Here is a 72,089-nt window from a genome sequence, read left to right as displayed (position 1 = left end):
CCTGAAGAATAAGTAACTCCTGAAGAATGGGAGGCCCAAGTCTGTGTGAATCTTTATTAGGAAACATCTGCTCTGAAGAAGAGGGTGCTGTGAATATTGATAAAGAGATTAGCCTTGGCATTAAAGACCATCTCTGCCATACAATGACCTGTATGACCTTGGGAAAATAGTTGCTTCTCTGTCTTTTTGAAAAGGCCATTCTAAAATGAGGGAGGATAGCTAGCTGACCTCTGATGTCTCTTCCAGCTAAGAAGCTTCTTGTCTCTGAGTCTCAGTTTCTTTCTCTATAAAATGAAGGGGTTAGATTAGATGACTTCAACAATCCTTTTGGCTCTGCATCTTAGAACCTAGGACCTTTTTCTTGCCCTCCATCACTTCTCTGGACCCCAGTTTCTCCTCATCTGTACAATGAGAGGGTAGACTACTTGGTCTCTAATGTTCATTCCAACTTTAAGCTGAGTCTTTGAGTCTATGAATAGTGGAGCATATCCTTCTGATAGAGACCCCAGATAATGTCCCCATTTACCATCTCCTTGATATGCTGTTTTTGTAGATGACAAATGACTCTTTAGAAAGGACCCCATAATATCTACTCTTGAAGCAGATTGTGGTTGAAACTGTGTTACCAGCTAGAAGGGGTCTTAGGTGATCTACCAGTCCAATCTCCTCATTTTACAAATGATTAAACTGAGGCTTAGAAGGTGGTAGGTGACAGAGCTGATAGTCACATCCAAGAAGACCATCCTCAGCTTCATGTGGAGAGGACGATGACATGGTAGAGTGTTCAAATCCACTCTCCCCTAATTCCTATCTGGGTCATTTGATCTATAAAATGGAAAAGAGGAACAGAATTGAATTAGATGAACTCTCTGCCTCTTTCTGTCTTTAAATCTAGACAAATAAAACTAAAGATCCATTTTTTACAGTCACACAATTGAGTTAAAAGGTAAAAGATCTTGCTATGGTTCCAGTTGATAGATTTTAAAAAGTATCAGCGTCAGTTGAAGGGACCTCATTTTCTTCCCACAAATAATCTTGAATAAATCCATAAAAATCATTTTTAAGACACCATGATAAATTGATCATAGAGAGAATTAATTGTTTAAGTCTAATGAATATGGAAAGATCATTTAAGACACCATGATAAATTGATCATAGAGAGAATTAATTGTTTAAGTCTAATTAATTGTTCAACGATTATCAACATCAAGTGTGTCAGATAATTGAGAGACTGTGTGTTCTCTATCCAGGTCCAAACAACACTTCAGAGGCCCTATAGAGTCTCCATAGTTCTTTCTAGTTGCTAGAGGAATGGGGAACATAATAAGGCTCATTTGCTAACTGCCCACCAGGCTTGGAGAGATAGATGGCCCTGGCATCCCACCTGAGCCAGTGGACCTCTGGCCTTGTCCTTGCCAGGAGGAGATAGAGATAGAGAACTGTCTCCCATACTTTAATGAGTCTTAACAGAGATAAGTGAAAAAACCTCATAAAGGTCAGAAACATCATTCAATGATTGCATATTTTGGCTTGCTCATTTATTACAAACATCTCCATCCTAGAGGTTATGGGAAAATTCTCCATTGGCTGTGTTTTCTTAGCTCCTCACATGGGACTGTGGCTTTGCCCTTTTCTCACTCACTCAGGCAGGCCACTCCAGGCAGTACTTAGCCCAGAAAACCAGGGGTGGGGGAAGGGATTGGGCTCCCTTCTCCCCCCCAGCACCCCTCCAGCAGGGAAAAGCAGCCTGTGTGACTTTGCCTTCCTTCCCTTGTGAGAAGTAGGTCAGCAGCAGCCTTTGTAGAAGGGCTGGTGGGAGAGGGGCAGCCAGACTGAGGATGGAACCCAGAGTCCTCAGAACCAGTTCCAGAGCTTGCCTGTTGGAGCTCTGATGATTTTGGGCATTCCATCCTATTTACGCACCATTTCCTTTAAATCTTTTGAACACATAAATCCTACCCACATGTAGACTTGGGTTCAAATCATGAATTCAATTTCACCTCCATTTATTTTTTTCCCCTCCTTTATAGTTTGAAAAATTTTTTTTTGACATTTACTGAAGTTTGGGTATTTTGCTGCTCACCCTGGAACAGACTCAGCACTGTAGCTTTGCAACAAGCATTTATTAAGCACCTACTAGATGCCAGACACTGGGCTAGGCGCTGGGGATACAAAGAAAGGGAAGAAGTAATCATTGCCTTCAAGAACCTTATGTCCTATCAGGATAGAAATTATCAGCAAGTCAGTTAAAATATTAGCACATAAATATTACAAAATATTCCTGAAAGAGGAAGGAAGGGAAAAAAGCTAAGTGCTTACTATGTAACAGGCACTGGGCTAAGTGTTTTACAAATATTATCTTGTGGTCTTTAGATTACATTGTAAACCTTGTGGGAGTAGATCCCATTATTATCTTCATTTTACAGCTGAGGAAACTGAGATAGACAGGTGAAATGACTTGTCCAGGATTATACAGCTAATTAGTATATGAAGCCAGATTTGAACTTAGGTACACATGAATCTTTCCATTTTCTTTCCATTTTCCTCAGAAGAGTTTGAGTTTTTTTAAAACCTTAGATTAGTAGAGAAGGTATAGAATGCTCATTCTCTTTTTTCCTCCTATCTCTCGCTCCCTTTCTCTCTCTTTTCCCTCCCTCCCTCCTTCTCTCTCTCTCTCTCTCTCTCTCTCTCTCTCTCTTTTTCTTTTCCTCCCTTTTAACTCCTCTCTGATTCTGTCTTTCTGTTTCTGCTTCTCTCTCTGCCTATCTCTCTGTCTCTGTTTCTATCTCTGTCTGTTTCTGTCTCTTTCTTCCACATGTAGCTCACAAAGTACTTGGAACCACCCTTGACTCAAAAGTATTGAAGAAATCTTTTATTCTAAATGAGGTAAAAAAGCTTTTGTGACATTAATGTGATAATAGTTTTTGGTCAATGTTTTTATTAAAATTAAGGAGTAAGAGAGATAGGTAAAATTTCAACTTAGATTCTTTGACTACAAAGGCAATACTGCTCACTTCCCCTTTCAGGACCTCAGTATCTCCATATGTAAAATTAAGGAGTTCAATTAGGTTTTCATCATTGTGTTTTATGAGTTGCCACCTTCTTGGTTTCACAGAAAATATGCTTTGCTAGGAGAATAATACATTGGTGTTCAAAAATTCTGGGCTTCTGGTTTCCTCATTGTGTCTTTATGGCATTTGTTGTTAAATTGTTAAACGAGAATCTCAAGAGCTGGGGAAGAGGAAGAAAAGCTTGTAAGAGTGCTTAGCTTCTTCATTGCAATGATATAATTCCAGGCAATGATAACATCCTGGAGTACTGCAGCTGATTCTCTCTTGGCCTTTGACTCTTTCTACTCTACATTACACCAGTTCCCCAGAACCCAAAGCTTTTGCAATTCTGTGGATGACAAAAAAAAAAAAAAAAATCTCTGACTGCTCCCGGCTGATAGACTTTTTGGGAAGCTACCCCAGAAACCAATGCTCTTGTGATGCTTCAAATGACAAGGGAAGGCTCTGACTGTTTTCAGCTGATGGTCGTTCTGGAAAGCTACCTCAGAATCTGAGCTATTAGGGTTGCCATTAGCCATTAGCCAAATATTAGTCAATAACTAGGATGTAGGTTTTGGAGTTAAAGAACCAGAGACAGAATGTAGTATGTAGAGTGAAAGTAGGATTAAAAAAAAAGAACTGAATATGAAGTAGGAGATAGGTAGGTGTGTCAAGGTATAGATTGCTGGTCCTGGAGTTAGGGAGATCAAATCTTCCCTCTGCCAGTTACTAGCTATGTGACCTTGAACAAACTATTTCAATTCTAATTGCTTTAATTCTTTGGAGAAGGAAATGGTGAACCACCCCAGTATCTTTGCCACAAAAATTTCATGGACAGTATGGTCCATGGGGTCACTCAGAGTAGGACATGACTGAATGACTAAATACTTACAAAGGGGACTCCTAAGAGATGAAGTCTGGAGTAGATTTAAGCTCCTGGAGGGCAGGGATATTTCATTTTTTCTTTGAATTTACAGTGCCTAGTACAGTATCTTGTCCATGGAGACATTTAATAACTCTATTGGATTCGATTGAATGGTGCTCTGGTTACAGAGCCTGGTAACTGAGCTAAATAAGAGGAGGCTGAATTTTGCCGATTTCTCTAAGTTTGCTGCATACAACTTTTTGTGAGTGCCTGAAAGTTTTTCTGTCTGTATAGAATTTTCTGTGAGTACCTGAAGGTTTTCCTGTCTACCATACTCAGCCAGCCCTAGCAGTCAGTTTTTTAAGTCATCTCAGCTGGAAAGAAACTTCTTTGCTCTACATGGCAATGACCACCTCTGATGGGTGATAATGCTCTTTTCCCCGTTCCCAATCCTGCTCCTTCAACCCTAACTCCTTTCTTCCCATTTTAAAATCTCTACTCCCTACACCAATGAAATCAGCTTCATTGAGGTTATAGAAGATGAAACATTTTCCATTAGACAATCAAAAATTTTTGATTCAAAGTATTTGCCATTGTTTTCCTGTGTTTTTGTGAAACCTACAGTGACTGCCTGAGACTGGACTAGCCAGGTGTACTTAGAAACTCAATGAGGATGTAAAATGCAAATCATACAGACTAATAAATGCAATTAGTTGAGAAGCCTTTGTTATTATTTCATCAACGTCTACAGTATATATCAAACAAATACTTTATGATGCCTCATACTAAATCTTATTTCCTTTGGTTGTCACAATAACCCTAGCATAAAGATATCACAGGTATTATTATTCCCATTTTAGGATGAGGAACCTGAAGTTCTTTGAGGTCGTGGATTTACTCAAGATAATGTATCTGATAAATATCAAAGACTGGATTTTGTTTTTGTCTAATTGATTAGTGGGGTCTTACTCTTTGTGACCCCATTTGGGGTTTTCTTGGCAAAGATACCAGAGTGGTTTGCCATCTCTTTCTCCAGTTTTTTTTTCTTTTTTTGCAGTTGAGGAAATTGAGGCAAACAGAGCTAAGTGATTTGTTTAGTATCACAAGGCTACTAATTGTCTGAGGCTGGATTTGAACTCAGGTCCTCCTAACTCCAGGTGTGGCACTCTATCCACTGCATCACCTAGTTGCCCCTCAGGTTGGATTACAATTGGGAAATTACATGACACTGCCAGAGGTCCTAAATTATTTTGATACTTCAAAAATCTGTTTCTCTAATGATGAATTAAAAAAAAATTTGTATATAATACAGAACTCCAGAACTCTGTAGGGACTCCTCAGTGGAATTCCAAGTATTGTGGAAGAGTTTAAGCCCAGGCAAGCATATGGGAAGAACAAAGTCGATTCAATTTGTTAGGATTATGGTGTGTTATCTAGGAGCTAGCCCATTGGGTTAGACCCCCTTCTTATATTTTATTTAATCAGTCAATCAGTTTATTATTATTATTATTATTATTTTTTTGCAAGGCAATTGGGGGTTAAGTGACTTGCCTGGAATCAGTAAGTGGGAAGTGTCTGAAATAAGACATGAACTCAGGTCCTCCTGACTTTGGGAGTAGCGCTGTATCCACTGCATTATCTAGCTGCCCCCATTCCCTATATTTGAAATGGGCACTACAGCCCTGAACTGATTTGAAATTCAACAGGAACAAGAAATTGAACCATATTGAATTTTTATAATCAGACATTGCTTTCATTAAGCCTAAGTCATAGGATACTACAAAGCCCATCTTTTTCTTGTGAATTAATTTTTTAAAATGAAAAACATTAAAATGAAAAGAATTAATGGAAGACCCAAAGAAAGCCTTCAAGTATCAAATTGATTTTTTATTTTATTTTATTTTCTATTTTTCTACTTTATTCATTGATTCATCCATTTATTTATTTATCAATTAATTTATTTTTGCTAATTATTGGGGTTTGATGTTTGGGGTTAGCGATAATTGGGGTTAAGTGACTTGCCCAGGGTCACAAAGCCAGGAAGTGTTAAGTGTCTGAGCCCAGATTTGAACTCAGGGTCTTCCTGACTTCAGGGCTGGTGCTCTATCCATTGTACCACCTAGCTGTCCTTCAAATGGATTTTCAAAAAATAATTTACAGAAAGATATGGTCAAGAACCATACAAGATGAAAAGACACAGAATTATAAATTTAGTGCTTGGAGGGACATTAAAGTAAATTTGGTCCAAGACTTCATTGTACAGATGAAGAACTAAAACCCAGCAAGGTTATTATTTGTATACAGTTCACCTCTGAGATGAGATTTGAAACCTAGATTTCAAGACAGATAGATCTGTCTTTCTGCCTCTAAGACCAGTACTCTGACCAGTAGGCTATAGGATAGTTGCAATTTGAATCAGTAGAAGGGGTATCTACTTCAGTTGGCTCTCAGACCCACTTAAAGCACCTCCATCATCATTAGAGTCTTAGTCTGATGATTCCTTGTGGCAAAGAGGAATTGCACAGTTCTTGAGGAAATGCCAGCAACAGCTTTTAACCAAGTTGGAAACACTTCAAGTGTGCATATATTGACGAGAACTGTTTTATGATCTCATCTCCTGCTTAGCTAAGAGAAGTTCATCTTCAGTGGTTGGCCACCAAGGGGATGAGTTTTTCAACCAAATCCACTTATAAAGACCACAGGAATGGCAGTCTGCATAGCTTAAGCAATGGAATCCAGATCTTTGGTAGGGATGGATGTGTGGTGTTTGAGGGTCACAACTTCAATGTTCCAGATTAATTGTTTATTTTTAAGAACGGGAAAGGTAAAAGGTAAAACTTGTTTTTAAAGTTTTTAAAATTTATGAGAAGGCACACAATCCTTTATTCACTGAATATACATTTTTTAAAAATCAACACTACTTGGACATGATCTACTCAGAAAAAAATCTTCCCTAAGATTATTAAATCCCTAAGATTATCTTCAGGCAGCTCATTAACTCTTTGGAATTGCTCCAAAGGCAGCTCCAACTTCAGAGCATCAGGGAGGAAGAACCTGGGCTTTTGCAAAGAAGGGGAACTGAATAAAGAATAAAGAAGGTCAGGAATAAAAGGTCAAAGGGTGAGCTGGAGTTGAGCTCCCTCATCATTGACTTCCTGGAATTGGGGGAAAAAAACCACTTTTCAATAGTCTGAAAGCATCAGCTCAATCTGTCAGACACTATCTTCTAGCTCCCATAAAATTTCAGACAAGCATCTAATCCTGGGTTGCCTCTAGCTCTAAGCACTTTAGGAAGATTTTTTCCCATCGTTGAATATCCATTAATTTGTCTCTGAAAATCCAGTCTGCATCAGTTCTGTGGACTCTTGGGAAAGTCAAGATTATACTCTGAACTCTGAGAAAGAGAGCGTAATGGAAGAGAGGTGAAAGCCCTGCTCTCCAACTCCTACAGCACATTCTGGGTTAGAGGCAAATTGAATTATAATTTGTAAAAGCAGTTTACATTTACATTATGTTTCAAGGTTTGCAAAATGATCTACATGTGTGTTCTTATTTGATCCATACCACTATGCTATGAGATGGGCTGCTCAAGGATCTTTGGGCCTTCTATGCTAACTCTCAAATGAGATAATGGCTGGAAATGGGTTTGATAAAGAGTGAGCTGCTCATCTTGTCCTTCTCCTCCTCCTCCCCCTCTTCTTCCTCCTCCTCCTCCTTCTCCTCCTTTTTCTTTTCTTTCTCCTTGTTGTCCTCCTCCTCTTCCTCCTCTTCCTTCTTTTTCTCTTCTCTTATCACCATTATTTTCCTCATCATCAGTATCATCACCAAAGTGGTGCAATGTGCAAAGGGTAAAGTGTTGAATCTCTAGTCAGGAAGAATTGAGTTTAAATCCATTCTCAGATACTTACTGGGTCATCCTGGATAAATTCCTAAATTTCTTGAAATCTTGATTTCCTCATTTAAAAATGGGATTACAAAGCACTTACCTTTCTGGGGGTGTTATTAGAATAAAATAGGATAAAGTATAAAGTACTTTTCAAACCTTGAAGTGTCATATAAATGCTATTCTTATTTTTATTTATTACTTTATTACATTAATTATACATTAATAATATATAATATATTTTATTATATTACTCCCTCCTATACTACAGTTATTGTTCCTGTATCCAAAAGAGGTAAAAAAAATCTTTGACCCTTTTAGCTTAATGGTTATTCTTTGAGTAGTCTGTGAAAAGATTGAGAATTTAATTGTCATTTTGGAGAATGAGTTAAATTGTCTTCAAAAAAAACTTGGAGAAAACAGAAAGAAAAGTTCAAACCTTATTGTAATAACAACAACTAATATTATTAAAACTAAAAAGTGTTGCTTCAATCAATCAACAATCAATCATTTATTGAAATCAATGTGACAGGCCCTGTGCTAGGTATAGTGCTAATAGAACTAAGAATGAAACATTCTTTACTGGAGAGGAGCTTCAATGGTCTAACAGATCCATGATCTTTTTGCTCCTTCCACATATTGGCATAATTTCTCCATATTTTGTTATTCTCTGTGTGTTTATTTTTATTTTTTGGTGTCTTTTTGTAAATTCCCATTTCTGAGGATCTACCCAGTGCATTAGAGATCATCCTCTGATTAAAACTAGATGAGTTTTTGTGGCTGCAAGCAGCTTGAGGTTATTGAAAACCTGGCACATAGTAGGTACATATTAATTTACTGAAAAAGTACTATGCAATATCCTCAAGTCAATCCAGACTGATCTTTTCCTTTTTAATTATCACATGACCACTTGTAGTGGCCTTTCAAATGTTATGGAAGGCAGAAGTACTTCAGGACTTAAGAAAGGCAAAATTCCTGTTTTTAAAAGAGAAAAGAGAACCAATTGGGATTTAAATCAGGGAGCTTGGCTTTTATTTCTGCAAAATTCTGGAGTTTGTGACTTGAGAGAGTTAATGAATATTTAAAAAGCTCTACAATGATTGCAAAAGACTAGCCTGTTTCATCAAGAACAACCATTCCAGACTATCCTTATTTCTGTCTCCCACACCTCATTTTTTTTTTTTTTTTGGTGGGGAAGATAGAATTACTAACTGGACAAAGCAGGGGAATAATGTACTTAATAGTTTAATTAGGTTGTAGCAAAGCGTTTCATCAAGTTACGTTCTTATGGGGAAAATGGCAACATATGGGCCATAAAATCACCTTATTAGATAAATTCAGAATTGGTTGAATGATTTAATCATAAGAGCACTCATTGATGGTTCAGTGTCAGCTTGTCCAGAGGTCTCTAGTGGGCTGCCCTAAGGCTTTGCACTTAACCTTGTGCTGTTTGAAACTGTCATCAGTAATGTGACTAAAGTCATAGATGACACATTCATTCAGATTGCTGATGACACGAAGCTTCAGGGCTAGCTAACACACCAGATGTCGGAGTCAGGATCTTGGAAGACTAGAGCATTGAGCTGTTTCTAACAAGATGTAATTTAATGGCCATTAATGTAAAGTCTTATGCTTGGGTACCAAAAAACTCCAACTCCATAAGTTCAAGATGGAGTAGATATGATTTGACAGCAATTGAACTTAAAAAAAATAGAAGGAATTTTAGTGAACTGCAGGTTCAACATGATGGAGACTAATGATAATAGTAGAATTTGTATAGGACTTTCATGTCTGCAAACTATTTTATATGTTATCTTATAAATCTTCACAATCACCCTGGAGGTAGGTGCTATCATTGTCCCTATTTTACAGATGAGGAAACTGAGTCACAGAGAAGTTAAGTGACACAGCTAAATAAGTATCTCAATTTAAATAAGTCTCCAAGTCAACATTCTATTCACTGTACTACCTAGGAGCACTTAGCCAAAAAAAAAAAAAAAAAAGTCAATTTCTTATAGTATGGATTACAGGAATAAGAAGGTGACAAACGTTTCATCAAGTTACCTTCTTATGGGAAAAAATGGCAACATTGGGCCACAAAATTGCCTTATTAGATAAATTCAGAATTGGTTGAATGATTTCGTCATAAGAGCACTCATTGATGGTCAGCTTGTCCAGAGGTCCCAGTAATGACTCTCTGTCACAGTCAGAAAATATCTGGACTATTGTATTCAGTTCTGGGTGATGTTACCCGGAGGAGGACAACCAGAATAATGAAGGCCATGAGTCCATATGAGGAAAAGGGAAAGGAAGTGGGAATTGGTATCCTGGAGAAGGGAAGACTCAGGGAGATGATCATTGTCTGCATATATCTGAAGGGCTGTCTTATGGAAGAGATATATCTGGTTTTGTTTGGATCTAGAAGATATAAACAAGGAATGGTTAGAAGCTTCAGAGAGACAAATTTAAGCTTCAGTTTAGGAAAAAAAACCCACCAAATAAATTTAATAATTGAAAGTATTTATTAGGGTGAAGTGTGTTGCCTTGGGAGGTGGTTTGTTCCTTCCATAGGAGGTACCTTCTAGTAGGGTTTTTTTTCCTTTCTTTCTTTCTTTCTTTCTTTCTTTCTTTCTTTCTTTCTTTCTTTCTTTCTTTCTTTCTTTCTTTCTTTCTTTCTTTCTTTCTTTCTTTCTTTCTTTCTTTCTTTCTTTCTTTCTTTTTACTTATAAATTGGAGGACATGACAACATAGCTTTATTTCTAAGATTCTACAGTTCTTTGAATTATGGACTCTGTTCAGTGTTAACAAGAGGCATGATGGGTAAAGAATAGGTCTTAGTGTCAGGAAGACCTGGCTTGGAGATTCATCCTGGAAATGTGGCCCCTGGTAATTCTCCTAACCTGCTGGTTAGGGGCCTCTATGCAACTCTCCAGGATAAACTGCAGCTCTGCATTTGTGACAGGAATATTCTCACCTGGAGTACCCTCCTCTATTGAAATCAGATCAAAACAATTCATATATAGACACACACACATACCTATGTATATGGTACCTTAAAAGTCTTAGTGTAATTTTAACCTATTAATGCTGTTAAACAGCACTAAGACTTTTGGAACATCCTGCACACAAATATACCCTCACTCACTGAAAGGCTTAGTAATAACAAAAAATATCATTTATATAGTTTTCTAGATTAATTTTTTTTTTCTGAATGACCTAACCCTGTAAAGTAAGTAATGATAGTATTATTGTCCCCATTTTACAGATGAAGGAACTGAGGCTCAGTGAAACTGAGTGATATGCCCAAAGATAATCAGCAAGTGAATGGTATAAACAGAATTCCAGTCTACTTCCTCTGAATCCTAATTTAGAACTCTTTTCACTGCACTACACTGTTTATACGAATATCAGTAAAAATAATGTAGTAGGCAGCTACATGGCACAATGGATAGAGTGCTGGACCTAGATTTAGGAAGACTCCTCTTTCAGTGTTCAAATCTGGCCTCAGACACTATTAGTATGACTCTGAGCAACTCACTTAACCTTGTGTGTCTCAGGTTCCCCCTCTGTAAAATGAACTAGAGAATGAAATATCTTTGTCAAGAAAAGCTCAAATGAGTCATAAAGAATGGACAGAATTGAAATAGCTGAACAACAATGACATATGGAGTGATTTCCGATACCCTGAAAGGTTCCCTCAAATTTTTCTTTCACTGGCTTCTTACTGAAATTCTTACCATCCGAGTTTCTTCTTGTAGGTTAGGGCATGGTCTGTAGCCCAACTGTTTAAAATGCATCTGTCACCTGAAAAGCAAGACATACGAACAGATTAGCACCCAATGGATTAATACAGAACAGAAGACAGTTGATGGGGATCCCTCCTCCCTCCAATTTATAGGAGGTTAGAATGGTCTCCAAGCCTAGGATGCTGTAGAGGAGGAGAGTGGGCAAAGGGCAGAGTTTAAGGAGCCAAAGTTGGGGGTGGTGGCTAATGACAAAGCAGGTAGAAAGGTCCTCAGTGGATGTGGGGATGAAAACTTCGTTACTGTGTAATTTTGCTAAAAGCCAGCACTCCTTGGTTTGGCTACTTATGATCTGGGTAGTCATGCTCTGGTGCTCTTGTGGTGGCATTCATGCCATCCTTCCCTTTGCCCAGTGAGAAAATAAGCATGTGACTGGGAAGCAGGAGACTTGGGTTCTATGCCAGGTTGTAGAATTCAAATATAAGAGGGTCAATCACATAAAATCTTGCATTTCCTTCCTTTATTTCCCTCCTCTCCTTTCCCTTCCTTCCTCCCTTCCTTCCTTCCTCCCTTCCCTTCCTCCCTCCCTCTCTTCCTTCCTTCCCTTTTCCTTTTTTCTTCCTTTCTTCCCTAGTTTTTCCTTTATCCTTCCTGCCTTCCTTCTTCCCACTATCTCTTCCTTTGTCCCTCCTCTTTTCTTTCTCTCTTTCTTCCCTTCCTTTTTTCTTCCTCTTCTTTTTTCTTTCTTTCCTCCCTCCCTCCCTCCCTTCCTTCCTTCCTTCCTTCCTTCCTTCCTTCCTTCCTTCCTTCCTTCCTTCCTTCCTTCCTTCCTTCCTTCCTTCCTTCTTTCCTTCTCTCCCTTTTTCCTTCCATCCTTTCTTCCTTCCTTCTTTCCTCCCTCGCTTCCTTCTTTCCTTGCTTTCTTTTTTCTTTTTTTCTCTTCCTTCCTTCTTCCCTCCTTCTTTTCCTTCTTCCCTCTCTCCTTTCTTCTTTCCCTCTTTCCAGTCAAGGACAGGATCCAGAATTCTGGGAAACCAAGGGAGTAGGAATAGATAACTATGTATTCAATATGATATAAAAATTTAGCAATAAGATACCAAAGCATGACTCAAAATGGGATGCAAAGGCCCCAGATGACACTGGTTTAGAGTTGAAAGAGATCTTGAGGTCATCTTACCCATGTAAAGAGACCAATCTAGCCCAACCTATTGTAGAGAAGATTCAGTTTTATATAACAGGTTGGATCAGATGGCCTTGAAGATCCCTGTGATGTCTGTCACTCTATGATTCTTGGGCTGAGGAGGGGTCAAGGTAATAATCAATGATACCACTAGTGACCTGAGTCAAACAAATATGGCCACCTGAGCATGACAGAGGGGAATGGAGCAGACAGTCTCTGAGATCCCTTTCAATTTTAAAGTTCTGTGTTTTAGTATCTGCGATTTCTAAGGCTCAAGAGATAAGGTTACTAAAAAGGCTAGAGCATATCTGGGTCCATTTATATTTCAGTGAAGTTCAGAGACTGCTACTAAGGCTTTTTATAATTTATAATTTTCCCATGTTTGTTATCTTAAGCCTCTCCCTGTCCTTTTCCATGTAGTTGCTTTATTTAATTTTTTTCTCTGTAGTTCCTTTCACACATTAAGTTGCTGTGATTTCTTCCATGTGAGGTCCTCCCTCTGCTCATGGAGGTCACAATCCCTTTGGCCTTATGGGTTTCCTTGGCCAAATCTTCATGCCCTGGGGGCCCTGGTGGGTGATGAGCAGATCTGAACTAAGCTAAGTTGCTTTTGAGGCCATCTAAGGTCAGTTAATGGCACAGAAAGCCTGTTCCAGCTTGGGAAGCTCCTTCCAGAGCCTAGAACAGAATTATCTTAGCTTAGTCCTTGAGAACCCAGGGACACTTCTACACTCTAAGGGATCATCAGAGGAGGGCTTTAGTGGAAATTCCCTGTGATTCCTTCCAGTTAACACTGCCAAAGGCCTGGGTGCTTGCTTCATATGATAAGATATGAGAAACTTGGATCCCTTTCTGCAATGTCTACGTAGAAAGAACCTAAGTTGGAAAATAGGGGTGGGGGCTGGATTACATAAGTCAAATCTTGGGCTGGGGGCTCTGGAGAGAGAAGAAAACATGACACAGGAATCCTCGATGGAGGCATAGATTTAGCACTGGAGTTCCTGTTCTTTCTTTCTTTCTTTCTTTCTTTCTTTCTTTCTTTCTTTCTTTCTTTCTTTCTTTCTTTCTTTCTTTCTTTCTTTCTTTCTTTCTTTCTTTCTTTCTTTCTTTCTTTCTTTCTTTCTTTCTTTCTTTTTTTGAATCTGTATCATTAAAGGGACACACAAAATTTTTATTCATTAGAAACCAATAGGATTTAAGCTGAAAAGTCCTTTAGAGCCCATACAATCCAACTATGTTATTTAATAGACGCAGAAATTGAGTAATTTGCCCAAGATCACATGGCCAATAAGTGGTAGAGACAGGTTTTGAAGTTTTAATTGGCTATGGTGCCTAAAAGAACTATTAGCTCATATTTATGGAGAACAGTGATGATTGCTAAACAAATTCTTCTTTCTGAGTCTTAACAGCTTCCAATTTCATTCCATTCCACTCAGTCAGTGTGGACAAGAAGAGTTTCTGCAGCCAAGAAACTTATATTTTGCAGGAGGAAAATGACATCCACATATATATTTTGTGTATATATATTATGCACATGTATGTTTGTATATATATAATATATATAAAATATACATATATAAAAGTATATATATATATATAGTACATAGATACACAACATATATACAAAATAATATGTGGATTTACTTTCCCCTTAGAGGATAGCTGATTACTACGCCCCTTGAGGGGTTGGGGTTTCTAGCAGTGTAGCTTCTGAAGCTCCAACCAGTGTGCTCTCCATTATTAATCAACTCATAGAATTCTATTTAATTTTGGAAAAGAGGATTTAAGGAGAAGGCATAAATAGAACAATAATTTCAAAACAATGTGGATTTTCCCTTGTGCACACAAGGTCCTTAAACTAAGAGAACTAATTCAGTGATGGTTTATTACCTGACTTCTGGCCCTAGATTTTTTTTTTTTTTATCATTTTAAGAACATTCTCATGTAGCCAGCTCTCTGTCAGTCTCTGAGGAGCCTAGCCTTTCTAGAGCACATAGCCAGCTCTCTCCATTATGGGAAGGTCATAGTCTTAGAAGCTATCACTGTCCTCAGGGGACTATCTTCACATATTCATCTATCGCTCTATCAGTCTCTGCTCCTGATCTCTGATGTTCCCATGGCATCTCTGGTCCCCCTCAGTACTTCTACTAGCCATTATATAAAGGAAAGATCAAATTTTTGTGAGTAATTCTCGTGCAAATAGAATTCAGGAGAAGATTTTCATTATGGTAGAGAAACAGGAAACATCCTCATTTCATGTGATTGAGGTGTTTTTTTGGTTTGTCTTTTTTGGGGGAGGACCAGGTACTGATATCAATTAGTCTCCAAAACATGGCATGTATATTAATAAATTTCCCTTAGTCTAGTACAAAGTTTTACCAACAGTAAAAGCTGTAAGCAAAGAAAGAATAATATAGATAAATACACCCTTAGACATAATTGCCCTTGAGGCAACAGTGAGTCAAGCTTAAGTAAGTCTAACCTTCTGAAGGGATGGTTCCTGATACATGTGGGATAACCACCCCTCAAATTTGCGAAAAGAGAAACAAAACCCCATAAACAGTAACCAACCACGCAAATCTTTACAGGTTGGGACATAACAAAATACTCAACTCAAAAAATAAGAGAATGATCTCACTTAGGAGAGGTCTACTCAGTAGTTTCTAAGGCTGCAAGCCCTGAAGGTTAGAAGCCATGATGCAGTTGGCTTCTCATAGGACTGTGGAGACAGGATTCTAGATTGCAATTCAAACACACCCTCTGTCTCTCTCTTTCTGTCTCTGTCTCTCTCTGCCTCTCTCTGTCTCTGTCTCTGTCTCTGTCTCTGTCTCTGTCTCTGTCTCTGTCTCTCTCTCTCTCTCTCTCTCTCTCTCTCTCTCTCTCTGTGTCTGTCTCTCTCTCTCTGTCTCTCTCTCTCTCTCTCTCTCTCTCTCTCTGTCTCTCTCTCTCTCTCTCTCTCTGCCTCTCTCTGTCTCTCTCTGTCTCTCTGTCTCTCTGTCTCTCTCTGTCTCTCTCTCTCTCTCTCTCTCTCTCTGTCTCTCTTTCTGTCTCTGTCTGTCTCTGCCTCTCTCTGTCTCTCTCTATCTCTCTCTCTCTGCCCCCCCCCCTCTCTCCCTTCCTCCCTCTCCTTTCTTGACTTCATTTCTTGAAGTCTTTCTCCAACCAACTGAACTAAGTTTCTTTCACAGGTACCCAGGATTATGCGCATCATTTTTTCTTCATTTGGATTGAGTTTTCCTCCATGTATACAGTTGGCAGGGAAGAGCTGACCTTCCCTCCTCTCGCCAGAGATGGAGTGAGTATTACAAAAATAAACACTGAGTAATGGAGGGGGGATCAGATCTAACATTTGGGGAAATCAGGAAAGGCCTCTGGGAGGAAGAAGAGGCATCTGAGCTGATCCTTGAATGGAGCTAGAGATTCCAAGGGGCAGAAATAAGGAAAAGCAACATTCTAGGGATGGAACTCAAGTTAGACAAAGTCACCTATGTGGATGATGCAATGTAGTGGGTGGAGGAATAGCCAGTGGGATGGCTTACAAAGGGCCTCAGAGTTCCTTAAGGGAACTGAGTCTGGAAAGATAGTTGGAATTTAGTGTCTTTGGCAAACCTTGAGGTAACCTGCTTATTCAAGCCTTGGAATTTCCCGGAGAAAGGATGAATAAATGAAAGAAATGAATAGCTCAATCAACAAGCATTTATTAAGTATCAACTATATATTAGGGCCACAGGATACAAAGACAGAAATGAAACAGTCTCTGCCCTCAAGGAGCCTCTATTCTATTAGGGACATACAAAGGGCGTCCCAGCATCTCCACGTGAAATGCTCACACAGTACCTGACACATAGTAGGTCCTTAATCAATATTGATTGATTACTGATTAAAAAAAATCAAAGAGAGCCATAACCAGGCTCTTTTTCAAATTCTCCTTTCCCCCCCTCTGAGGAGCCTCCTGCTGGCCAGGAATCCATCGGAAGCTATCAGGGGGTGGGGGGAGAGCTCAGTGGTAACTTGATCAGAGAAGTTTGTAACCCACTTTTTGTGGCCTGCTTGGAAGGCTCCTTTGCCTGTACCAAGCTACATTCACACCGCCGGGGGCTTTATAAAAAGGTCATAAAACTCTTTCTCCAGTGGCACTGTGACAGATGTTTGTGTGGTTATAGGTTCTCTTTAATTACTGGAGAGAGGGACCAGGACAAATAAGGAGGCCCGATTGTCCTCCCGTGGCAGCTCCCAACTCTCCCATGTGCTCCCAACAATGGCATCGAGGAATGTTAAGAGGGCCCTGAATAAACAAGCATTACATTTTCTGGGAACAATGGGCGGCTTGGGTTTCAAAAGCAGGGAGGGATTTGTGAAATATACATAGTTGTGGGGCAGACAGATTTCCGTGAGAGGAAAGGGATCCGTGTTCTCTCCCCCCCTGACTTCGGAGCAAAAGCTGAGATTTGCCGGGGCTTTGTTGTCCTGGCGGTTTAATGAGCTGGAAAACACAATTGCACTCCTCTGACTGTGAAAATTGCTTTTAGGGCATCATCATAACTTAGCCGCTGGGAGATACTTAAATTGATTTTCTTTTGTCTGCTTTGTTGGGAGGCTGTGTTTAGGCACATCCTTCTTCCAAGATCCATTGGGCAAATTGGGATCAAAAGCTGGGGTGTTTTCATGCTGTTTGCTCTTATTTAAGGAAAATTCTCTCTCTCTCTCTCTCTCTCTCTCTCTCTCTCTCTCTCTCTCTCTCTCTCTCATTCTCTCTCTCTCATTCTCTCTCTCTCTCTCTGTCTCTCTGTCTCTGTCTCTCTGTCTCTCTCTCTGTCTCTCTCTCTCTCTCCCCCATCCTTCCCTCTTTCTGTAGATTAATGACCCCATTTAGTAACTTTAGGGATGGTACAGGTCTTAAAAAAGTTTTGTGTCTCTCATTTATTTTCTGGTTTTCCCCTCTTTGGAGACCAATTTTGGGAACCGAGCACTATCAAGGAAAAGTGCTTTCTGATCTAGAAACAAAAAATAAATGGCAGAAACCCTCCTCCTTTCCCCTATCCCTCACCTTAATGGATAGATGTTGCCATACTTTCTGGGTTCTAGATAAAAGAGAATTTTCCCAGCAGAAATCCCATGTACTACTTATAAACTATCGATTTCTTCTTATGGGGGTGGGTTTATTGATTTTTGGGGGATGCTTCCCCCATCTTGTTCTCTGAAATGATTCTGATGAGTGGACCAAGTTACTATCTTTTAGTTCTTCCTCTTCCAGAGGGTGTCAGTAGAAAACAAGTCTGTCTCAGAGAGGCAGCTGGTGGGAAAAAATCAAAGGGGTTGTGAATCCTTCTTGAAGCCTTCCCAGTCAAAGCTTGGATCTCTTTTCTGTGACTCGCTGGTATTTACAATGCTGACTCTTGCTTGGTCCAGATCTCATGTTTGCCCCTTTAAAAAGCAAAGTTCCAGGCTTACAGAAATAGGGTCCTGCAGGGAATTTCTCAAGCTATTTCTGAGTTGGAGGGGAAAAAATTAATAGATTTAAAAATACATCTTACATTTTGCTGTTCTCAATGAATTTTTACAGTTTCTGATTCTGGATAGAAAAGATTAATATAAGTTATTTCAAAGAGTGCAAAATAAGGGCAAAGGATATTGTCTTTTTAATAAGGCACTTAATTTCCAGCATATATCAGTCCTTCCAAGGTTGAAATCATTCACATTTCACATTTAGGATGCAGTGATAGGGAAAAACAGAATAAGAAAATTATATTTATGAGGTCTACACAATATCCTAAGATAGAGCAGGGTAAATGTTCCCCATTTGCAGATGAAGAAACTGAGGCCCAAAGAAGTAAAATGATGTGTCAAGTCCCTGATGCTTATTGAAGAGGGCCCAAATTGTGGAAAGCTGTAAAAACAATGGAAGCTCTTTAGTGGAATATTAAAAAAGGAGCCATAAAATAAACTTTTAACTTTTACAAAGACTGATCCAATGCAAACGTTTCCTTCTGTTTTCTTCTCTCACAGTTCAAAGGCAGCCACCAGGCTAAAGCTAAATGATGGATTTTTTTTCCCCAACATAGCAATGTGAAAAGACCTTTTAATAAGGTATAGCAGGGTTATGACCTGCTGCAGGGGAAGGGCTCAAGGAAACAGTGCTGGATTTGGAATCCGAGGACCTGAGTATAAATCTTATTTCTATGACTTGCTTTCTATGGGACTGTAGGCAAATCACACATAGCTCTTCTCTGGGCCTCACTTCCTTATCTGTTAAATGAAGTTTCATTCAACTCTAAATTTATGAAACTCTTGTCCTATAATACATTAGAAGATGTTTGGGATGTTTGAAAAGCTGGGTTTGGTACTCACCTTCCCACCATTATGCATGGATTCCTTCCTTCCTTCCTTCCTTCCTTCCTTCCTTCCTTCCTTCCTTCCTTCCTTCCTTCCTTCCTTCCTTCCTTCCTTCCTTCCTTCCTTCCTTCCTTCCTTCCTTCCTTCCTTCCTTCCTTCTTTCCCTCCCTCCCTCCCTCCCTCCTTCCTTCCTTCCTTCCTTCCTTCCTTCCTTCCTTCCTTCCTTCCTTCCTTCCTTCCTTCCTTCCTTCCTTCCTTCCTTCCTTCCTCCCTTCCCTCTCTCCTTCCTTTCCCTCCCTCCCTTCCTTCCTCCTTCTCTTCCTTCCTTCTTTCCTCCTTTCCTTCCTTCTTTCCTCCTTTCCTTCCTTCCTTCTCTCTTTTTTTCAGTGTGGGGGAGATACAGCTCAAGATTTTATAGGGAACAGGTAGTGTTGAGAAACTGTGGTGTTGGGAAACCTTTGCAAATCTCTTAATTACAACTCACATTTCAGGAGCAGCTAAGGTTGACAAATCAATTCTTTTTCCAAACCCAGAGGAGCTGGTGTCTTTCTATTTTCATTTTACAAATGAGGCTCCAAAAGGTTAAATCATAATCATAGCTAGTATTTATAGAGATCTTTGAAGTTTGCAGTGAACTTCATCTCATATTCATAATAATATTAGAAAGAATTTAGATAGAACTTTTAATACTTAGAAAGTGCTTTACAAATACCAGAAAATTACAACAATGCAAGGAGGTAAATGCTATAATTATCCCTATTTGGTTGAGGAGGAAAATGAGGCAGACAGAAATTTAATGACTTGCAAATTCAACCAGCTAGTGAATGTCTGAAGCAGGATTTGAATTCTAGTCTCTCTGACTCCAGGTTCAGCATCCTCTCAACTACACCACTCTATTCTTATAGAAGTAACATTTTTAGCTAGCTATTTGGGTAGACAAGGGCATCCAGAGAGTCCTGGTAGTGTAAAGACAGTGAATTGTAGGCTAAGTATTATTCCACCCAAAGAGAATAAGTCAGCTTTGTAACTTTGGTGATCACAACTTGAAATCAAAATAAGACCGTATTTTATTCCCATCTCATCATGTTGATCACATTGCTGATGGTGTCTTCAAAGTTTATTAAATCTGAGAAGAAAGGAAGGAAATCCCAAAGGACAACTTAATTAAATTGAATTTGCTTGACTACTACTTCAAAAAGAGTTTTAAGAGAACCTTATATTTACCACACTTAAAGATTTAAACATTTGGATGTGTTTAATGTACTTCAGCGTGGAACACGTCTCCTAAATTGGTATTTAAAAATATGAATGTAAATCAAATTAAACCTTAAATATGTTGGCTAACAATTCATTGCGATTTCCCTTGTTCTTCTAAGGCAACGTGCTGCGTTTAAAAAAAAAAAAAAAACTCATCTTGGTGTAAAAAGACTTGGTGCAAGACTTGAATCTGCTATTGGCTGGTTCTATGATCTTGGCCAAGTCATTATGATATTATAATCATGTTGTCATGTCAGTTTCCTTATCTATCTATAATTAGGGCTTTGGATTAGATAAAGCCCAAGGTTCCTCCCAGCTCAAACATTCTTACAAAATATTAATTAATTTTGCTATGTAAATCCCTTGAGCCAAAGGCTCAAGGTTCACATGGCCAAGTTTGGTTCTGAGATTTGTCTCCAAGAGGGTAATTTCCTCTCTGGCTCATTGCCTTCTGCTATAGTTATTACAAAAAATCTCAGGATGTGCTCAGGATATAGCTCTTATCTAAGTTTTCCCCAAGGTAGATGAAAGAATTCACTCCTTTCTCAGTCAAGCAGTCAACTTAACAAATGCATATCAAATACTGGACAGCCTTTATATGACTATGCAGAATAGCAAAAACTGCCAAGATTGACAGGAGCCTATAAATAGATACAGAAAATACACAAACTACCTAAATAGTCCATCAAATTTCCCCAGATTTTCATCAGGACAGCATTCTGATATTCTTGTGAAACTCCTCTTTCTACAGAGTCATAAAGTCCCTCCCAAACTCAGTGCCATCCTATGATTTAGACTTTCCTAGGAAAATAAACATAATCCGGGGACTGCTGAACGAGTAATTCCCTTCCCACGGGACACATTATTCCAGTAATTCACTGGCTTTGTTTTTCAAATAAGATACTGCACAAGAACTATGTGGATAATTCTCTTCATTCTCCAAGAAGCACACATCACAGGAAATCCCCTAATCTCTTTGGAAGAGCCAATCCCCACACTCTTGAACTTGGGAATGCCTGTGCTGAGACCAAATGGACTCACACACACACATCAGCTTCTTCAAAGTGCTTCTGAAGGAAAGTTCACACTGTCCAGATGCTACCATTTCTTAAGTTGAGAAAGTCCACTATCAGATTTCTAGTTTACTGATCTATTCTCAGAAAAGGAGTCAGAAAGGAAGGTGGCTAGGAACTTGAGGTCCAAGAGCTCTTCTATCAGACTACATTGCACATGCAATTTTCTCATTGTCTGAGAGTGATGGAAGGGGATAACCTGCACATAGGCACATAATGCTGGTCTTCTGGGGGAGGGGGGAGGGAGTTTACTCAGGTCAATCTTCTAGTAATTTTAAGTTCAATATTATTACAAAATGAGACACTCAATAGGGATATGCTGATTCAACTCTAATTGGCTCCAGAGAGGTAATTGTTAAATTTTCAATTTGAGCATGTACACCTTATAAATCTTCAAACATTATAAATCAAGCTTTGATTTTTTTGTTTTTTGATTTTCTAAACTTGAGAAAGAGATGAAGAAAATGTTAGTAGTCCATATTAAACTAAAAACCTGTGTCCTGCATACATTTTTTTTTGGGGGGGAGGATCCATTGTTAAAACATTTACCAGTAGATCCCTGCTCATAGGTCATTCAACAATAAAGAAAAGGATGTTTATTTGGCCCCAGCAAAAGAATATTGAACAAAGATAAGCACCTAGAATTCCTTGAGTGGATCCAGAAGAGCAAATATACTGTAGATATCCATCAATCCAACATCTGAGGGTCCCACTACCTCCTTGTGGCTGCTTTATACCCAAATGAAGAGGAAAGAGTATCGACGATTTGAATTTTTAGTCCTGAGTTAACCAAGTCTTGAAGAATATCTCAATACCTTATAAGGAAAAATTTGTCTAACTTGCATGATAGTACTCCTAATACAAGGTCTGTGGTCTGCTTTCTGTAGGTGTAAAAAAGGGGTAAAAATGAGAAAAACTCAAATACCTTATTTTTATGGACTACAGGGAGTGATGATGACTGTTTCTTAGCTAATCATGAGGAAACTTTAGCCTCCTGAAACCCAATCAGTACAGAGCCAGTGATCATGCTCACTTTCTACAAAGAACTGTCCTTAAATGCCTCCAAACACAGATGTACATCATCAAGCTAAATGGAAATATCAAGTTGATTAAATCCACACCTTCCCCAAGCACCTATTAAAAATAGAATCCAAGTTCTTTGATTTATTTTTATGAAGTTCAAAGGGGAATCGGATGATGTTATTTAAAGATAACATGGAATCTCTTCTTATTGTTATACTTGCTATAGGAAATCCTTGAAGGAGAACTTTTCCACTTCATTTTGTGGAAAAAATGGAAAATGATAAACTGTGGTATAGAAGTATGAGCACTGGATTTATCATCAGAAGAACCTGATTCAACTCTCAGCTTTGCCATTTGCTATGTAAGGGGCCTTGGGGAAATCACTTTTCTTAGAGCCTCAGTTTCCTGATCTCTTAAATGAAGGCACTTGCGCTAGATCACCTCTGCTGAAACTTTTTGGCCACAGGATCCCATTTCACTCTTGAAAATAAAGACCCCATGAAGAAATTTTATTTATGTGGGTTGTATTTATCTGTATTTCTTATATTAGAAATTAAAGCATCATAGTATTGTTATAAAAATAGTTTTGATCTTGCTGACCCCCTGTAAGGACCCCCAGATTCCAATTTGAGAATCATTGATACTAGATTGTTCCTAAGGTGCCCTCTTGCTCTGAATTAATGATCCTAAGCAACCGAATATAGTTATTTATCACTTTATATTTCTCTTGGGCATATACGAAAGAAGTACAAATAACTCATATCTCAAAATAGAATATGGCACATTTCCTACTCCATGATGCTAGAGACTATATCTTATTTATCTTATATCTTATAGTGCTTTGTAAGCTTAACAAGAATTTCTTGATTTTTTTTGAGGAGGAAAGAGTTTATATGCCAAGGAAAAGAGGAAGAGGAGGAAAGGTAGAATCACTTACTGTTGACTCCCAAGTCTAAAGAGGTTGCTGTCCTTGTTGGATCATATATTACCTTCAAAGTTGCTTTTCTATGAACTCCAACATAAGTGAACATATATCTTTTCAAGTTTTTATAAAGTGTAATAATTTATAATCACTAAGAAGAATTATACAATTACAGGGATAATTCTCAGTAGTTTTGTGGTGTACATATATGTAGATGCACATACAGATGTGTATATATACATATATCACACATATATGAAATGTGACTTTCTTGATATGTGTCTTAACAGAAAAGCAAGAATAGATCTTTCTAACATGTCCTCTTCCCTCTTCTCTTCCACAAGGGAGACTTCATTTCCTGCCATGAGGGAAGGCAAGAGGAGTCCAGAGGGTGACCACTTTGCTATCTTCAAAGAGGAGGGATTCTAGACTAGCATTATATCCATCTTCTCCCTTAAATATGATTAGTCTAAAGGATGCAGTTTTTAGATTCAAACAAACTTCCTGGTCTTTATTTCTTACCAGGAAGGAATGCCCCAAGTTTTATATTCAAGGGTTGACCCCTTTTTAACCAGATGCCATTTTCATAATGGCATAATCCTCTCTCTGGGTGCAGATGGCTCTCTTCATCACAAGACCATTGGAACTGACTTGAATCATCTCGTTGTTGAAAAGAGTCCCATCCATCAGAATATAATCTTGTCGTTGCTGTGTACAATGATCTCCTGATTTTATTCACTCCCCTTAGCTTCAGTTCATGTAAGTCTCTGCAGGCCTCTTGGAAATCATTCTTGTGATTGTTTCTTATAGAACAATAATATTCCATAACATTCATCTACTATAACTTATTTAGCCATTCCCCCATTTTTGGGCATCCACTCAGTTTCTAGTTCCTTGCTACCACAAAAAGGGCTGCCACAAAAATTTTTATATATGTGGGTCTTTCCATCCTTTATGATCTCTTTCAGATATAGGCCTAGTAGAGAAACTGCTGGATCAAAGGGTATGCAACTTGATAGCCCTTTGGGCACAGTTCCAAATTGATTTTCAGAATGGTTGAATCAATTCACAACTCCACCAACAAAGTATTAGTGTCCCAGTTTTCCTACATCCCCTCCAACATTTGTAATTATCTTTTCCTATCATCCCAGGGATGTAGTGTAGCTCAGAGTTGCTTTAATTTGCATTTCTCTGATTAATAGTGATTTAGACCATCTTTTCATATGACTAGAAATAGTTTCAATTTCTTCATCTGAAAATTCCCTGTTCACATCCTTTGACCATTGAATAAGTCCCTTTTCCAAAGCTCTCTGAGCACTGAGTTTTACGTGAAAACATCAACAAATATTTATCTGCAGAGAGTCCTTGTCCTTGGAATTTACATTCTAAAATGGAGATAATTCCATTCCTTAGAGATGAACAGGCTAAAGCAGTCAGTGGGATATTGAAAAAATCCATTAGGCAGTGGATTACCATGTCCTTTCTAGCATCATTGGCAAGATTTATTTAATTATTGATTCCCAAGAGTTGGAAGGGTGATGGGATTTTGTGCATTATAAGGCAGAGGGCAAAGTGCCTGTTGTGGTATCCTGGTAGATTTTATGGAATGTGAAACATAGGCCAAAAAAGACAAACCATTTCATTTTTTTAAACCTGTTTTCTTATCTGTAAAATGAGGAAAGTGGTTTATGATTTACCTATCTCGTAGGATTATTTTTTGAGGAGGAAGCATTGTATAAGCCTCAAGGAGCGTTAGAAAGTTTGATGGTAGATTGAAGTGTGGATGAGCAATGGCAGGAGCAAAGATGGCCTTTGGCCAAATCAACCATCTGTGCCCCCTATACACTGCCCAACCCCATGACCTGGAGAGGCAACCTGCAACCTTCTAATATGGCACATCCATTTTTGACTTCCTTCCAAATCACTAATTGTTAGAAAGCTTTCTCTGCCATCATGGAGAAATATACGGAAGTCCATTCTCCACCTATTGGATGATGCATAGAAACATAGATTTAGAGGTAAAAGGAACCTTCAAGGTCATTTAGGTATCTGTATTTTGTAGTTGGGGAAAGTAATACTCAGAATAGGTGAATGACTTGCTAGAGATCACATAGATACTATGTGGTAGAATGGAAATTTACTCCTGTTTTGATGTGTCATTAAGTGGTAAGATGCTGTCCACAGTATTGTATCATGAAACCCATTGCTAAAGTTGCTACCAAGATCCCTTTTCTATTCTTCCATTATTTGTTCCAAGTCTAAAATAGAATAAAGAGAATAGTGGCTCTAATTTTAAGCAATATGATTAGTCAAAGCCAAATGGCTAATCATAGAGCCTAAGAATTAGGATTCAAATTTTAGGCATGGCTCTCTGGTCTTATAGTCTATTATGGCATGGAGATAACCCTAGTTATCAAGGGTTATGTCTGCTTGGCCATGGAATACTGCTTTGTCAATCTTAAATGACTACATAAATTCTCATCATCATTCGTGTTGTTGCTATTGTTAATTAACAGTCACATAATTCAGGGATATTACTATGCATCAATATTATTTCTGTATGAATGAATAAATAATGAATTATTTTATTAATACACAATTCCAATGGGCAGGGGTGTCATATAGAAAGAACACTAGTTTTAGAATCATTGGAAAAACTCTTGGGCTCCAGGGTCTGGTTCTTCCAAACTTTGAGTAAGCCTCTTCATTTTTGGGGTCTGTTTCTTCATGTAAACTAGGTGACGAGCACTGAATTCGATAACATCTAAAATCCCTTTCATTCTAATATCCTGTGGGTATGATTTAAAGTAGATTTCTGAAGGGTCATTCCCTGGGATAGTTGTACTTTTTTAGAAAGGGAAGCTAGTGGTACACATCCTCAGAGGAAAAGGTGAATCCTGGCTCTGCTATGTGACTTTGGGCATGTTGTTGTTGGTATTAATTTCACAGAATCGCAGAATTTCAGAGTGGGAAGCGACTGGACTCTGGGTCTTGGTTTCCTCAAGAAAAAAAGACTGTACCAGATGACCTCTAAGGTTTCTTCCCTTAGTAAATCCATAATCCCTAGGTCACAATGGTAGCCCTTTCAGATTTCAAGTGCGCCTAGTGAGCAAGATGAGAAGCAGATCTTGATATCTTGACACAGCTCCTGAATGGGGCAATGTACAACTGTCCAAACTCATATATAAGTAGCACTTCACAGAACATTTTTTTTTCAATTGTATTATTTTATTTTTCCCAATACATGTAAAGGTCGTTTTCCACATTTATTTTTATGAAACTTTGTGTTATAAATTTTTCTCCTTCCCTCCTTTTCTCCTCCTCCCCAAGAAGCAAGCAACCTGATATAGATTAAATACGTGCAATTCTTTTAAACATATTTTAATATTTGTTTAATTCTTTTAGATATTTCTATATTTTCATGTTGTGCAAGAAACATCAGACCAAAAGGAAAAAAACATGAGAAAGAAAACAAAAAACCGACAAAAAAGTGAAAATATTATGCTTTGAACCACATTCAGTCTCCACAGTTCTCTCTGTGGATGTGGTTGTTATATTTCATCCCAAATCTATTGGAATTGTTTTGAATTATAGATTGTTGAGAAGAGCTGAATCCATCACTGTTGATCATTATGTTCAGTGTTTTCTTGGTTCTGCTCACTTCATTTGGCATCAGTTCATGTAAGTCTTTTCAAGCTTTTCTGAAATCATCCTGTTCATCTTTTTTTTTTAGAATAGAAATAATCCAATACCTTTCATACACCATATTCAGCCATTCCCCAACTGATGGAAATCCATTCAATTTCTAATTCTTTGCCACCACAAAAAGGGCTGCTATAAACATTTTTGCACACGAGTCCTTTTCCCTTTGTTATTTATCTCTTTGGGATACAGATCTAGTACAATGAATACTTAAAACAAATTTTGTTTTTAAATTTTTAAGTCCCAAATTCTCTCTCCCTCCAGTCCCTTCCTTACCCATTAAGAAGCCAAGTAACAGGATACTAATTTTATATGAGAAATCATACAAAACATATTTCCATATTAGGTATACTACAAAAAAGTAGTAAAAAATATTTCAATCAGTATTCAGAGTCCACCAGTTCTGTCTCTGGAGACAACATTTGTACAATGTCCAACAAGTTGGGCAACATTTTTCATTTCGAGTCCTTTGGAATAGTACTGGGTCAGAGGAGCTAAGCCTTTCAAGATTGATTATTGCTACAATGTTGATGTTATTTTTACAATGTTCTTCTGTTTCTGATCATTTCACTTTGCACCAATTTATAGAAATTGCCCCAGGTTTTTCTGAAACTGTCCCCTTTGTCATTTTTAGTAGCATATTAAATTTCCATCACTATCATATAACTTCTTTAGACAGTGCCAATTGATGGGCATTTCCTCAATTTCCAATTCCTTGTCACTGCAAAAAGAGCCTCTGTAAATGTTTTTGTACGTATAAGTCTTTTGCATTTTATTTTGATCTCTTAGGCATTCAGACCTAAGAATAGTATTGATGGGTCAATGAGTCAAACAGTTTTATGGCTTTTTGGGCATAGTTCCAAATTGTTTTCCAGGATGACTGGATCAGTTCACAACTCCACCTCCTGGTGGTGGATATCAGTATCCCAATTTTCCCATATTCCCTCCAACATTTGTCATTTTCCTTTGCTGTCATATTAGCCAATCTGATAGCTATGAGGTGGTACCTCAGAGTTGTTTTCATTTACATTTTTCTAATTAATAGTGATTTAGAGCATTTTTCATGTGACTATCAGTGACTTTAATTTCTTGAAAATGTGTGGCTCATTTTTATAAATTTGCCTCAGCTTTTCATATATTCAAAAAAAGAGGCCTATATCAGAGAATCTTGTAAATTGTTTTTCTCAGGTACAAAACACTTTTGTTACAAGAACCTGGGAGGTATTGCCCTCTGCCTTTTTCCCTTCACCTTGTATTTTGTATATACCTATATGTGTACATGTTTTCTCCTCCTTGTCCTCCAGAGTCTGTAAGTTCCTTGCAGGAAGTGACTGTTTCACTTTTGTTTTAATTCGCCCATTGTTTATCAAAGAGCTTGGTGGGTAATAAAATGCTTAAGAATGCTTATTTGATTATTATTCCCATTTCACAGATGGGGATATCGAGTCTCAAAGAATTGAAGTGACTTGAATGAAATGCCATGGCCAGTAGGATCCCATATCCATATGTCTTTCTGTCCTGGGAAATTCCCTTACTCTTTTCTTTCCCCATCCCCAGTTTAGCAAATGGGAGACAACGAACGCAATCTCTTTCCTTGCCTCCTGCTTTGCTCTGATTTCCTAGTTCCCAACCTACCAAATCCCAGCCCGAAAAAGGCCCTTTTCTCACCCTCCTTCCCTACCCCTCCCATCTTCCTGGCCCTGGAACAGGGTAAGGAGGGTGAGCTGATTCCTTGGTGGTAGCTGAGCAATGAGTAGGCTTTTCATGGTCACATAAATCCAGACTAATCCCCTCTTGGAGGACTCAGCGCCTGCCAAACACAGGTCAAGAGGCAGGCAGGGCATTCATTTGGTGAATGTCCCCAGGCTCATAGACAGTTTAGTCACAAAGCCAGACATGCTAGATCAGGGTAATCCAGTCAGGGACTGAGGCAGGATCAAAGAAGGATTACCAAGGGATTAGCCTGTGAATATTGGGGCATATAATTATTCAATTACAGAGAGTAAAGGGAAGGGGGGCCTAGAAGGGATTAGGGCCTAGGAGGAGGAGGCCAGGTCTACATGAAGCCAAATATATGGATTAAAAAAGACAATCAAGTTTCCAGATGGATTGTTCCACAATGTCAAGCATTGAGATATTTGGAAACATCCAAATAAATGAACAAGCTGCAATTAAAAAGAAAAAAAAAATTATAAATGTGTTTAATTTCATTCAGTTAAAAGCAATTGAATTTCTTCATTTGCATGATATTAAACTTTTTTTTTTTTTAAGGGGTGTTGATCAGAACTATGATTTCATAAATGTAGGTCTACTTCCAGAATAGAAATGTCATTCACTAATTCAGATGAGCAATTCCCCTGTGAACTGGAGCTACCTCTGGGAGCTTGGAGGAGTTGGGAACCCATTGTTTCTTTGGTTCTCTGGGTCTCTTCCTTTTTCCTGCTCTGCTGGTTTCTGTGATGATTATTGATTACTGACGGGTCCACCAGCCAACCCACCTTGCCTCAACCTTTGGTGTTTGTCCTTGTTCCTTCCTGACCTCTTGTCTGAGTTTGACTTGCTGCCTTGATCACACCTCCTCAATTTGTTTAGATTTTGACTTAGTGTGACTGAATGGCTCTGACTATTGACTTCCCAAGTTGAGACACATCCTTTGGTGCTTGGTGCCTCTATTAATCAGGACAGTGGCTCTTTATGATCTAATTAATTTTATGTCCCCAAATAGTGAAAGTGAAGCACCTGGAGGGAGAATGAGGAAAACATCTGCCAAGTGATTCTGTGGAAGGAATTATTTGCTTTCTATTTATTATGGAGAATGCAAGGAGGGCGAGCTCAAATTAAAGGAATTCAATGATTTTTAGCACTGACTTGGTCTAAAACTTGAATTGAAATGCCAATTTCGTCTCTTTTCTTTCTTTGTGTTCCTCAAACTCAATATTCACTTTTCCTTGTCTGAAAATTAAGGATAATAATACTCACATTCATATATGGTATTAAAGTTTGCAAAGCACTTAACATTTTACATGATTTGCTCCTCACAACAATTTTGTGAAATAAGAAGGACAGTGTGGGGCAGTGGGTTGAGCACACCTGTGTGTGTTACCTGTGTGACTTTGAGCAAGTGCCATACCCTCTGTAGGCCTCATTTATTAAATTAGAAAGTTGGACTGGATGCGCTGCCTTGGAAAGTGACTTGGAGAACTTAGAGTCATGGGATTTGGCTGCTGTTTGCTGTCTTTGGGATCTTGGTCTAGTGACTTTGTGGATAGTGAAGTGCAATGGTTAGCATGCTGGCCTTAGAGTCAAGAAGACCTCAGTTCAAATCCAGCCTCAGACACTCACTAACTGAACAAATTTCTGGGGCAGAGATGTAAAATGGGGATAATAATAATAATTATAAATAATTGTAGTAATTTCTAGGGTAGCGGGAATTAGATGAGACAACTTATGTGAAGTGCTATATAAATCTTAAAGCCTATAGAAATGCTTATTATTTTTATTCTTATTTTCATTACTTTATTGCCATGTTCATCTGTAAAATGAGGTCATTCGATTAGATGACTTCTGAGGTCTATTTCAGCTCTAGGTGTAAGGCTCTGTGCTCTCTATGAATTCTAAGATCCCATTTAATTTAAGAGGTCTTTTAAAGCTCTAGGTATAAGGCTCTGTGCTCTCTATGACTTTTAAAGTCCCATTTAACTAAATCTATGATTCTACCATTTGGAATCTGAGAAAACTGTGGTTCAGAGGTAGTAGTTTCCCAAGGTCATATAGGCAATGAGTGCCAAAGCAAGAATTTGGAGCCAGGTTAAATCTGTAACTAAGGTAGGTCAACGGGAGCTTTGCTTTTAGGTGCCAAATTTAGAAAGTTCTGATCATATTTGCAGTCCTCAAAGAAACAACAGAACTTAGAATTTGGTTACAAGATAATTAGTTTACAAAAGGTAGCTACCTAATGGTGTTTCTCTTCCTCAATCTTTCTTTGGCAATGACATTCTCCAGAGACCCTCCATATCCTGGCCCCAACCTGGTGCCATGAATGAACAATGTTGTCCCAAAAATTACTCACTTAAGGCACGGTCTCTGTGGCTTGCCTGTCACAGTGGCAAAGAAGTCCACTTAAGCTTTAGCCCAGGTCACTAATTCTACTCTATCTCATTGCTTTTGGAGAAGAGAGGATGGAAAGAGTATACCCAACCCTCTTATTCCTCTTCCATTTTAGAATCCTCAGGACCATTTTTGTGTCTTCAGATTTATATAATATTCTCCATTCTTGCTTAATAAGTTCAACGAACTCTGGTTATGAAACTTTTGAATGACTGGCAGATTTATAATCTTTGTGTGAACTCCCATTTCCTTCCTCCCCCATTCCCATTTCAGTCCCAATTCTTGATTCTTGCTGTTCCCATATCTCTAATGCCCTCATTTTGCCTGTGTACATATTGGAATGGATTTAGATTTAATCAGTTTGAAGTCAATAGCTGACAGTGTCTCCTTGAGCTCTCTACCCCTAGTAGATATGTGAGTAGCATTCACTTATTCATCCCCCGTGTTATAATGATCTTGTTAAGATCTGGGACCTATAACACTCAAGTAAATCTAGCAGAGAACAGTGTAAGACCTCTTTGGACCTCAAATCACCACCTATCATGATACTGTGCGTCCAGTGCCAACTCTGGCTTTGTCTGGTGACCAGGCACAATGCAGCTTGTAATAGTCTGAAACATCTTGTGATCTATGAAACACAGAGGAAACAATGGCTTTTGAACCCAACTGTGAAAATTGATGGTTGTTAATCATTTGACCAAAGAGGTTTGTAGGGCATAATTAACTTTCCAGGGCATAATTAACTTTCCAGGCATTGGGTGCAACAATAGAGTATACTGTCAATAAAATAATGATCTTGGGTTTTCAGGAGATATGGGTTCTAGTATTGCTCCTGCTTGGAAGAAGCCATGGATGCTTAGGTGAATCATTCCATTAATGTTTTATCAATAAGCATTTATTAAATACCAGTAGACTATGAGCTTCTAGAACACAAGAACTGTTTTTAACCTTTCTTTTTTTTTTTATCCCCATTGCTTTGTCTGGCATATAGTAGGCATTTAATAAATGTTAGTTGGCTTTCATATACAGTGCTAAACACTGAGGCAAAAAAAAATGCAAAGAAAGAATCCCTGGCCTCAAGGAACTTACAATCTAATTATGATTTCAACATGAAAGCAACTATGTACAAATAATATATATTGGGCAAATTGGAGATAGTGTTAGAGACATTAGATAATGGAAATAATTTCCTTTCACTCATTCACTCATTCATTCAGTGTCTTAGGATCTTAGGTTCAGAACTGAATGACCTCATGACTTTGAGGTCATCCAGCTCTGCCTCTCTCTCATTTTTCCAATTGAAGAAACTAAGGCTCATAGAGATAAATGGGCTGTGGAAACAATGACCATGAACTTGGATGGACTTGAGAGACACTGGAGGATAGAAGGATTTGTCTGTGCTATGGTACATGGGGTCACGAAGAGTCAGACATTACTCTGCACAGCAAGAAGATGCTGTCGATAGGAAGAAGCCCTGTCAGAATTTGAACTAGGGGCTTTTGACTCCAACTCCTTTTGTAAAATTATGGAAAAAGCAGCATGGTACTACAGTTCCCAGATGATCTAGATACTTACTAATTGTGAGACTGGGAAAATGACCTAACCTTCCCTAGACTAGATGGTGTAGTGCTCAGCTTCTTAAACTGTGAATTGTGATCCCTTTTAGGATCTTGTAACTGAATGTAGAGGTGGAAAAGTTATGATTTATTATCAGTAAATGTTTGATTTGTATACCTATTTTATAAACCTATGTAGGTGAGGTCATGTAAAAATTCCTTGGGCAAAAAAGGGGTTGTGAGCAGAAAAGAATTTAAGAAGCCTTCGATATTATGAATTGAATTCTGGACTAACAATAGGGAGATTAGAATAAAAATCTTCCCTTAGACACTTAATTACTGTGTGATCCTGAATAGGTCATTTGATCTCTGTTTGCCTCAGTTTCCTCATCAGTTAAATGGGGATAAAAATAGCATCTATTTCACTGGGTTGTTGAGATGATCAGATTAGATAATAAGTGTAAAGGCACCTGTCAGATTGGCTAAAATGACAGGAACAAATAATGATGAATGTTGGAGGGGATGTGGGAAAACTGGGACACTAATACATTGCTGGTGGAGTTGTGAAAGAATCCAGCCATTCTGGAGAGCAATTTGGAACTATGCCCAAAAAGTTGTCAAACTGTGCATACCCTTTGACCCAGCATTGCTGTTATTGGGATTATATCCCAAAGAAATACTAAAGAGCGGAAAGAGACCTATATGTGCCAAAATGTTTGTGGCAGCTCTTTTTGTTGTAGCTAGAAACTGGAAGTTGAATGGATGTCCATCAATTGGAGAATGGTTGGGTAAATTGTGGTATATGAAGGTTATGGAATATTATTGCTCTGTCAGAAATGACCAGCAGGAGGAATACAGAGAGGCTTGGAGAGACTTACATCAACTGATGCTGAGTGAAATGAGCAGAACCAGAAGATCACTGTACACTTCAACAACAATACTGTATGAGGATGTATTCTGATGGAAGTGGATATCTTCAACATAAAGAAGATCCAACTCACTTCCAGTTGATCAATGATGGACAGAAATAACTACACCCAGAGAAGGAACACTGGGAAGCGAATGTAAATTGTTAGCACTACTGTCTATCCACCCAGGTTACTTATACCTTCGGAAGCTAATAATCAATGTGCAACAAGAAAATGGTATTTACCCACATATATTGTATCTAGGTTATATTGTAACACATGTAAAATGTATGGGATTACCTGCCATCGGGGGGAGGGAGTGGAGGGAGGGAGGGGATAATTTGGAAAAATGAATAAAAAAAAAAAAGATAATAAGTGTAAAGGGCCGTATAAGTGGCGATTCTTAATGATTAAGGATATACTGAAGATCAAATGAGCTAATATTTATTAAGCCTGACAAATAACAAGCCCTTGATTAATGTTTGTTCTTTTTCCCTACTAAGTTCTATAGAGCTTACCATCTGGATTGGTAGAGGAAAGGAAACCAAAACTCCTCAAATGTTTCTTTATAGCATTGATATGGGGTTGTTGAAACCATTTTGTAAACCATAAAACACTCTCTAGACGTGCTCTATTATTGAGAAACAGTAGAATTTAAGACTACTTCAAGAGACCAAGCCAGTACTTGTGTTAATTAGTGTGTCTGGTCATTCTACAGTTAGGTTTTCTGGGCCATAATTTCTTTGTACATTCTATATGATTGTTAAAGCCCAGATTCTATTATTGTATTCAATTTGGCGTTGCTATGGTTCAGTTGTTTGGTTCTTGTCCAACTCTTCATGGTCTTATTTGGGTTTTTTGAGGCAAAGATGGTGGAGTTTGCCATTTCCTTTTTCAGTTTATTTTTCAGAAACTGAGGTAAACAGGGTTAAGTGACTTGCTCAAGGATACATAACTAGGAAGTGTCTAAGGTTGAATTTGAACTCAAGCAGAGGAGTTTTCTTTACTTCAGGTTTGGGCCTGTATCCAGTGTATCACCTGATTGTTCTTTTGTATGAAATAAGAGACCTGGAGTCTGAAGAGAAACTAGACTTTCAAGCCTAGGCGATGCTTAAACAGGGACATTTGGACAAGTGCTACAGCTAGGTAAGATGAATTGAGCCAAGCAACCTGTCCTTCATCATCCCCCTTCGTCATCAGGAGAGTTCTACCATTCCACCTTAGAATTTTTCTGAGTAACATGGCACATGGGTGTCCTTGAGCTTTAATCTGCCACCAGGCTGAATGGGGCAGTCTTATGGGCAGGGTTAAAAATCAGTGCTCAAGGTAAGGGGCCAAGCTGTCCGTCAGGGCTCTCAGCAGAGTGGGTCAAGGTCGCAGGAGTGGAGACATGAAGCAGAATGAGGGGGCATGTTAGGAGTGTGAACACAGTCTCTGGCTGGACCAAGGCAAATATTGGTAGCCCCTGGGAAAGCACTGAAGTGCAGACAGTCTGCACTAGACTGATGGAGAGAAGCCAGGTCTGGGGAGCCAGAGCCAGAGTTGGACAGACACATAGTCAGCCCTGGCAATCAGGAGGAGCAGCAATAGAGAAATATAAGGAAGCCAATTAAGTTCTCGAAACGAGATCTGTGGAATTCTTCTTCTTGATCAAAGATAATTGGAAAATAGAGAGTCAAGTGTAGACATCTGGGTACAATTCATTTGTAAGACACAGTGGTGCCTGGGGCTTATTATGTTTGGGGAAAAAAGTCCCTTTAAGATGGGGGTTAATTAAAAACTAAGTATCTAATTTAATTCAGGTCTTAAATATCAATCCAGACTTTTAAAAATTGTGTAGCCAATTGGGTGAGTGGTTTCAGAAGTGAGCTTGATCTCTGTCTCCCTTGACAAGACCACCTCATTTTCTCCTTGCCCTAGGCTCCTTTAACTCCTGGGTGGTAAAAAGTTGGTTGTGTCCCACCCCAGCAAGTGTCTTGGGTTCCTAGCAACGCAGGAAAAGCTCAATTTAGAGAAGTTCCAGTTATGGATAAAGAAGGGGCCAACCCTAGTTCTCAAATCTCCTAGACTGGGTAGATTCCAAGGAGTGGCTCTCCAGGGATGTCTCTGGAGGCTGCTGATTTCAGTGGCGAAATGGTAGGTGGTGGTAGGTAGGCTCTTGATGGTGGTGACAGCACTCATGGAAACTGGGGATGGAGGGCACGGTTCTGGTGCTTCCTCCATCATGGGTTTCCCCCTGAGCTATCTGAGACTGTTGTCAACACTTACCTCTTATAACCCATGTCCAGTCTGAAATATCTATGAATCATTCCTTACTTCAAATGGGAAAAGGCCTTAATTTAGGGCTCCAAGTTTTAGACAATGACTTCAATTTATTCCTTCATTTGATTATGGAATTATGATAGGAATGGACCTCGGAGGTCATTTAGATCAATGCTTTTTAACTGTAGGTCACAGGTGGTGAAAAATTTGGCAACAATCAAAGGTTTCTAAACATACTTCAAAATCAAACGCATGATGAACCCGAAGTGTTTTTGGCAGTCCTTGTCCATTTTTCATCGCTGCACTTTGGGGGCAGCCTTGATTCTGAACACACACGTGCATTTTGCACTGCGCATGCAGGAACACTGTCGGGAACTCAGGCTCAGATTCGAGATGGGGTAGTGGAAAAATTTCTTCCGTGAAAAGAATTTTCAAGTGGAAAAAGCTTAAGAAGCCCTGATCTAGATGTACCCCCTCATTCATCAGTTGAGGAAAATAAAGCAGAAAGGAGAAGAAATTTGCCTAAAATTATCTGGTTTTTAAGTAGCAAAATAGGAATTTTAGTCTGCGTCCTCTGACTACAAATCCAGAATCCTTCCCACTGTACCATGTTGTCTCCTAACATTTGTTCATTCACAAACACATGCATGTACTCAATTAATTAGCATATACTTATTTATTCGTTTATTTATCCATTCATTTAGGCTTACAAAATGCCCACCTACATTCCCTCACTATCTGGGTTGCCTGAAGGTCTCTGGGCATTTGTACAAAATTATAAAAACACACAATTAAATTAAAAAGCCCAGCAGTGCTTGCCTCATAAAAAAAGAAGGCAATGAAAGAGACCCAGCAAGAGAATTCCAAGACAGAAAGACGTTTCTTTTGCAGCTTTGATGATATCACTTACCCCCTGAAGCTGCGTCCCCACCTCTGTTAGAGAGGGCTGCTCTGCCATCAGCCAGAGAGCTGGGAGCACAGGATTTGGCAGAAAAGAATGGGAGGACTAATTGCTGATATTTGGTTTCAAAATGTGTAGTACTTAGATCAATCTAAACATCATGCTGCTAGTATTTAAGGCTCATAGAAAAGGGGTGGGATTGAGAGAGGCCTGGGGTCCAGACAGCTCCCAGAGGGGGAAAATGATCAAGTTTGGAAAATGGGAGGAAGGGGCCTGCTTGGGTCTTGGCTCCCTCTTTATGAATCTTGGGAATAAGAGAAAGACAAGTTCTTCTCTCATCTCTCTTCAAACAAATAGATTCTCTCTGCCTGAGACCCCATAAGCCAACTTAAACAGATAATAGTAGGTTGTTTTCTTATCTGTATATGAGATAGAGGAAAATCGCTTGTCTTTAAGGTTTCTCAGGGCCTTCAGCCCTAAGCCAGAGCTTTGTTGAATAGTGGAAATCACATTGAGCTGGAAAAACTGGTTTCTAATCTGAGTCCTATCACTAATGAGGTAGTGCAATTCATAGAGTACTCTATCTGGGAGTCAGGGATCCTGTGTTCAAATCTTGCACAAATCACAAATCTTGTGACCCTGTACAAACAACTTAATTATCTGCTCCTCAGATTCCTCATCTGTAAAATGGAGCAATAATAGAGTTTCCCACACTAGGCTTGTTGTGAAGCGATAAGATAAAAAAAGTCTCTTGTTTGCCTAAAAGCTATTATTGTTGTTGTTATTATCATTACTGCTTATTACGTGAATTTGGGATATCATTTAATCTCTGTAGGCTTTAGTTTTTCCATGTGTAGTTGGAGTGGGACTAGATAATGTCTAAGGCTTCTGATAACTTTGAATCTTTGATCCTGTGATCTCTTTGAGCTTCAGTTTCCTCATCTGAACACTCAGGGACAAAATTATCTTTAGATTTCTTTCTAATTTAAAATATAATTAACTTTATATTTAATAATAGAACTTTAAATATAAAAGGAGGCAGTTTAAACAATGATAATACAACCATCTTTTCATGGTCACAACAGCTGGTAACTGTGGAAGATAAGATGTGAACCCATGTCTTCTGGATCTGATCCCAAGTCTGGCAGTTTACCCATTATTCTATGCTGCATCCCTAAAGAGACCACGTAGATACCTACAGAGTAACAAAGATAAAATAAAAAATGCATTTTGTAGAGTTACCGATAATAATGGCCAGAATTTATATGGTGCTTTAAAGTTTGAAAAATGCCTTCCATATATTATTTTATTAGATGCTCTCAACAACCATGTGAAATAAGTACTTATTATAACTTCCAGTTTATGGATGGGAAAACTGAGGTTAAGAAAGGCTAAAGATCCCTATGGCTAGTAATTACTTGAATTCAGGTCTTCCTAACTTTAGGTCCAATCCTCAATCCATGCTCCATCTATTTGCTTAGCCAATGGCTATTAGACTTCACAATGGTCACATTTGAATAAAAAGATTTCATTGGGAAAATATATTATACATTAATGACCAAATAAATCAACCTAATATCAATCAATAGATATTTATTAATGCAAATTACTTATCAGGCCCTGTTAAGTGCTGTTAAGTGCTAAATGTAACACTGTTAAGTGTTAAATGCAAAGACAAAAAGGAAGGCTTCTTTTCTTTTAAGGACCATATTAAGTTCCATCACAGGAAATAACATGTAATTATATTAGCAAAAACAAAATGTACCCCAATAAAGAGAACGTATTTCTTTATGAGCATTAAGAATTGGGAAAGATCAGGAAGATCTCATGTGGAGGTGATGTTTAAGTTGAGTTTTGAAAGAAGGTAGGTACTTAAGAGATGGAGTTTTGGGAAAGAAGGCATTCAGGGACAGCCTTTGCAGAGTCCCAGAGCTGGGAGAAGAAGGCATGTCCTGTATGAGGAACAGGAAGCCGGCATCTTGGCTGGAATATAGAATGTGTGAAGAGGAATGGCAAACCTTGCACAAATAAGATGGCTTTAAATGAAAAAAAAAATAGAAGAGTTTGAATTTTAAAATAAACAGGGCAGTGAAACAGTACAAGCTATTCTTTAGGAATATTATTTTGACAATTATATTAAGAAGCCATTGCAATAGTCCAGGTGAGAGATGATGAAGGCCAGAACTAAGGTGGTAGCTATGGGAGAGGAGAATGGAGGACAAACTCAAGATGGCATGGAAGGAAGATCTAAGAGACCTGGCAATAGCTTAGGTATGGAATGGTGTAAAAAGTCTGAAGGAAAAAACCAAAATGTCTCATACTGGAACATTCAGCCTTTCTCATCTTGGAAAGTCCCACCCTAAGTCCTGTCCCCTTCTTCCACTGAAGCTGCTTCTGGAAGCTTTTCCCCTTCCCTTCCTTCTCTTGCTCTCCCTCCCCTCCCTTTTGCTTTTCCTTCCCTTCCCTGCTGCTCTTATTAGTGACCCCATATAAATTTCTTTGTGGAGTGTTGTCTCCCCCAAGGACCCTTTCTGTTGGAGGGATGGTTGGTGCTTTCACAACGCCCCTGTGGAGTGGGATCCCAGACAGAAGTTGTGTGAGAAGCAGCCTTTCTATCTTCCATGGAGTGTTTAGTAGACCTTGCCTTGTACACTGAATTGTGTTGTTACCTCTTAACAGCTAATTTATGTTGTTGAATCATTTCAGTTGTGATTCTTGGTGACCCTGTTGGATTTTGGTCAAGGCTACCACAGTTGGAGAGTGGGAAATTCCAAACTTTGCACTCCAGCAAAATCGAATATAGAAACAACAGACCCGGCACCCAGTTAGCAAGAGTACTTAGTTAAAATAACTAAGTACTAGGGATTGTGGGCTGGGGTGAGCCCTGCCTCTCCTTTGCCCCTGTCTATGGCAACTTCAGCAGCAGCCCTGGTTTTTGGGGTAGGGGAAGAGGTTTTGTGCTACTTGTCCTGAGTGCTGGTTATGTCTCTTACTTTTATTTTATTTGTGTGGAGCCATAGAGATGTCTTCCTCAGCTTCTCCTATCTTCTTTCTTGCCAACACTCTTGTTTTGGGGGCTCATGAGAGTTTAATGGAAAGAGTTTCAATGTAGAGTCTGAAGATCTGAATTTGAATACTATTTTTCCCAATTCAATGGTGTGATTTGGGAATCATGTTGTCACTTGAAGGCTCCATTTCTGAATCTGTTATAAAAATGGGTCTAATGCTGTTTTCATTATCTATCTCATAGGATTGTTGTAAACTGTAAAGCAATGTATAAATGTGAACTTATTCTCTTCTTTTTTCTTGAAAACTATGTACTGGGAGTGGGCTGATGGAGGTGGGAGGGTATGCTTCCTGGATTCATTCCCCATCCATGAGTTGTGTCACTTGTGTGGGGGCCAAACCACCCAACAGCGCCTAGGTTCTGAAGGAAAATTGGAAAGCCCACTCCTGTGACCTAGTACTGTGGACAGGCAGGACCACACAGCATCCTGACCCTGTCTTGTGGAGAGCCTAGACCACAGTCACGAAGGCCTTATATATCCTTTGGCTTCATTGTATAATGTAAATATTCAACATTAGTTCATATAGTTAATTTCCATTTGGCATTTCAGTTAGGTATCTGGTTTAAGGAAAACACAGATGACAGACAGATAGTTGGTTCAGCCAGATTTATGAATGTTAACTTAAAGCAATATGACAATATGGTGATTTAGAATATGAACCTCATAGGAAAAAGGAGATATTGGAAACTCAAACACCAAGTCAGTGTTTCAGGTCATAAGAAGATAGAATATTAGCACTGCAAGGGACTGTGGAGATCACATAATCCGGTATTTTGCAAACTGTGGTCCACAGCACCTGGGACATCTGCCAAACAGTCCAAAGGGTTCCTGGAAGAAATAAGTTCTAATGATGGACCAGCAAAGATGGTCAATCCATCTACTTTGCTGCAGTGTGTGTGGTCAGGTGAATCAGAGAAGCAATGAAGATTGGTTGAGATTAATCATGTAATAGAAGAGTTGGCGTGTGGTGAGAGCATGTGGCAGTCTCTTTTAAGTTGGCGTCCACTTGGTTCTGGTTACTGCAGGGGCCTTGGATGGCTATTTTCACCCTTTGAAGTTCACAATTACATACCCTGATCTGTTTTATCTCTGACACCTATTCACCTAAGATCAAGAAAAAATAAACAGAGTTAAAAAAAATAGAGACACCATGGTGTTCCCGGCTATGTGGCAGTCCAATGGGGGGAGGGAGTGGAGGAAAGGTAGACCTGGACATTCACTCTGCTGCTGCTTGACACTTATTCTCCTATGTTAAAGCCCATAGCATTTTTTCATCCCTGCTCAAAAGCTTCTAGGAAAGAGATGGACAACTCATGGCTCGAACTTCTTGTATGTATGTTCAATAGCCAATTCAGTTTTTCTTTGTTACTTTGAAGTAAACTGAACCCCCATCCAAATCACTGCCTTGTATCGTAATGGGGGCCTTGTATATACAAATAAATAAATATATATACATATATATATATCATATATATATATATATATACACACACACACACACACACACACACAAGGTGAAGGGCCTTGTGTAGCTCAGTGAAACTAGGAGCTATGTTATGACGATGGAGAGATCATAGAGGAGACCTCTGATAAAAGGTGATCTCCTGAAGAAGGAAATGGCAAACTACTCTAGTATCTTTGCCAAGAAAACCTCAAGGACAGACCTAGGTATGCTATGGTCCACAGGGTAACAAAGTGTTGAACAGGACTGAACAAAAACAAAAGTTAACTGACAGGAAATAGTCAAGGGATACTGACTCTTGCTTTGACATGGGTAGGGAAAGAACTTTCCATTATGAAGCAGTTTGACAAGCTTTTATGCAAATATATGCTAGTCAGCATATATTGTTCATATCCTAAGCAGTGAGTGGACTCTGATTGACTAGTACCTATGTTACATTATTTTTTATATCATTAATTTTTTTGGGGGGGTGGATATCAATGCCTGGAATGATTAATTTGTTATTTTAAAAAAAGTTCCTGAGATTTTTTTTCTTACATCCCTTTAAAATCACATATATACTTACCCTGTCCTACATGACAAATAGCATTTTTTTTTAGCACAACTAATTGATACATTGAAAAGTCTGAAAACATATGCAGAATGTTTTTTTGGTGACCTCTCACCTCCATGAAGGAATAGATTAGAAATGTCTTTTAGTTTCTTTTTCATTTAAATCTTGCTGAATCTTTATGGTTTTGTTACATTTACTTTTGATATTTTTGGTATATAATTGTTCCTTCCATTTACATTATTTTAGTTTCTATGTTTATAGTTTTCTTGGCTTTGCTGACTTCATTCTGCATCAGTTCATGGAGATCTTTTCATGTTTCTCTGCATTTGTAATAGAGATCATTTCTTATAGCACATTAATATTCCATTACATTCATGAACTACAATTTGTTTAGTCATTCACCAGTTGATGAACATCTATTTTGTTTTCAGTTCCTAGTTATCACAAAAAAGTGTTGATGTAAATAGTTTGGAGCTTAAGGTCTTCTTACCAATGGCCTCCTTAGCGGTACAAAATCTCTGATCCAGTAATAAAATCTCTGATCTAAGGGTATGTTAGTAACTTTTTTTTACATAATTCCAAATTACTTTTCAAAATGGTTGTAACCACTTCACAGCTCCATCAACAATGTATTAGTATGCCTATCTTTCTACAACCTCTCCAACATTTACTGTTGCCATTCTCTATTTCTTTAATTCTTTAATTGAAAACTATGTGAGTCTTTGGTGTGATCCCTAAACTATTTTTTATATTTTGCAGTTATTTGAAATGAAATTTTCAGCTCTATTATATTGCTTCTTGTGTTTTGTTCTTATTATATAGAAATGTTGCTGATTTTGAGCTTTTGTTTTGTAGCCTATAACTTTGGTGAAGCTATTAGCTGTTTCAATATTTTTGCTGATTCTTTAGAATTTTCCATGTAAACCATAACTTTGCTGGCAAACAGGAACAATTTTATTTCCTCTCTATCTTTCTTTAGTCCTTTAATGATTAATTGGCTACTAACAGCTTTGTTTTCTTGGTTGATTTTTCTCAAGACGGAGAATGAAATTGTTCAACTTTGTTCAGTTGTTCAGTCCTGTCTGACTCTTGGTGATTCCGTGCACCATAGCACATCAATATAGTTCATGGCGTTTTCTTGGTGAAGATAAGAAGTCATTTGCCATTTCCTTCTCTAGTAGATTAAGGTAGACAGAGGTTAACTTGCCTAGAACCACATAGCTAGTGTCTGAGGCCAGATTTGAACTCAAATTTTGGGGCAACTAGGTAGTGCAATGGGGTGACCCTAGGCAAGTCACTTAACTCTCATTTGCTTTAGTTCCTCATCGATAAAATGAGAATATTCTGTAGAAGGAAAGATACACATCAAAAAGTACACACATTATTTCTGTAGTTATACTTTTCCTCTTGTGCCAGGATTTATGTTACAGAAAAAAATAGAAGACAAAGTGCTTTGAATCCCAAACTTGACCTTTTTGTACTCAGGTTGAAGACTACCAGGTCTGGTTGAGTTCGGGTACTCTGGAAGTAAAGGCCAAGCAGAAACATGCCCTTTTCCCACTCTCTAGCCCATGTTCTGTTTCCCATGGTAGTCTATAATTGCAACTAAGTCAGGGGATAATTTAGAGAAGCCAAATGAACATAATACATAGAAAATGACTTTATCAGTTCATTTTAGAGGCTACAAGTGAAGACTGGGTATCTTGTAGATGTTAAAAAATCTCCACTGAGATGCAGGATATTGAACTTGGAAGATTTTTTTTTTTTTTTTGCTTACAAATGGACCAGCCTGAATCCCCCAAGGCAGAACGGAGGAGACCCTCATTTTACTCTTTGCTTTGGATGCCCAAGTGCCGTGAAACAGATTTTTCTTTGCCTTTTTTTTTTCTTTCTTCCAGAACCTTCATTATTCTTCACTTCCTAACCTATCTCCTTTCTAATCTTTATAGTATATTTTAGAGACCCAAAGAGATTCCTTAATAATAGATTGGTATCAATTCATCAGATATTTTTGTTTTGAAGAAAAAGGGATCAAATGAAAGACACACTGTTTGACATTTTACAAATCATTTCAATTCTTCCAGCTTTTGTTTTCTTGGCTTTAAAATGGGCATGTTGCACTGTATGAATTTCACATTTTTTTTCCAATTGTAAATTTACTATAACACAACCCATAGGAATTAGTTTTTATTATACTTTTGGAAAACCTAGATGGAAAATAAACAATATTTGTTTATTCATCCAGAAATCATTAATTAAATACCTACTATGTACCAGGCACTTTGCTAAGTGCTGAGGATACACAACAAAAACAACAAAAAATTTAGTACCTGCCCTCAAGGAGCTTACATTTGTAGTGAAGGATGAGACATACATATTAAATATGTGACATAAAATATCTACACAAAAGTAACTCCAAGATACACTTAAAGAATATTCAAAATAATTTTTTTGGATGTGGAGCCTGTTGTGTTCCATAACTTGCTGCTATGCACATCACTGTTTGGCTAGGTTGAGGATTATCTAAGGGTGAAATGAACTGCTTTAAAAGGTATAGTAAGTCTCTGTTACTGGAGGTCTCCAGGTAGAAACTGAAAAACTGCTTGTGAATTCTATAGAGAGAGATGCCTGGTCAGTCATAGGTTGGACTTACATGACCTCTGAAGTAAATTATAATTTTAAGATTTTTAATTGTTTGGAGACCTTCAAAGAGATCTCTCTAAGGAGAGAACAAATTTTTGGGAGTATTGAGTAAGGATCCAAAGTTTATCTCTATTCAATTTATGCCCCTTCTGCCTTCTGGGGCTTTAGAATAAATCTGATCTCATTTCAATATTGTCATCTATCTATAGCTCTAAAAAAAAATCAGAGTAGGCATTAATAACAATAGAAGCATTAATTATAACTGCAAAGTACCTCCAAAGAACTCTCTAAGCTTATAAATTTGCAGAAAAGGTGTCAGTGTGCTTTGAGGAGGAGGTTGCTCATGAGGAGCTCCCAACACAGACATGGTCTGATAAAAATAAATAAAATAGCTATAATAAAAAGAAAAAGAAGACAAAAAAGAAAATGTACTTCATTTTCTGACTCTTCCTTCAGTCATCACTATCTGTGAAATAGTAATCACAATATTTGACTAATTCATCCCATAGGGTTGTTAGGGAGATAAATGAAATAATATGAGCCCATTTGAAAACTCTTTGGAAAGGTTTGGGAAAGCCAAAGGTTTGAAAAGTTAATGGAAATGTGCTTGATGAGTACTTAGCTTTCCCTAAAAGGTATTAGAATCAACTCATCCTTGAGTATTGTGTCAATTCCTCTGTTGAAGTTCATGTAACAGCTCTTTGGAGAGCCAAATTCCTCTGGCTTGCCCACTGGGGCACTTCAGAAATATTTGTTAATGAAGAAATGAATAGTAAATAAGCACTATCCTCAAGGTCAGTCCATGCTCCCAGGTCTACCTACAGTCACCTATTACTAAGAGGCAAGGGATTGACTTGGGCTGCCATGGAGCAGAGAGAGATAGTATAGTATGATGTAAAAAGTCAGTAGGTAAGTTTCAGAACCTTTGTTCTGTTTCTACTTGAGTGACCACAGGTAAGCTTTGGGTCTCAGTTTCTATCACACCTGGGTTTCTTCTGCAACTTCATAATGCCTATATCCTATGTGAATTGTCCATCTTTATGTGCTCCTGGTGGGAGAAGTCTGGTGGATTTGGTTTTGTTGTACTAATGTGTTTGGCAAGTCACTAAGAACGATATAATTTTGTTTTTTATGAAATCAATAATTATCTTTGGTCAATGTAATTTCTTTTTTTGTGTGTATATTCTCAGGGACTCTTTCTGTCTGGGATGCTGGGAGGCTGCTGAGTTTGTTCATGCCTCTGTCTAGTACAGCTTTTTGCAGAAATGAATTTTCAAAAATACATTAGTGGGGTTGTTTCAGAGAAACATGTGTTCACTAGGTCAGCTTTTTGAAGGGTGAGAGCACATTGGGAGACAAAAGTGATCTGGATGTTGCTGGAAGATAGGAGAACTGAAGGTGGCTGTTTGGGATCTCCTGGGCTCTGAAGGTTTTCATCAAGGTATACCTCCACTGAGACGATTCTATTCCCTTACCCCAGGGGTAAGAACCAAAGTGTTCATGGAGTGACACAAAGACCATTGAGACGCAGCTGTAAGTGGTTTAGGATGCATAGGAGCCAGACTTCATATATAAGAGGGAAAACACATTAGATCAAACCAGCCACACCATGTAAACTCAGAGCACTGGTTCCAAGGAAAACGCCGGTGTCCTATGTGGAATTCCAGATGCCATATTAAAAAGCAATGCTCTGACAAAGTCACATTTTATCCTCGCCAGGAACGACCTGTGGTCTGTACTCCCATTACAGCTGATCAGAAGACAGATCCATCTGGAGAGGCTAGGGGATACCACTCACACCCAAAGCCTTGGGGCAGAATATGCAAAAATAGGGCCACACTCTCACTTCTTGAATCCAGAAGAAATTCCTGCTAATAGTCAACTTTCTTGACATTTTACTATGGAGACCAGGGAATCTCAGTTAGCAAGGACCTCAGAGATCAGAGTCTAGAGTTCTAGACTTTAGAACTGGAAGGGATCCTAGAGTTCAGTCTTCTTCATTTTACAGAAAAAACTCTGAGATTCAGAGAGCCAACTAGATGACTTCTAAATTCCCTTCTAGCTTTTGGGCATTGGGGGGGTGGGTTGGGGGTGGGAAAGGGAGAAAACAATAAAGCACTTTGGGAGATTATTTCTTTATAGCTTTATTGCCACTGACACTTTCCCTGTTTTTCCTCCTGGTTGAATACTGACTCTCCGATCCTAACCCCATTCCTACTTCATTTAGACCTCCAAGTTTATTCCCCTTTCCCACAGTTGTGGTTCAGGTCCCTCTAGACTATTGGAATTGAAGTGGACACTCTGCACTTGTTGAGGAAGGAGTCACCAATTACAGTTCTTTGAATAGGGTAAAAGATCACTGGACCTTCCTGCCTTGCTGCTATGCCTGAATAAGAGGAGGGTCAACAGTAAGAGCTTAATAAATGATCTTGAACCCCCCCTCCCCCACCCCCATTCATTCCTACCAAATTTCCACCAGACTACTTTGGACATCATGTTCCTTAAAATGAGAAAGCTGGTTAGGGTGATCTCTATGGTCTCTTTCATCTCTAAATCTACGGTTTTGTGTCTCTTAAGCTTTCTCTTTTTTCAAGCTCGTTCCTTTGAGTTTTTCAAAATAATTCACTTATTCATCACCAAGCACTTATTAACCGGCCAGACCTTTTTATTAAAGGGCCCATTTTGTGCTAGGCACTTGCCAGCACATAATACAAACACAAAACCGCAAGGAACTTACATTCCGCTGGGGATGGTGGTGGTGGAAATATTATGCCCGGAGGGAAGTAAAATGGAAAATATATGCAAAGTAAATACAAAGTAATATGGAACAGGGAGAAGGCCCTAAGACCTGGAAGATGAGGAAAGGCCTTGTGTGGAAGGTAGCATGTGATAGAACTTTAAAGGAAGGTCAGGAATTCTTTTAAGAGGTGAGGTAGCAGGGAGGGAGTGCTACCCAGCCCTGGGGGACAGGAATAACCAGGTGAAGAGCCCAATAAGACACGGTTAGGGACCTGCAAAAGCTTCCTTCTAATCAAGGTGATTGAGAAACACTTCAAAAGAGAAACACCAGCCCAGATTTGCTTTGTCTTGGGGGGTCAGAGAGGGGGGAATGGGCCTGTTTCTCTTCCCAGGCTTCTAGGGACAACTGATTTTCAACTGTGACAGACAAATCAGGGAAAAGCAGTGGCCTCTCTGTGGGCCACCCAGGTGGGCGTTTGGGGCCAGCCAGCTGGTGGGGTTCACTCATCTAGACGTCACCCTGAACTTAAACAACCCCGGACACTTTCCCCGGTGTTGCTTATTGTGGGCTATGCTTTGGAGGCGCCTGAGAAATGGACTCGAGAGCCAGACCCTGGTTTCCAGAAGGTCCTGGCCTGGAGTGAGAATTTATTTATTTATTATTATTATTTTTAATGAAGAAACTGTCCTGGAAAAAAAGATCCTGAAAAAGCCGGGCCCTCCTTCCCAAGCTGGAACAATGTGTTTACCCCATTCGGCCCCCCCCCTTTTTCTCTGCCCCCTTTTAGTTTTATGACCTGCATGCATAACTACTGTCTCCAGTGTAACTTTACCCAGCTTCTGGGGATTCCGGCAGCGCTGGGGAGCAAAAATCCAAAACAAAACAACAAAAAACGCACTCGGGTTAGTTTCCTGAGAAAAGCAAAAATGCAGCAGCTCCTCCTTGCAGATGCGAAATAGACCTTGCTCCGCTCTCCGCGGCCGGTAATTAATTATATAAACACATTGATGGGGCATCTGCTCCCTCCCTCTCTCCCGCCTCCATAACTCTGCATTCGAATGCGCACTTCCTGCTGGGATTTGAGCTTTGGCTCCGTTTAATTGATGGCTTCCACACTTCAGTTAACTCTGCGGCCCTTTTCATTGGCTGATTGTGTGTGTACTTCTGCGGACCCGAGACTTTGTTACCGCCATTGTTATTCACATGAGGGGGACAGAATAGCGGGGCCAAAAGAAAGTCTCCTTCAAATATTTAGTAAACTCTGAAGAGCACTTTTCTTTCTAATTTTGCAAGCTTGGCACATGCCTTCTGTTTCTAAGTGGCCTCTCATTCAAAGGCTCCCCATCTCCTATTCTTTGTCCCACTAGGTGCCCAGGCTTACAGCCCCTGGCAGCTGCTGGGTTTTCAAAAGGACTATAGACGCCGCTCTGCAGGTGAGCCCTCCTGCCAAAGCAATTTCCAATCAAAGGCTCTTTGAGAGCGTCACTAGGAAGCTGACTTTGTCTGCGGGCCCCTGCTCCCCGAGGGCCCCCGTCGCAACGCTCGCCCGCCCGCCCCGCTCGCTCCCCGGCTCGCTCCCTCCAATGGGCCGCCGCGGCCTCCTGCGCGCCCGGTTCAGGGGCAGGACACTGGGCCAATTATCCGAGCGGCGCGCAGAGCCCGCCTCGGCCCGAGGTGGGGCGCGCCTTCAAAGCGCCCTTTCTGTTTTCCAAGCTGCCGGCAAGCTGTAATCTCTATTCATTGCTTTACTTAAGTATAATTGCTCCCTTTGAAGGCCGAGCGAGCCCCGTAATTGGCTGCGCCCCAGGGGCAGCCGAGGCTAGCTGGGCCGGGCCGCCTCGCAGGCTCCCCCCGAGGTGCGCGGCGCGGAGCGAGGTCCGGGGCTGAGCAGCGAGAAGACGCGCCCGGCTGCTCCATTTCATCTTCTTTTCATCCCGCCCTTTTAAACTTTATTAAAACCAGCTTTTGTCTCCGCGGTGTCAACCAGGGAGACGGGGGTGGGGGTGGGGACGGGGAGGTGTCTCGGACCAGGCGGATATCTTTCTTTCCTTCCTCTTTCTTTCTTTCTTTCTCTCCCCTCTCCCTTCTTTCTTTCTTTTCTTCTTCTTCTTCTTTTTTCCCTCCGAGGCACCCCAGCGACGGAGCCACATCACACGCGGGGCGCGGGGAGGGTGGTGAGAGGTTACGTCGGAAAGGGCAGCCACTTTTCCTGAAGATCAAAAGAACTGCGCTGGCTGCCGAGGCCTGCCCGAGCGCTGGAATGCGGCGAGGCTGCCCCCTCCCGAGCCGTAATTATAGACCCAGGGAAAACAACTTTGAAACGCCGGGCAGGTTGCTGAGCCGGAGGGACGGAGGACGCAGGGCCTCAGATGTTGAAGGTCGTTTCCCTGACCCCTTCGCCTCGGACCCACGGACTAAGTAATGCCCGGAGGAGAAACCTTGCCGGGCCCAGCTGGCCGGAGCCGGACCCAGCCGGCGGGTGCCGGACCCGCAGGCTTTCTATTAGAGCTAGAAATGGTTCCGCTCAGTCTTCGGGACTGTGGGTTCTGCTGCTATCTTTCATTGCGGAAAGGTCAGCCGAAGACACAGACCCTCACTTTCTCTAGTCCTAGTGGAGATCACAGGCATCGAAGAGAATTAGTTTCCCCTCTCCGCCACCAAATCCCGCCCCGTGGCCTTGTTTCTGCCTCTCCATCACTTAACTCATCAGAGAATCTTTCAGTCCTCCTCCGAACCTCTCAAGGATTCTCAGTAATTATTTCGTGATTTGAGGAGAATCTGGAGGACGGCAATCTTAAGGCCTGTGGATCTGCTCTTGGGAGCGTGGTCTTACTGCGTCCGCTGCCGTTGGCTCCTCGGCTCACGTTACTATCACTTATTGTTATCCAGGACCATCCTCATCTACATCTTGTCACTGGACCCAGGTGGCTCTGGAGGGGAAAGTGAGGCGGCCGAACTTGCACAGCCCTCCCGCCTTCAAAACCTATTTAAGTGAATGCCATGTCATGACATCACCTCCTTTCGAGAACAAATCACAAATAACAATTGTTGATTGGGTTTACCAGACTAGTTGATTCAATTTTGTGAAATTCTGTGGGAAAAAAAAAAGTACAATAACAATAAAAAGAAATAAGTAGTGTCTACCCCTAAATGATTCAAATAGTTCTGTGGAAAAAATGTACAATAGCAACAAAAAAGAAATAAGTAATATCTGCCCCAGTTGATTCAAATAGTTCTGTGGGAAAAAAAAAGTACAATAGCAACAAAAAGAAATAAACAGTTTCTACGGCTAGTTGATTCAAATAGTTCTGTGAAAAAAAAAAAAAGAAAAAGTACAATAGCAACAAAAAGAAATAAGTAGTCTCTTTCCCCACCAAGCGCCAACAACTATCCCTTTCCCTACCCTCCAAATGAGTATCACAAGTGAAAGACTGGTTCCAGGCGATGCATTGTTGGTGGAGTTGTAATGCGGTCTACACGTTTTAGAACGTCATTTGTAGTTATTTAAATAAAATGTTGGTAGAAGCAGCTGGGTGTCAGAGAGGATAAAGCACTGGGTTTGGAAATAAGAGGACTCATTTTCATGAATTCAAATCGGGCCTCAGATACTAATATATGACTCTGGGTAAATTACTTAACCCTATATGCCTCAGTTTCTTATCTGTAAAATGAGCTAGAGAAGGAACAACAACAAAATTTCAGGCACACAGAGACTCAGCTTCCCAACCACTTTTCCCAAGGAGATCTTTGACAAAAAGAAAGGGTCCATACATTCCAAAACATGATGGCTGTACTTTTTCCATCTATGGGTAGTTCAGTGGCTGGAGTGCTAGATTTACTCAGTAAGTCTCAAGTTCAAATTCTACCACATGTGATTGGATAAGACACATAAAACTATTTCAGGCTCAGTTTTCCAAATCAATAAAATGGACATAAAAATAACACCTATCTCATCAGCTTGCTGTGAGGCACAAACGAGACAACATATAGAAAATACTTTGAAAAGTTTAAGACATTAGATAAATATTATTAGTTTTTTTTAGACTAGTAAACTAGTCTTTCAAATCCACAAGCCCAGACATAATTTATGCATTCATTCATTCATTTATTAAAGCCTTTTTATTTTCTTTTTTATTTCTTTTCTTTTCTTTTCTTTTCTTTTTTAAACATTTTTTTTGACAGTACATATGCATGGTTAATTTTTTACAACATTATCCTTTGCACACCCTTCTGTGCCGAATTTTCCCCTCCTTCCCTCCACCCCCTCCCCTAGAAGGCAGAAAGCCTTTTTATTTTCAAAACATATGCACAGATAATTTTTCAACATTGACACTTGCATAGCCTTGTGTTTCAGATTTTCTCCTCCTTCCTCCCCCCTCCTATATGGCAAGCAGTCCAAAATATGTTATACATGTTAAAATATATGTTAAATCCAATGTGTAAACATGTTTGTACAATTCTCTTGCTGCACAAGAAAAATCAGATCAAAAAGGAAAGAAAATGAGTAAGAAAGCAAAATACAAATGAACATCAAAAAGAGTGAGAATGTTATGTTGTGATCCACATTCAGTTCCCACAGTCCTCTCTCTGGGTGTAGATGGATTAAGTGGCTTGCCCAGGGTCACATAGCTAGTAAATGCCCAAAGATGTATTTGAATTCAGATTTTCCTGTTTCCAGACCTGGCACTCTATCCCCCTGCAGCTCCAATTAGAAGATACTTAGCAAACCACTTGCTTGATTGATGAAGCTGAACAATAGGATTAATATATACTGTTTTTTCCTCTCATTGAATTGTTTTGTTGTTTGGGTGCAGAGATGGGACCACAGCCTCCTAGAATTATAAGGAGAAGAATGGAGCCTTGGAAGAACATCTTGGTTGTCTCCCTACCCAAATCTCAAATGAACTACTTAGCTCATAAGTGGGTGTAGAATCTAGTTGAGAGGCCTGCTGAAGTAGAGAGTAGATCACTGGGCTTATTAGAATCAAGAAGATCTGATTTTCAAATCCCACTTTAAGCACTTACTGCTGTTTAACACTGAACAATTTTTATTGAGCCTTCCAAGTCCTCGGTTTCTTTATCTGTAAGATGGCAGGTTGCATTCAGTGATCTTTTGGGTACTTCTAGGTGTAAATGTATGATTTCTATCCCAGAAAAGCAGCAGAGTATAATGCCAAGAGCCTGAGACTTGGAGTTAGGCAACCTGAGTTTAGAGTTCGAATTCTTGTTCTGTTACTACTTGTTGGATTACCAAACAAGCCAGTGAACTTTTTCACTTTCCCCAGCTATAAAATAAAAGGGCTACACTGAATAATCTCTAGAATATAGTGATGATTTTGCTACCAGTGGAAAAGACAGCTATTGAGGATTGGGGATTATTTCCAGTAAATAACGAGTCTTCTCAAAGATCCCACTTTACCACACTATGGGCCCTATGCTGTTGACCCTGCAGATGTATTATTGGAAAGAGTATAAATCAAATTCTTATAAAGAGAATTATATTTGTAAATATTCCAGAGCATCTCTGCCTCCTAGGGCAGAGAATTATGTCTGTAAAGAAATGTAAACAAAATAAATGTAAATAATGTAAATGTAAATAAGTTAATGTAAATGTAGTGGTTTAATAACCACTCCACAAGTGTGCATTTACAAACCAGTTTTTTTTTTCCCCTATAGCTTGGCCTTTCCTAAAGTGGGGACACATCTGCCTCCTAATTCTCCAGGGTTTAGAAGAGGAGGCCCTCCCTCTCTCCTTTTAGCCACCTTCCCAAGACTGACCAGTGAGTGTTGGTAAAGGCCTTTGAGCTTTTGGTATTCTTCTGGCCCTGGTGGTCAGGGCAGAATGACTACATCTCAGAAATTCCATTTCTTGACAGGAAGTTTGTGACGTATGTGGAGTGGCCACTTTTCAAAAGTTTATTAACTTGGCTCTGTTCTCTTTTTCCCCATAAAACAAAATTAAGCAATACCATGGGATCATTGGTTTAAAGTGTAATTGGAGTTTAAGGATAGATTTATTATTTTTCCCTCTAAAGCTTCTAGAAGTTAGTCTTGCCTTCCTATTTATCTTTTCCCTTTCTTTTCTTTTCTTCAAGTCCTTGGTGCTCTCTTGGCACTAAATGGACTGTGGAGGAGAAGGGAGTGGAGAGAGAGAGGGGGGGGGACAGGGAGGAAGAGAGGGAGGGAGGGAGAAACTAAGAGAGACAAAGAGAGAGACAGACACAGAGACAGCGAGAGAGACAGAGATAGAGAGACAGAGAGAGAGAGAGGGAAAGAGAAAGAGACAGAGACAGAGACAGAGAGACAGAGACAGAGAGACAGAGATAGAGAGAAAGAGAGAGTGAGACAGAGACAGAGAGACAGAGAGAAAGAGATAAAGAGAGAGTGAGACAGAGAGACAGAGAAAGAGAGAGAGAGAGAGAGAGAGAGAGAGAGAGAGAGAGAGAGAGAGAGAGAGAGAGAGCTCACATTTTAATGAAGGAGGCAACACATAGAAGAGTCATATGGAAAGGTCCCATGATCCTTAGGGTGAAACAGCAAAACAGATGCATCTTCTTTAGGTAAATATTTCAATAGGTAAAATATATTTATTTTTGGTGGTGAACCATTTGATAGTGCCAGTGACTTTTTTTGGCAAGAATAATTATAATGGCTACCATTTATATAGGGCTTTAAGCTTTGGAAAGTGCTTTATTTATGTAAACTCTTTTGTTCACAAGGACTCTAGGAGGTAGGTGCTATTATATTCCTTTTTCCAAACAAGAAAACTGAGATTCGAAGAGATTAAAGTGATTTCTCCAGGTCCACATAGTTAGCAAATGTCTGAGGCACTAAACTAGGGATCCTGTACTCTATCCACTGCTACGATTCCTTTCAGTTCTGACAAGCTAAGAATCTAAGTGTTAATCTATCTTCTTCTTTTTTAAGGGTTATTATTTTTTAAACATGTATTTTTGTTTTTGTTTTTATTACACTTAATATTTCAAACTGTATCCTTTCCTCCCTTTCTACCCTGTCCTAGAGAAGGCCATTACTTGACACACACATGTACATGATACACATGTGTATATGTATATACCCACATATCACACTATGTATACTTCTACTTATCAATTCTTTCTCTAGCGGTAGATAGCATCTTCCTTCATAGGTCCTTTGTGTATTTATAATATTCAGAATACCTTAGTCATTCAAAATTGTTCTTAAAGCAATATTACTATGACCGTCTACGATGTTCTTTTGGGTCTGCTCATTTCACTCTATTATTCCATGTTGTTTTCTAAAATCAAATTGTTCATCATTTTTGATAGCAATGTAATATTTCATCACAATCATACACTACAACTTGTTTAGCTATTCCCCAATTGATGAGCATTCCCTTAATTACCATTTCTTTGCTACTACAAAGAGAGTTGCCAAATATACTTTAGAATATGTAAAATTTTGCTCTTTTCCCTGATTACCTTGGGAAACAGACTTAATAGTGGTATTGCCAAAGGGTATACATAATTTTATAACTCTTTGGGCATAATTCCAGATTACTCTCCAAAATGATTGGATCAATTCACAGTTCTATCAATAGTGTATTAAAATACTCTATCTTCTAAGAACTTCACCATATCTTTGGTCTGAAGCATTTGGTGAAGATCTGATCATTCTAGTTCCCTTATCTTAGTCATATAGTTCTATGGCTTTAGAAAATAGACTCTCATGTTTGAGGAGGACCTCAGAAGTCAACTAATCTAAAATGTGTCTAGCCAGGAATTCTTTCTTCAATATCCTTGACAAGTAGTTATCCAGTTTTAACTGGACATATTCTATTAGTGGGGAATTTGTGACCTCCCTAAAGCAGCTCATTCCATCTTTAAAAAAGCTTAATTGTTATGTTAGACATATGCACCTTGATTCCATATTCCCATAAAGCATGGGTCTGAAAAGCCTTGTCCACTGGAGAAAAAAAATCTTTGTATCATATCTCCCAGAAGCCCACATGTGGTGTCTGCTTTGTGATACTATTATTGAGCTTGATTCATGTATGACTAGTGGATACATTTTTTTGGGGGGGCAAATGTTAAAAAATGTATTTTAAACAAATATAAAATGAAAAAAGAAAAAAATTGCCACATACACAAAAGAACATGAGAGGATTCAATATAAAATGATAAATTTCCATTTCACTGAAAAGCTGTTTAATAAGTACTCTACATTGTTTTCAAAACTGCTCAGCTTTTCTTTACTTCCTTGTTGGTTTTCTTTTATTCTTTGCTGGGTACTTTTTATTTTTACCTCCTTCCTTCCCCCTCAAGAAGGCTACAATTAAGTTTATATTTATCTATCTATCTACACACAGATACTTGTATATACTCATATACATTTGTGTATTATGGCTTAGTTCTACTTGTCATCTGTTTCTCTGAAGTGGATAGCATCTTCCTTCAAAAGTCCAAGTCTTTCCATGTTTTTTGAAACAAACCACCTCGTCATTTCCTATATCACAGCAATATTCCAACTTAATCACATCCTGTCTGAGAGACTGTCTATGAAAGTTTCCTCTCCCCCAATTTTCTGTATTCCTTCTATTCTTGGCTACATAAGTTTTATTTATTCAAGAAAAATTTAATTTAAAATATTTGAAATTATCCATTTTACACTTCAACAATTCTCTCACTTTATAATATAGTTTAAAATAGTTAAAGATCTGAGACTGCTGAATCTAATTCCTTTACATCTTCCCTCCCCCCACCCCAATTTCCTTGAAGTTCCTGACCTTTTGTTGTTCCAAATGAATTTAGTTATTATTTTGTCTTAATTTGGTAAGGTAATTTTTTTAGTAATTTAATCAGAATGACAGTTAGATTTGTTAGATAAAATTGTCATTTAAAAATTATATTAGCCTTACCTACCTCAAAACAATAAATGTTACTTCCATTACGTAGCTCTGACTTATTTTTATAAAAAGTGTTTTACATTTATGGTCATATAGTTTCTGTGTACATTTTGGTGGGTTTACATTCAGGTATTTTATACTGTTCAATCATTTTAAATGATCTAAAATAATATTGAATACTATTCCTGACCCATAATGTAGTTTCTCCATTTTTCTTTTTTTTTTTGATTAAAACTGTTTTAACTTTTACTTTGTCTGAGATCATGATTACTATCCCTGGTTTTTAAAATTTTTTTATTTTTGGGTACATATGAAATTCTACTCTTGCCCTTTATTTTATCTTTGTGGGCATTTCTCATTTTTATTTTCCTGAAAGCAATATATTGTTGAATTCAAATGTTTAATCTGTTATTAATTTCCATTTTATGAGTAAATTCAGCCCATTACTTATTGTATATTTTTTCCTTCCTATTTCCCTCATTATCCTTTTCACCCCACTTACTCTATCCTTCTCATTCCTTTGTTTTACTTCTATCTTCTACTTTGTCCTCCTATTCCTTAATCTATCCATCCTTCTAAGAATCCCTCCTTTATCTTCTCTCCTCACCCTGTCCCCTTGCCCTTGTTTCCTCCTGAATTTAGAAGACTTTTATACATATATTTATGTGTATAATTTTGTAAATGTAAATAATATATGTGTATACATACATACATACACATATGTATGTGTTGTTCCCTTTTTAATCCATCCCCAGTAAACACTTAAGATATCAGCACTTCCTGATCTCCTCTCATTAGCTTCTTCTGCATCAGTTTTTTTTTCCTTTTATGCCTCATGTGTATGAGATAATTGCTCCTTTTATCTCTCCCTACACAGTTTTATTATTTTATTTTAGAATCATCCCATATACTCAGCTCATCCCAAGACCACTCAAATTATATTATTAATTGATATTACTAATATTTTCACATATAAGAAGTAAACAGTTTGAGTTAATTGAGTCCCTTATAATTAGTCTTTTATGTTTACCATATATTTTTCTGGAAGTATGTCAATTTTTATTTTTATTTATTATTATTTTTTTCTGAGGCAGTTGAGGTTAAGAGACTTTCCCAGGGTCACACAACTAGGAAGTGTTAAGTGTCCAAGGTCAGATTTGAACTCAGGTCCTCCTGACTTCAGGACTGGCTCTGTCCACTGTGTCTCTTAGCTGCTCCCAGTGTGTCCATTTTAAAAAGATTGTAGGAGTCTCCTGAGCTAGACTAGGAAAGGGGCAAGTCATTTAGTTTATTTTCCTCAGTTTCTTTATCTGTAAAATGGGATTTGTAAAAACACTTCCTATCCTCCCAGTGTTGTGAGGAGCAAACAAGAGAGTAATTGCAAAGTGCTTAGCACAGTGCCTGGCACATAGTAAAAGCTGTATAATGTTAGCTATATATGGAATATATTATTTTCTTGGTTCTGTTGACTTCATTCTGTATCACTTCGTATAATTCCATGCTTCTTTGTATTCATCATCTTATATTCTTATTATATATTATATATATAATATTATTAAATATAATTATATAATAATAATTATTATTATTCCATTAACACAATTTGTATTTTGTAAAGAAATGTGGTATTATATAAAAAACCAAGCACCACATTTTGTTTAGCGCTTTCCCAATCGATCGATATCCACTTTGTTTCTAGTTCTTTATTATGACAAAAAATGCTGCTATAACTATCTTAGGTTTATATGGGACCTTCCTTCTTATCAATGACTCTTTTTTGTATAAGCCTATTAGTAGACTCTCTAGGTCAAAGGCTATAGCTATTTTAGTAGGTAATTGGATAAATTTATTGTACTAATGTGTTAATAGTGAAAGGCTAATAGAGCATTTCTGGGACTCCTTCCAGTGACAAGGCCACATATTGCTCTGTAATAGAGACAATAAGCTATTATTACATAGTTTTTCTATCTTATTGTATCAACTTGTATAATTTAAAGAAATACAGAGCGGCATTTTGATTAGCTGCTATAAGGTGACTTTTTTTTTTTTTTTTTTTTTTTTGCCATCACAGTTAATTCAATAAAAAACATAAAAATGTACAAACTAGTATAGATGGATTTGGCACCAAATCTTTCTGGCTTTAATTGAATAAGTTACATAAAAATATAGATTTCAAGATATCACAATCTAAAAACATTATTAAAATATCCATTCTTCCTCTGTACTTAAATAATTAGTACCCCTGGTATAGAGGAAAGAACATTGGAGTCAAGAGACCTGGGGTCAGGAACTTCAGGGGTATCAGAGCTGAGGGAGAATGGGGAGGCCATTGTAGAAAGTTCCCTCTCCATATCCTGTCACAGGAGCCTGAGCCTATACAAGAAGTGATTCAATTCAATCAATTAAATATTTTTTGAGGCCCTCCCATTAAGGACCACAGAGATTGCCCTCAGTTGGGGAGTGGGGGATAACATTTGGGAGCATTGGGGTGGCCTTAGCACTGTTGGCTTTTTGGGAGACTGGTTTAGCAGCTATGAACAAAACAGCATGGGAGGAGATTCAGTGGTTTTGGAGAAAGTGTGTTCTGGGTCCAAATTCAGTTAGGATTTGGTATGAGACAGTAATGGAAGGTAAGTGTGAGCCTACAGCACTTAGTATGAACTAATTTACTTTGGAAATCAGCACGAGAGTTCATGTAAGGATAATGGAGACAAAATCTACTTCGATTCCTCATCAGGACATGATCTTGGCCCTGGATCCTCAAAAGTCATCCCAGTGGAGCTCCATCTCTGGCAGGTTTCACCATGTTGCAAAAGCTTTGAATACAGTTCCAGCTATGGACCATATTGGGGCAGCATGATAGTGTAGTGGCTAGAACACTGAGTCTGGAGTCAGGAAGACCTGACTTCAGATACAATCTCAAATATTCACTGTGTGAATATTTCCTTAACCTTGTTTACCTCAGTTTCCTCATCTGTAAAATAAGTTGGAGAAGGAAATGGCCAACCAGTCCAGTATTTGTCAACAAAATTCCAAATGGGGTCATGAAGAATTAGCTATAATTGAACATCAACAAAGTGAATTGTATGTCTATTAGCAGAGGACCAGCCTACCTAATTGGCTCACTGTCAGACATATCTGTCTGTCTGTCTGTCTATCTATCTATCTCTATGTATCAATGTATTGATGTATCTATATATCTATATATTTATGTATCTGTCTATCTCTTTGTATCGATGTGTCTATATATCCATGCATTTATGTATCTGTCTATCTCTATGTATCCATGTATCTATATCTCTATGTATCGATGTGTCTACATATCTATGTATCTATGTATCTGTGTATCTATCTACCTATATGCTTGGGCAGTTGGAAATGACAAAAGATTTTGTGAGTTTAAGATGGCCATTACAAAGGCATGGAAAAATGATCTGTATTTGGTGAGATAACACTGATGTTATGGCTCTTTTGAAGTAAATAAATGAAATAAAATAAAGAAAATAAAATGTAAATAGTAATGGATGTATTAACTCTCTCATAAGTCTTCAAGAAAGCATTTGTTAAGCCAGAAAAACGAGCTTTTATTGTGATCTTTAGAGGTAGTTTGGTGGTGCAGAGAGTGTAGGGGACTTGGAGTCAGGATGATGAGTTCAAATTCTTCTCTGGAACTTAGCTGTATGACCCTCATTGGGGTAAGTGACTTTGAGCCTCAGTTTCCTTCTCTGTGCAAGGAGGTTTTGTAATGTCATTTGTAAAATCTTGAAGTGCTATATAAACCTAGTTTTTATTGTAATATGTGTAAAGAACTTTGCAAGTCTTAAGGCACCACACACATGCTAGTTGATGTTATTATTATAATTGTTTCTATCGTGGGTGTCAAGAAGATCTATTTCTCTAAATGTTGAAAACTATGTTTCTTCCATCCAGAGATTTTAATTTGATTTCTTTTAGAATTTTTACTCTCCCTATCCTACACTAACCCATTCTCTCTAAGTGAGTCAGACTATATGCCTAAATAAAAAAGAGGTCACTCACTGGTCTGTGGGCACACATGTACACATATATGTATATATGTATAAACATACATATCCCTATACATAGATATGTAAATATATACACACATGAATACATCTCTCTATATATTTATATACACAAAAGCATCTCTCTCTCTTTGTCTGGCTATCTACCTACACATACACATACCACACATTTATCACCAAATTCCAACCTGACAACATTTTTAGGACAGCTTATTTTTTTTTTTACAGCCTGGGGCAGAGGCCTAGCCACTAAGTACTAGTAAAACAAAAATAAGCCTCCTTTTGTACAACTATATGTATAATAAATACTGCATCTTGTGACTAATCTATCTGTAAGATGACTGCCAGGTTACAGCCCTGGAATATAGCAAATATGACTGACTCTTGAGAACAATGAACTTGGAAGGCTTGTAGATTTTATTTAAAATTTTTTTAAGGATATCTTTTGTTTTTATGTCACCTTTATTTTCAAATATATTCCAGTCTCCATTTCCTGCCTAGAGAGTCATCCTTTGGGGGGGGGAGAAGAAATAAAAGGGAAAAAAAGAAATTCAGCAAAATTCCCATAGTCCCCTACCTCTCCAGAGTAGGGAGTGAGGTAGGTATATCTTCTGCCATCTTCTATCAACAGTATATACTAATCAATTAATTGTATGCCTCTTAAATTAGAGCAGTGATACTCTCCCCCTGATCCCAGGATGTTATATTCAAAATATTGTAGAAAGCACCCAAGTCCGAAACCAAACTCAAAGATTTGTATGAAGTAATATTGGACTAGGAATCAGGAGATTTGAATTCTAACTTGATTCTACCATTAGCTAACTTTGAGTAGGTCATAGAGCTTCCCTGGACCTCAGTTTCTTTATCTGTAAATTGAAGGATTTAGACAAATTGATCCCCACAACTGGATGACCAGTTGGAGAACAGTCCAAGAAGATCCTAAGATATTGTCATACTATCATTGTTTAGCATTTAATTACTGATAAATATTTAATAGAAACAATCGATCAATAACAATCTTTGATCTAAGACTCCTTTCATCTCTAATATTCCATGGCTATACAAATTGGAAATGCCTCAGATGGGGCCCTCATCTCTTTCCCTGTTGATGGTTGGCCATAGGGCTAGCAGATTGAAAAATATGTCCATATGTGAGTAAGCAAACTATTCTTTTCAATGATTATAACAGGTTAACTAGTCTAGACCATTTCATAATTCTATGAAACTTCTTTGGTAAAGTAGTTAAAAGATGATCCACAGAGGTGGCTATTATCTTATTGCTGCAATGTGCCCACTTGGCTACTAGATTTATTTGCTTCTGGGGACTAAGTGTTTCCAAGTAGCACAACAGGGTAACTTTTGAGGCATGTAATAGTTCAAAAATAGCACTTTAAGCTTTTCAAAGTGCTTTCCTCATGACAACACTGTGATACAACGAGCATGGATATTATATTCATTTTACAGATGTAGCTGATGGAAATTAAATGATTGACCAAGGTCATCCAGCCTAGTGTCACAGCAGGGATTTGAACCCAGCTTTCTCTTAATTCCAGAGTTAGCATTCTTTCCAGACACTTCTGGTAACTGTGTTTATGATGCACTGGGGAAAGGGAGAGAAAGGAGATCAGTGATTAAATAGACTTTATTAATTTTCTTAATGTAAGAAAAAATTAGTACTCATAAATGGTTCTATTTCATATTACAAATTATTTTTAGTTCTCCTAGTACATAATAGCCTTACTGAGAGACATTAACTACACATCTATTATCACTGGATTATAGATTATTGTGATGAAATAAGAAAGCCTGAAGGATCATCTAGTCTTGTCCCTTCCTTCAGGTGCCACTATGCCTCAATCATCTTAGGCATGATAATTTGTCCTTTTAAAACCTCCAGAGAAAGGAATTTCACAATTTCTTTGGTTCATTCATTCCAATGTTGGACAACCCTCAGGGACCCTATTTAATTACATAGTACATCTTTTTCTCCTCTTAGTGGTAATCTCTCAGTGGGAAAGGCTACAGACAACAACTGTGTGACCTCAGAAATACAGTCTAAGGAGATTCTAAGATATTGTTTAGCATTGAATTACTAATAACTGCAATCAATTAATTAATAAGCATTTATTAAGCACCTACTGCATGCCAGATCCTGAACTAGTTGCTGGGGATCTAAATATAAAGAAGGAAGACTTGATGAATACAATGTTTGACAGGTGAGACCAGTAGTCCAGATTGAAATAATTCTTCTGAGGATTTTGGGTGCCATAAGGAATACGAAGATAAATAACACACTATCTTTATCTGGAAGGAATATGCAACCTAGGGTAGAGAAAATGGATGTCTATAAATTAAATAGATGATAATTACAGTATAAAGACATGAAGGATAGACAGATTACTTCTTACTGATTGGATTTTTTTTTTTTTTTTTTTGAGGCTCTGGGCCTGGAATTTCACTGGGCAGAAGCCCCTGGGGAATTACTGGTAAGATAATACCTTCTACTAATTTGAAGCATGTTTAATTACTTTAATACTTTAAAACAGACAGTTGCCTAGGACACTGAGAATTTAAGTAACTTGCTCACAAAGCCAGAGTGTGGGAGAATTTGAATTCAGAGCTTCCTTATTCTGAGATCAGAATCCTATTCTGTATTTCAGTTCTTGCTAGTGGGGAGAGGAAACATTTTATGCAGGAGCTGCCATTTGAATTGGCTCTTTGGATAGATGGTGGAAAAGAAGGAATTCCAATTACAGGGAGTGGCATAAATAGGGGAATGTTCCTGTTACCCTTTGTTAGTTCTAATTGTATGCTGTGGACTAACCAGCTCTGGACTCTTGGAGCCTTGAGAAATCATGAGGATTTTTGAGGGCAATTTGCCCCCATATCTCATTTCTGTATCCACCCAGTTAGAAAACTGGAAACTTCTGACAATGAATGGGTCACTTGCCTATCACATTTACAGGCCCAGACAAAGAATAGCATTGCAACAATCAAACATTTAATTGAAAAAGAAATAAAAAAAGAATAAACCAAAAATATACCAGCTCATAGATACCAAATGAGGGCAACTTTATCTTTCTATACCCCTTGGCTGTTTGGGAAATGTTTTCAAAGATTCATAAGCTCTGACAAAACAGTTGTGGAAAATGAATCTCAGCAACTGGAGCGAACTTTTGCATGAGTTGTAGTGCTGGATGAAAAGTTGGATCTGACTCCATCCAGGTGACACAATGGATCCAGTGTAGAGTCTGATGACCTGAGTTCAAATTATATCTCAGACTCTCAGTAGCTGATTGATGCTGGGTAAATTGCTTAACCTGTCTGCCTCAGTTTCCTCAATTATAAAATGGAGGAGAGAATAGCACCTCCCTTTCCAGATTGTTGTGAGAATTAAATGAGATGATTTTTGTGTCTGGTGCATAGAAGGTATTTATTAAATGCTTGTTTTCTTTTTTCCTCTACTTAGGAGATTACCTGTTTCTTGTTCCCTGATGTTTCCATGGAGTTCACTGCTTAGATCACCTACCTGATGTACTACTATTGGTCACTCCTGGATATGACCTTTCTCCAGCTTTTCCAAAGGCAGGATATCTAAGAGCCTTGAAATATTTCAGCCAGGACTCATCGTCGAGAGTGTCAGCAAAAACTCTTGACGTGGCGGATGCTTTTCTCCAGTCTCCATTTCTCGACATGATCAGGAGACTGGCCAAGCTTTTGCTTATCTTCCATTTTCCCACCAACTCCCATCATTCTCTTCATTAATCAACAGTGAGGAAAGCAGTCTATGGTGTGGCTTTTTGGAGTTTCAGAATTTGGCCCACTTGACCAAACTCTGTCTTTGCACTGAATTTCAGGACTCTTCCCATGCCTTCAATCACTGTTGTGGTAAAGCAGCTAGACCTCAGGTTTCTTCAATCTCTGCTCTACGAGCTGCCTCAGTAAGACAGGGTCAAAGGCAAGTTATTGTATTTGAAAAATGGTTTAACCCCCCCCCCCCCAGCCTAACTGCTCTCTATTTATGTGACCTATAAAGAGGCTGTAGAAAAGTGACCCTGATTACAGCACATTACCAAGGTGGTTTCAGCAGACATATAATTATTTGTGCCAAGGAGCCAGACTGCGTTATAGCCATTGCCCAAAGAGGATTCATTACAGCCCTTAATTATTTCCAATGATCATAGTTGAATAAACAGATCTTACCCTGCGCAAATGATCTGATAGAGTCATTGAGCTGAATAGAGTTTGCAGTCTGGGAGGAGCTCTGAGATACCATCCTCCCTAAAATCTTGTTGTTCTGTTGTGGGAGCTTAAAATAAGTCCTCTTCCATGGATCTTGTAGGGAAGATTCAAGGGGAAAGAAAGAGAAGCCATCTTAGGGTTGCTGAGGGACAAGGACATAGCAAAGACAATGAAGAGAGTGATACTAGCCACCCCTGTGAGAAATACATTGGAGAAATTTCCTCCAGCATAATATTTCTCACTATTTCCCAAACAAGAGTTTATATCAGTAGTTAGCAACTGTGGAATGTACTCCTGGGATGCATTCAGCACAATCAGCATTTCCAACTAGCTTGTAAAAAGAGAAGAAGGGAAGGAAAGAAGAAAAAGAATGGGAAGAGCTTGTAATTAGTCAGGGATTGGACATCTTTGGATTTGCCTTAGGAGTCTCTCATAATTATTCACTTATATACTATTTTGAGGTGGGATCAATATTGTAAGTATTACTATTCTTATTTTGCAGATAAGGAAACTGAGGTTTAGGGAAGTTGAATGACTTGTTCAAAATCATACATTTCCTAAGTTATGGGAAAAGGGAGTGGGATTGGAGTATAAAAATGTGGATTCAAATCCTGCCTTGGACACTTTTTAGTGACTTAACTTTACTGAGCCTTGGTATTCTCATCTGTATAAAATGAGCGGTAATAGGGGTGACACTAACCACACAGGGCTGTCGTAAGGCTCAGATGAAATTATTTTTGTACATTCCAAAGGCCTGGCTGTGTCTCATGCCTGGAATGCTCTCCCTCCTCATTTCTTCTTTGTAGCATGGCTGGCTTTCTTCATGTCTCTGCTAAAGTCCTGTCTTCTGCAAGAATCCCATTCCAGTCCTGCTTAATCTTAGCATCTGCCCTCTGAGGCTACTTTCAATTTATCCTGGTTAGATCTTGTTTTTACATAGTTGTTTGTATGTTGTCTCACTTCATTAGACTGTGAACTCTTTGAACTCTTTTTTTTTTTCTTTTGCTAATCTAGAGATTAGCACACAGTGGTATTCAAAAAATACTCATTGACAGATTACTAGTTTTGAGTGACTAAATTTTTCATTTTCTATTTAATTCATGAAATCATAGGCTTAGAGCTAAAAGGTACCTAAGTAGTCAACTAATATGATCCCCTTATTTCAAAAATAAGAGGCCCAGAAAATGACTTATCTAAGGTCACATGCAGTAAGTGAGAGATCCAGAATTCAAACCCACATCCTTGGGTTTCAAAATTTATATTTCTTTAACTTTTCTACATTTAAATAAAAATGCTGATTATATTATAGTTGTTCTACCCATGGTTACTAGTTATGGCTATTAGGGCCAAGCAGAAGAAGTTTAATACTTCTTCCACATGTTAATCCTTCAAACGCTTGAGACAATTGTAATGTCTCATCTAAATCTTTTCTTCTTTGGGATGAACATCCCCATTTCCTTCAGTTGATCCTTATATGATATGACTTCAAGTTCCTTCATGATCTTAGTTGCCCATCTTTGGACAGATTGAAACCAATTTGTCAAAATTCATCTTAAATGTGATGTTTTCAGATGTGGTCTTTCCAATTACAGAGCGTGGGGTGGGGGCAAACCTCTCATTCTGGTGATGATACTCCTATTAATGAATCTTAAGATCATGATAGTCTTTTTTTCCTCTTGTGTCAAGGTGTTGATTCACACTGAGCTTGAATTTCATTAAATCCCCTAGACCTTTTTCACTTAAGCTGTTGTGTACCTATGGATAATCTCGTACTTGCACAGTTGATTTTTCCTGAACCCAAATATATATATATATATATATATATATATATTTTTTTTTTTTTACATTTACCACTATTCAATATCATTTTATTCAATCTCATATTATCAGACTAATGTGGCCTACTCATTAGTTCCCAAACTAGGCCATATCATTTTCCTCCTCTATAATTTTAATCAGCTTGTGCTTTATTCACTCTCTCCTCAATTCTTTGTTTTACAATCCTGTGCTTTCTTTAAAGCTCTCCTTATGTACTATCTACTACAATAGAGGTTTCCATTTAGTGATTTGTGACAATGGTTCAAAGTATTTGTGCTAAAAATTCTTCAGTGGCACTTTAAACAAGACATAATTGCCCAATTATGCTATAAATGTTGGTTATTTAAAATATATTTTCCCCTCTGTAATAACAAGCATATGCATGGCTAAAGCATTTGTTTCTGCAGTGTTTCAGAACTGTCACAGTCATGTACATATCATTTTTGGTATTCATGCAGTGATTACATCATACTGGCTACTTTTCAGTGAGTACAACCCGTTCTCAAAATTTCTCAACTTGTCATCATATTGTTTCCAAACCACTGTAAGGATTTGACTCTTAGGAACAAATAGATTCCCACTGGATGTTCATATGCAAGCACATATCCTTGCTTGAATTCTACATACTGAACCAGAGTAGCTCCCTCATTCCATTCTGTTACCCTGTAATTGTACCTCATTAGCTGGTAATCATGTGATTAAGATGTTAAGAGATGTCTGCATTCTTGCAACACAAATGGCAGGCTTTTAAAAACCATTATTGCTGGACATGCAGATTATGTGCCATCTTGAAACCATCACAAATGTTTTGGAGCAACAAACTTTATATTGACCTTCATTGCAGTATTAAGGCTGTTTCCCAATTTAAACATATCTTTCACTTAGGTTGCTATCCTTCTATCTGGCAAATTTTCAAATTAACTGGTTAACAACACTGGTCAATCATCCAGTAGCATTTCTGTGAGTGTGCCAGTGGTAGAAGAAGGAAAAAAAAAGAGGAAAAAAAAAGGTTTCTTTTCTTTACAAAATTTAGTTAGATGGAAATATTTCTTCTTCTATTTGTTTTAGAAATCATTTTATTCCCCCCAATTACATGTAAAATCAGTTTTAAATATTTGTTTCTTAAAACTTTGAATTCCAAATCCTCTCTTTCTTTCCCTTTCTCTCTTTACTGTTATTGAGAAGACAAGCAATTTGACATAGTTATACATGTGCCATCATTCAAAACACATTTGCAATATACTCAAATGTTATTAAGAACAAATCAACATATGCAAGTGTCTTTTAATATATTTATAATTTAATACAATTCTTATCATTGGCCAGGAGAAAAGCAAATACTTTATGTAATAATGAGCTATTCATTCTCATTAATTGGTTAAATGCTTAAAAATAATAAGAATTTTGAGTTTTTAGCAAAAGAGATTATGAAATTTTGTTACCATTTGTTATTAAATATTTGTGTGACCATTAAAATTTAAAAGTTTTTTTTGTAAGTAACCATTTTCACTTTAATTCTTTAGTTCTAAATTAAATTACATTTTAATTTAATCAAAATATAGAATTAAACTTAATTTGGAACCAGATTTAAGGCAGTGTTTATCCTATATTGAGTCAAATATTATTAACCTTTATAGAGGTGTAAAAATTCAACATTGAAATTAAGTTTATATATGATTATGTTAAAAATTTCCATGTCTTCATTTATTTAATTTCAAATGTCATGAAGTCTTTTCTGATTCCTTTCTTAGTTAGGAATCTCCTCTTCCTCTTGAGATCATCATAGATATATTTCAAATTTATATGTTGTATTTCTCCAGTAGATTGTAAGTGTCTTGAGGCACTTTTTTATTCATTTTGTAACTGAGTATGCAGCAGCTTACTTGTAGATAATAATACCTTAATAAATGTTTGTGAGATTCCATAGACCTAATTAGATTCATTCTTCTGAGAATGTTTGAGAATGGATTGTTTGTCTTGCACATGCACATGATTATTTAATTGAATTGAATTGAGCCTGAGTATGAGTGAAGATCTATATAGATATGTTAAGGGAAGACAAGAAAGAAATTTTCTCTTGCCTAACAAAGGCGTTATTAATTGAAATTAATCCATATTTCTGGCCTTGTTGGGAGATATGACTCTTTTTTAATAAGGGGTATAAGGACGGCTGGTCCATGGTTCATGGCCTCTTTGACCCTGCTCCTCAGTGATGGTCAGTCAGAAATTAGGCAGTTATCATAGCCTTGATCTATGTCCATATCTATGGACATATCTACCTACATGGTAAATTTGTAGGTAGATATGGACAAAATCTATCCTTTCCTTTTCAGCCTATGAAGCATGTATGAATTAACCATCAGTACACTAACACTACTGTGTTAGAGCTGGAAAGGACCTTGGAAATGACAGTCCAAATCCTTCATTTTTCACATGAAGAAACCCCCAGGGAGAGAGGAGTAAAATGATTTGCAAATAACAAAAAAATTTAAAGGAAAAGCTAGAATTCTTTTTTTCTAGTATGCAGATAAGAATAATCTTGAATATTCATATTATCTATCTGTATTTCCCAATATCTCTAGGGTAGGAAATTTCATAATCTCCTCAGTGGAAGTTTCTGCTATTTCTCAACACTTGTTGCATTGAAGTCCATTGTTGTTGTTAACCTGCGTCATTCCTTGTGGTAGATTAAGATCATTTCCACATAGACTCGTAGAATGCTAGAAATGGAAGAAGCCAGTGGAATCTTTTGGTCCAACTTTCATTTTACAGATGAGTAAATGGATGCTAGGGGATGGCAAATGATTTGATCTGGGGTTATAGAGTGAGGTTTAAAATTCTGAGGTCCTGACTCCCAACAGTTCAGTCATTTTTTAGTCATGTCTGACTTTTTGTGATCCCTTTTGGGGTTTTCTTGGCAAAGCTACTGGAATGGTTTGCCCTTTCCTTCTCCTGTTTATTTTATAGACTGAGGTAAACCGGGTGAAGTGATTTGTCCAGAGTCACACAGCTAGTAAATGTCTGAGGATAGATTTTTTACTCAATTCCAGACTGTGTTCGTTCTATCCACAACATCCCCTTGTTGAATCCTCTTGTCTCTTACAATATGCTAGGCAAGAGGATATCATTGAAGGAGGAAAAACTCTCCAGACATCCATATCATGAGAGCTAAACATAAAGGAAAGAGATAAGGGAAATCTTAGGGATCCTGGATAGTCTTTATCCTTGCCCTATGTTTATAAAGGACATGTCCTTAATACTTGATGGTGGCTTACCAGTGCTGGAGATTTTAGGCTACTGGCAATAAGCCTGCCATAAATGCTTTCTGAGATTATGTTATTTATTTTAAAAAATCTCCTTTGAATCATCTTGATCCTTCTGAGTTCTTATAATTGCTTGCTTCATTGTTTTCTGAGATTAAGGTTTATTCATGAGATTGTACCCTAAAATGATTCTGTTATCTTGGAGGCCTCTCAAAAATGCCTTAAGAAATATACCAAAGGGTACCCTAATGACACGGATCGGCTTAGTATTAATGCCATTACTGAATACTACATTAGTCAACTGACTATGTAGTCAGCCTATGTAGGCTTGCTCCTAAAAAAACTTATTGTAAGTTTAATTTAAAAAATAATAAATAAATTTTATACTTAAATTCAAAAAGAAAAAAAGAACATATCCATGTACAAAGCACAGTATAAAAAAGATAATTCAATACAAAGCCATGAATTCCCATTTCACACTATTTATGTTTTTTGAAAAACTATTTAATAAACACTAAATATCATTTTCAAAGCTATCCTGTTTTTCTATGCTTCTTTCTAGTTTCTTTTTGTTCTCTGTTTTGTATTTTTATTTTTTTCTCCCTCTTTACCATGTTGCACTAGTGAAAACTACCATTAGACATACACACAGACACACACATAGAGACACACACAATAAAAACATATGTAAAATCATATTATACATACTTCTATTTATCAGTTCATTCTCTGGATGTTGATAGCATTTTCCTTTGTAGTTGATTTGAATATTTATAATATTCAAATTGATTTTGTCATGCAAAGTTTTTAGAACAATATCACTGTTATTGTGTACAACATTCTCTTGGCTCTACTCATTTCACTCATCATTATTCATACTAGTCTTTCCATGTTTTTCTAAAATCAACTGGTTTATCATTTCTCACAGCACAATAGTATTCCATCACCATTATATACCACAACTTTTTCAACCATTTTACAATAGATAAGCATCCTCTCAATTTCTAGTTCTTTGCCACCAAGAAAAGAGCTGCTATAAATATTTTAGAATGTGTAAATTCTTTCCCTTTTCCCCAATCAGCTTGGGAAACTGATCTAATAGTGGTATTTTTCAGCCAAAGGTATACATGGTTTTTTTACTCCTTGGGCGCAATTCCAGAATGCTCTTCAGAATGGTTGGATCAATTCACAGTTCTGCAAAAATTCAATTAGTGTTCCATTTTTTTCCACATCCCCATCCAACATTTGTCTCTTTTCCTTTCTATAAAATTTATCCAATATGATAGGCATACAGTTTTGATTTTTTATTGAAATTATTTATATCCTTTGACCATTCATTGATTGAGCCATGACTCATATTCTTATAAATTTGATAAAAGTTCTTTATATATTTTGAGATATGAGACCTTTATTTGAGAAACTGTCAATAAAATTCCTTTCCTTCCATTTTTTGCTTTCCTTCTCATCTTGGCTACATTGGTTTTATTTGCACAAAACTTAAAAAATTTTATCTAATCATTATTTTATACTTCACAATTTATTCCATCTTGTTTATTCATAAATTGTTCTATCCATAAGTCTTATAGGTAATATGTTTCATGTTCTTCTGATTTTCCTGTAATACCTCTCTTTACATCTAGAGAATGTATCCATTTTGGCCTTATCTTGGTAAATGGTGTAAGATATTGATCTATCTCTAATTTCTGGCAGACTTTTATATTTCCTGCCAAATTTTGACCCAATGAATTCTTATCCCCAAAGCTTAAATCTTTACATTTGTCAAACACAAGGTTTCTATAATCATTCATTATTGTATATTTTATGGACATATGGAAGATTTTGATGTAGCCCAATTTGTGTGATTTGTATATGGAGAGAAAGATCTATTTTGAAGTAAAAGAAATTGAGGGCTTGGAACAGAAATGCTCTGATTCTGAGTCTAGTTTAACCATGGAAGGTGAAGTTAGATACTGTCAAGGTGAAATTTCTTGTTATGGTATACTGTGCTTAGAGTCAGGATGACTCTTCTTCCTTGAGACTTACTATCTGTGTCTGGGCAAGGGACTTAACCCTTTTTGTTTCAGTTTTCTCATATGTAAAATGAACTACAGAAGGAAACGGCAACCCCCTCCTGTATTTTTGTCAAGAAAATCCCAAATGGGATCATAAAGAGTGAGCCATAACTGAAAAGTGACTGAGCTATATTCTAAAGACTAAGAGATTTAATGATCTTGTGGACTTATTGAATACAATACATTTGTGAACTCTAGACAAGTATTAAAAATTGTGCTTTTTTGTGCTACTCCGGAGGCTTATCACAAATAAACTTTCCTGTGCCACAAGAAATTTTCTGTATTAAGAGTAAGCTCTTTCATCAAGGCAGCAACAGACTATATATTTATTGTCTTAAAGTCACCCTCCCTGCAATGTATGGAGAGGCAGAATGCCAAGTTGGTTAACTTTTTGGCCACAACTACTCAAGACCATCTCCTAAGTCACAGAGGAGGTAAGGATATATTCTATGAGAAGCCAATCCATGTCAATAAAATCACCTGTCTGTGAAGTCGATATAAAAACTGCCAATGATTTAATATTCATACCATGA

General features: G+C 38.1%; 1 long non-coding RNA gene across 2 annotated transcripts; it reads left to right on the top strand.

Moving 5' to 3' along the window:
• Window positions 1-15,917: 15,917 nt before the first annotated feature.
• LOC141558704 (uncharacterized) lies at window positions 15,918-67,597 on the top strand. Of its 2 annotated transcripts, none has more exons than XR_012487115.1 (3): window positions 15,918-16,016; window positions 62,600-62,647; window positions 63,631-67,597. It is a non-coding gene; the product is annotated as an uncharacterized LOC141558704 (long non-coding RNA). The 2 variants fall into 2 exon arrangements; XR_012487116.1 differs by lacking the exon at window positions 15,918-16,016 and adding an exon at window positions 52,906-53,011.
• The last annotated feature ends 4,492 nt before the right edge of the window (window positions 67,598-72,089 follow it).

This window comes from Sminthopsis crassicaudata, chromosome 2 (assembly GCF_048593235.1).
Source record: "Sminthopsis crassicaudata isolate SCR6 chromosome 2, ASM4859323v1, whole genome shotgun sequence".
Taxonomy (NCBI): domain Eukaryota; kingdom Metazoa; phylum Chordata; class Mammalia; order Dasyuromorphia; family Dasyuridae; genus Sminthopsis; species Sminthopsis crassicaudata.
The sequence above is the reverse complement of the archived record's forward strand: the minus strand, read 5'-3'. Positions and strand labels throughout refer to the sequence as shown.